This window comes from Ranitomeya imitator, chromosome 9 (genome assembly GCF_032444005.1).
Source record: "Ranitomeya imitator isolate aRanImi1 chromosome 9, aRanImi1.pri, whole genome shotgun sequence".
NCBI classification, from domain to species: domain Eukaryota; kingdom Metazoa; phylum Chordata; class Amphibia; order Anura; family Dendrobatidae; genus Ranitomeya; species Ranitomeya imitator.
In genome coordinates this window covers 120230596-120302684 of record NC_091290.1, presented here as the reverse complement: position 1 = coordinate 120302684, position 72089 = coordinate 120230596, and the positions used below count along the sequence as shown (strand labels likewise).

Here is a 72089-nt window from a genome sequence, read left to right as displayed (position 1 = left end):
TGTGATAGCCGTCTGTTGGCCCAAAGTCACCCCGACCCGTGACGTAGGGGTGACGGTCACGGTGTTAAGTGTGACAAATTGGTGGCAGCGGTCAGGGGAATCCTGACACCCCACCCCAAGGGGTGAACAGTGTAAACAGCACCACAAAGCAAATAAACAGGAATTAACAATATAAGAGTGAGTGGAACGCGATACCAAAAGGTGTATGCACAAACTACAAAATATCAAAACTCAGAACTTAGCTTGTGCAAGCCGCTGCAGACTCCACAACAAAGATAGTACAGCAACTGAGCTCCAAACACCAGACTTGGCTGACACCAGGGAGCTGCTACTGCGAGGTTGGTCTCCTGAAAGGAACTGTATAACCAACAGTCAGCTGAAGCACCATGTGACCTTATAAAGGATGGCGGGAGTGGTCACAAACATCAGCTAACCCAGCAGCAATGAAATAACACCAGCGGCCATGGGGGGGGGGGGGGGGGAGGGAGAATGTCAAAGAAGCATCACATTAAATCAGCTGTATTTGAACATTTCACCATCACTCAAGATAGAAAACATTATTTCTGTCAGTGTATGACAAATGATCCAGACGAAAACAAATGCTGTGAAGCCAAGATCAGTGCATATTCAGGCAAAGATAAAAATGCTCCTACCAGAGCTTCTAATCTAAAGAGACATTTACAGCGCTTTCATCCAGAAGTACTGAAAGCAGTGGATGAGAAAAACTGCATCCAAACCAATGAAGCAGTGCCCAGCTCTTCCAGCCAAACAAAGGAGCAGAGAACTTTGCAGCCATCAGTTGCAAGATATTTTGTCGGTGACTGTGAGGAAAATGTATGTCACGATAATGGAAAAAACCATAGCTGAGGGGTTTATTGCACTTCTGACCATGGTCCCAAAAGCTGTGGGCTAACCCCCCCCCCCCCCCTCTTCCCTTTCACTCAGGCAAGAGCGTGTCTTGTCAATGCATGCGGGGGAGTTTTATTGAAGAAAGGTATTTACGACAAGGCTCAAATCTTCCTGTAGCAGAAACTGTTTAGAAGCTTCCAGAATCCATGAGAGTCTTTTTTCTAATATAAGATATTGGGCTAATGAGTTAGGCTAGAAAAAGGAAAAAAATATATATATTCTTTACGTTCCTCGGCGGATCTATCCGCCACTGTAAACATGAGCTTCTAACTCCATCAGGTAAAAAAATATAGTTCTTACCGATAACGGTATTTCTCTGAGCCCATGACGGCACCACGGAGAGAGGGGATCCGCCCACCAAGGACAGGAAACCTACGGATAAAAAGGCGGTACCACTCTCCTGCATCAGTTGTTTTACATAGAGAACGATGGGAGACTACTAAAACATTTGTAAATTTTAACTGTTTATCATAACGAGATACCGCGTGTTTAAAGACTATAAATAGACTATGGCACTAATTTGATGTGCGCACCCATAAGTGAAGGGAGGGAATGTACGGGTGCCGTCATGGGCTCAGAGAAATACCGTTATCGGTAAGAACTATATTTTTCTCTGATCGCCCATGACGGCACCACGGAGAGAATTGCATAGATAGTACATTCAGGGAGGGACCACCGCCTCCAGAACCCTTTTACCGAAAGTAAGGTCTGAAGAGGAGATTAGGTCCAATCTATAGTGCCTATAGAATGTGGATGGTGAAGACCAGGTAGCAGCTCTACATATCTGGTCTATAGAAGCTCCGGCTTTCTCCGCCCAGGAAGTTGCCACTGCCCTTGTTGAGTGAGCCTTAACCTCCCCTGGAACGGACATCCCACTTGCCGAGTATGAGAGACTGATGGCGTCCGTGATCCATCTTGCTATGGTGGCTTTGGATGCTTTTTTCCCCTTCCGGGGACCCTGGAAACACACAAACAGAGAGGGATCCTCCCTACTCTCTCTAGTGGCTTCTATGTAATGTAAGAGACACCTTTTTACATCTAGTGTATGTAAGGTTTGTTCCTCCTTATTTTTAGGGTTGGGACAGAAGGAGGGGAGAGATATCTCTTGGGACCTGTGAAATTTTGAAGCCACTTTCGGTAGATATGCTGGGTCTATTTTTAAAATGACTCTATCCTCTAGAAATTGTGTGTAGGGAGGATTAGCTGAGAGAGCCTGTAAGTCGCTAACCCTACGGGCAGAAGTGAGGGCGACTAACAGAGCAGTTTTTAGAGATAAATTTTTCAGTGAAGCTTCGCGTAATGGTTCAAATGGAGTACTAGTCAGGGCTTTAAGGACCAAGTTTAAGTCCCATTGAGGAACAACTTTTACTGGAAGAGGCCTCGATCTTCCTGCTGCCCTGATAAATCTAGAGACCCATCTGTTTGAAGCCAAGTCAAAATTGAATAGGGCTCCCAAAGCTGCCACATGAACTTTTAGGGTACTAGTGGCCAACCCCATCTCCAACCCATTTTGTAGGAATTCTAGTATGGAAGTAAGGGGAATTTCTTTCCCTATTCTTACACCTGAAGAAGACAGAAATTTTTTCCATACCTTGCCGTATTGTTTTGTTGTAACCGGCTTCCTACTTTGTAACAGGGTTGAGATTAGCCCCGGAGAGAACCCTCTGCTCTCTAATAATTTCCTTTCAAGAGCCAAGCTGTCAAGTGCAAGTTCTTGACTCGAGGGTGACAGACTGGGCCCTGCGACAATAGATCCTGAAGGTCTGGTAATACCCAAGGGTCGGATATTGACATCTTCCTCATCCATGAGAACCAAGGTCTCTTCGGCCAGAACGGGGCAATTAGGATGACCAGCGCCCCGTCCTCCCGAATCTTCCTCAGCACTGCTGGAATCAGAATAAGAGGAGGGAAGGCATAGACAAGATGGTGACCCCAAGATATCAGGAAAGCGTCCACCGCTACTGGGTTCCCCAGAGGAGATAGGGAGCAAAAGGAGGCTACTTTTTTGTTTAGATGGCTCGCAAAGAGATCTATTTTGGGAACACCCCATCTTTCTGTGATCTGGGTGAATATTGACCGATTTAGTTCCCATTCCCCCTGTTTTAGGCTGGACCGGCTGAGGAAGTCTGCTTTGTAATTGTCTACTCCCTTTATGTGTAGGCTTGTTAGGGATAAGAGATTGCTCTCGGCTATTTGCAGGATTGAGTCGGTCACTTCCATTAGATTTTTGGAACGGGTACCCCCCTGGTGATTTAGGTAAGATACTACCACCCGGTTGTCCGACATTACTCTTACATGGTGAGAGTGAAGGACCCCCAAGAATTCTTGAAGGCCAAATTTTACTGCAAGGAGTTCCTTCATGTTGGAGGATTTGTTTACCAGAGATGGAGACCAAATGCCCTGGGCTACTAGGTCGCCCAGATGGGCCCCCCACCCTGAAGGGCTTGCGTCTGTAGTCAGGACTTTCGAGACCTGAATTACCCATGGGACTCCCTGGGAAAGATTTTCCTGCGATTTCCACCATGTTAGAGAGTGATTGGTGCGAGGAGATAGAGTCAACTGCCCGTCTAAATGCCCTCCTAGATGGATTTGCTCCGATAATATCTGCCATTGAAGGACTCTCGAATGTAATTGGGCCCACTGGACCGCTGGAATACAAGAGGTCATGGAGCCTAAGAGGGACATGGCCTGACGGAGTGTTATGGAGGGGAGAGATTGGGTTCTTGATACTAAACTTTTTAGTTTTTGTATCTTGTTCTCTGGGAGCCGACACTCCATCTTTTTGGAGTCTAGAGTGAGACCTAGGTACTCCTGGACCTGAGAAGGCATTAGTCTGGACTTCCCTACGTTTATTAGCCAGCCCAATTTCTTTAAAGAATGCATCACTATTGCCAGTTGATCCTCGCAATGTTGCGGGGAGGAGCCTATCACCAAGAAATCGTCCAGATATGGAACGATTAGGGTATTTTCTTCCCTGAGGTGAGCCATTACCTCTGCTATCAGCTTTGTGAAAACCCTCGGGGCTATGGCAAGGCCAAATGGTAGAGCTGAAAATTGGAAGTGATTTAGGACTCCCCTGATGTGAACTCCCATCCTGAGGAACCTCTGGTGATCCTTGTGTATTGGGACGTGATAATATGCGTCCTTTAGGTCCAGGACCACCATGAAGCATTGGGGAAACAACATTTTGATAGATGATTTTATCGTTTCCATCTTGAATGCTTGAACGTCCAAGTAATCGTTTAGTTTTTTTAGATTTATAATGGTCCTGAAGGAACCGTCTGGTTTCTTCCTCAGGAATAGAGGGGAATAGTACCCTTGCCCTCTTTCTTGTGGGGGAACCTCCAGGAGTACTCCCTTTTTTACTAGCCCGATGACCTCGTTTTCCAGTGCCAGCTGTTCTTCTGCCGAAGATCTTATAGATGTCATCGTAAAAGAGGGACGGGGCCATTTTTTGAATGTCAGCCTCAGACCTGATTCTATGATGTTTAGAATCCATTGACTGGAGGTAATCTTTTTCCAGGCTGGGAGAAAGAGAGATAATCTCCCTCCCACCTGGGGCGAACCTTCATTGAGAAGGCTTCTTGGTATCGCTGGGGTTTTTGTTAAAGATGAACCCCTTGTTCTTGTTCCTCTTATCCTCCCACTTTCCCTGGCCTCTCCCAGGGTTCTTACGGAAAAACCTCTTGTTTCGAAAGGGCTTCCTGTAAGAGGGGAGACCTAGAGAGGGAAAGGACTTTTTCTTGTCCCCTGCTTTTTCCAAGATATCATCTAATGTGGAACCGAACAAAAACTCCCCTTCGCAGGGGATAGTACACAATTTTGTTTTTGTTTGTAGATCGCCAGGCCAATTCTTAAGCCAGAGGGCACGCCTGGCCGCATTAGCAAATACTGCCGACCTGGCAGCTAATCTTATAGAGTCTGCCGAGGCGTCAGCCAGAAAGGCCGCAGCTCCCCTTATTACGGGTAATGTCTTCAGCATCAAGTCTCGGGAAGTTTTCCCCTTTAATTGACCCTCTAGTTGATTCAACCAGATCATTAGGGAGCGAGATGTGCATGCTGCTGCCACTGCCGGTTTCAGGCCTCCTCCCGCTGACTCCCAAGAGCCCTTGAGGAAGGCATCCGCCTTCTTGTCCATAGGGTCTTTTAGGACCCCCATGTCCTCAAACGGGAGAGCGAATTTCTTTGATGCTTTCGCTATTGCTACATCTAATTTGGGGGCTTTTTCCCAAAAGGAGCAGGATTCATCCTCAAAGGGGTATTTCCTTTTGGGAGTTAGGAGAGTCTTTTTCATGGGTTTTTTCCATTCCTTTTTGATTAGCGCTGCAATTGTTTCATTAAGCGGAAAAGCTCTCCTCTTTTTTTGTTCTAAGCCCCCAAACATAATGTCTTGTGCTGATTTTTTAGGGTGGGAGTCTACTAACCCCATAGTACTCCTCACTGCCTTTATGAGGCCATCAGTGTCCTCTAATGGGAAACAATTGTGACCTCCTGAGGAAGAAGTGGATGACGAAGACGCGGAGGAGGAGTCGGAGGATTCCGAACTCGCACTATCGCTGTCAGATTTAGAGACTGGGGACGGGGACCTGTGTCTGGTCCTTCTCCGTTTTCTTCCCCTTTTAAGGGATTTAAAGGTGTCTTCCACCTGCTCTTTAATCAGGTTTTTAAGATCTGTTGCAAACCCGGGCAGGCTTTCTGATACCGTCTGCTGTATGCAGGAATTACATAGCTGCTTCTCCCAGGCGAGTGGAAGATCCTCTTTACAGATGGCACAGACCTTGTGCTTGGTTTTACCTACGCTTTTCCTTCCCTAAAAGAGACAAATAATAATCTTACTGTCTCTAACTTTCACGAAGATCAACTTACCACCTCCAGGACCCATAAATACCGGTTGGGAATTCTCAGCCTCTGGCTTTTTCCCCGACGCCGTGCTGGACTCCTTGCTGTGTTGAGACCTTTGGCGTTCTTTGCTGGTGTCCTGGTAACCTTTCTGCTGCCGCCTTTTTTGCTGCTGCGGCGATGCTATAGGTGGAGGTGATTCAGGCAAGGGAGATGCCGGGTCGCTCATACTGCTGCTGCTGGTCTGCGCAAAACAACACTTGCTACGCTGGCGCTGACACGACTGCTCCTGAGGCTCCTGCCAATATACTGCAGAGCCACTGGGGGGAAGTAAATCCTCCCATTTAAACTTTCCCGCTGCTCCTCTTTTTTTTTTTTTTTTTTTTTCTACTTCCCGGCGCCTGCGCAGTAGCGCCCGGCCGGCACGAGGAGCGCTGAAACGCTGGCGCCTGCGCAGACGCTCCTGCGTCTTGTAGAACGCCTAAGCGTCATGTCGGGATCTATGGAGCGTCCAGCTACAGCGAGGAGCGCCGACGCCTGCGCAATCGCTTCCGCGGCGCCCCGGCGTCTCGCGAGACCAGCGCAGTTCCGGGCATGCGCCGACTTTCCAAGATGGCGCCCGGAGTACAGATATGGCGCTGCTGACCGGCACCCCCGGTCCTATGCAGACCCTTATTGCGCGGCTCTGCAAGCCCGATGGCGTTGCAGTGTGCAGGCTGACGCGAGCTAGGGGAGGGCCACGCCGCACCTCCCGCAACCACAGAGGGACCCCCCTGGATGTTGCCGCTGCTGCATCTTACCTGAGGAGGTGACCGCGAACTCCTTGTCACCTCCTCCACGCACCCTTGAGGCCCACTAGCCCCCAGCGGTGGTGCCTCGGGTCACCACCCCAGCCGAGGCAGAGGGACCCCAGCTGCCTGAATCGGACTGGTTGGCCCCGGAATTCCAACGCTGACTGGTAAGTCCGTAGGTCTCCCATCAAGGACAGGAAACCAACTGATGCAGGAGAGTGGTACCGCCTTTTTATCCGTAGGTTTCCTGTCCTTGGTGGGCGGATCCCCTCTCTCCGTGGTGCCGTCATGGGCGATCAGAGAAAGTAGGGATTTCTCGGTAATTATGCATCACAAATAGGACATACTTCATCTCATTAGAATGCCAATGTTAATACAAGATGAATGCTGGGTTTGTTATGACTATGACATGTTCTGTAGCGGAGTTACAGGCATTAGACAAATTTAGGTTAAATTTAGTTAAACTGAAGAAGTAGGAGGGTCTGGAAAAACCAGCCCTTTCTGTGATATCACAGGCGGCAGTTTATAAGTTTTTGGCCAGACCCCAGCAGTTTACTTTTAACTGGGAAGCCCTGACTGCCAGTCCTAATGCACTGGGACAGATGGAAACTCCACTAGCCTGGTTGCCTGCAATGCTCTGAACACGTGTTATTTCTCATGTAATCCCTGTTTTGTTTTTTTTTTGTTTTTTTTTTTTTTTTTTATAGTTACCTTGTACATATTTTCAATTGTCTCATATTGTAACATCTTTATATGCCTTTTTATAAACACTGCCTTAAAATCTTTTATGGGGTATAATATTTAAATTACTAGTTCGTTCTTCCTGTTCTAAACTGTACCCCAAGTCAGGCTGGTGGCAGCATACCGTGTGCCGGCCTTTGGGTGTTGTTGCAGCGACTGCGGCGTTTATAATTATTGTTCCTGCCTGAATGGGAGTAGTTAATTGCGTCGCTGCAGCGTGCCCAATAGCCAGTACATAGCAGGCAGCCTTTCTGGCGACTAATTACCCTAGGTGCAGTACCTAATCTGACCTGAGTAGGGAGGGCGCCAGAGAGCTGCAAGTTTCAAGTGGAACTGTAAGCGGGATATACATAAATCCCTGCAGTTCGTGGTATATTGTAGAGCAGTGGGATACCTAGAGTAAGCCCCTGCTGTAAACTAAGAGGTCAATAGCCTTGTGCGTGTTTTTTTCATCACATTGTGGAGTGGAGGGATAACTAAGATAAGCACATGTGATAGCCGTCTGTTGGCCTAAAGTCACCCCGATCTGTGACGTGGGGGTGACGGTCACGGTGTGAATCGTGACATATTGGTGGCAAGGCGGTGGGATATCTTAGAGCATTAGTGATTTGGTTTGAGCAATCATTCCTCTCACTAAAAACTTGCACAGTTCTTGCGAGGAATCTGCGCAAATAAGTTTGGAGAACGAACTCAGTGTTTATTAGTCCTGAGACAATTGTGAGTACTGGTAATTATCCCTTCCCTTTCTCTTCGTTTTTCTGTCCTATCTTTTATTTGGCAACCATGGTTGTGCTGGGAGAAACCTTTTATAAGAAGCAGTCCAAGGACACTCTTATGGCCTTGTGCATGTCACAGCAGATTGACTATGCGGGCAAGACCAAGGCTCAAATGGTCACTGAACTGGTGCAATTTGAAGCAGACCAAGCCAGGCCACAGAGCCCAGAGGCCGCAGAAGCCAGCACAAGCGAACATGGTGCTGCAGCAGAGGTCCAACCACTGAATACGGGCCCTACTGGCAACCAGGGGGGAGCAGACCTCCTCCTGCAGCTGGCTCTGCAACAATGCTCCGCAGATGACCTAGAGATGTCTGCAGCTGATCCAGCAATACCAGGAGCGAGCCGAGCAGGAGGCCGAGAGCCGAGCGCCAAGCCCAGCGAGAACATGAATGGGAGATGCTCCGGCCGGGGGGATGCCCTCCACCACCCAGAGCCGTGAGCCCAGCAACGCTCAGATACCCAAGCCTCGGCCCGATCACTTTCCTGTTATGGAAAAGGATGGGGACTTGGATACTTTTCTGCAGGCCTTTGAGAAAGCCTGCAGACAGTACCGGCTGCCTACAGAAGAATGGGCACGATACCTGACACCAGGGCTGAGAGGCAAAGCTCGGGAGGCGTTTGTTGCCCTCCCTCAAGAACAAGATGGTGACTATGGGGCCCATCAAGCAGGCCCTGATAGCAAAGTACCAGCTTACACCTGAGGTTTACCGTAGAAAGTTCCGGAACCTCCAACGTGGCCCACACGACAGTTACAGTGATGTGGTGCATGGACTGGGGACCCACTTTGACCAGTGGACCCAAGGACTGTCAGTGACCACCTTTGCACAGCTGCGAGACATGATGATCAAAGACCAGTTCTTTCATCTTTGCCCAGCTGAGGTGCGACAGTTCGTGATGGACAGAGAACCCAAAGACGTGACGAAAGCAGCGCAGATTGCCGATGCCTATGCGGCCAACCGTAGATCGGAAGTGCGGAAGCCAGTCACCACCAGCTGGAGAGGGGGTAAGCCTGCATCCAACGCCATTACCCCTGCCAGCCAACACACCAGAGGTCCTGTCCCCGTGGCCAACACCACCAGACTTACCACCGATCCTCGCCTGTGTTTCCACTGCAGGCGGCCTGGTCATATCAGTCACTACTGTCCAGACAAGCCGAAGAACCTCCCAGCCAAGGCCCCAGGGCCTAATGCAGCAGTTCTTTTGGTGGGTGGTGTGGTTGGGAGGGTGTGTGACAACGTACAGCACGTCACTATGGGAGGTCATGTTGCTACAGGCCTCAAGGACAACCGGGGCTGAACGAACCCTCATCCGACCCGAACTGGCGCCCCCTGAAGAAATCATTCCGGGGAAAACCCTAACTGTCACTGGGATTGGGGGCATCCGCTGTCCCTTACCGATGGCCCGGGTTTTTATAGATTGGGGTGCCGGGAGCGGGGTGAAGGAAGTGGGGCTGTCTGATAATTTGCCCACTGATGTTTTGTTGGGGACTGATTTGGGGAGGATGGTTGCATACTACGTCCCTGACACCCCTCCCCAATCTGCTAATAAGGGTAACGTTAACCCTGATGATGATGATGGGAAATCGCATGTGTTACCTGATGTCAGGATTCCCCTGACCGCTGCCACCAATTCGTCACGATTCACACCGTGACCGTCACCCCTACGTCACGGGTCGGGGTGACTTTAGGCCAACAGACGGCTATCACATGTGCAGGGGGGGCTTATCTTAGTTATCCCTCCACTGCTAACAATGTGATGAAAAAACACACAAGGCTATTGACCTCTTAGTTTACAGCAGGGGCTTATTTTAGGTATCCCACTGCTTTTCAATATTCCACGAACTGCAGGGATTTATGTATATCCCGCTTACAGTTTCACTTAACACTTGCAGCTCTCTGGCGCCCCCCTTACTCTCAGGTCAGATTAGGTACTGCACCCTGGGTAATTAGAAAGGCTGCCTGCTATGTACTGGCTATTGGGCACGCTGCAACGACGCGATAAACTACTCCCACTCAGGCAGGAACAATAATTATCAACGCCGCAGTCGCTACAACATAATCCTAAAAGTCATAACACTATCGCTGCCACCAGCTTCGATTAAACGGGTCCGAAGCTAACTCAACACAACAGTAGCGTATTTCCCTTCAGAAGACTTAGGGTACGGTTTTTTAGAGCATGGAGAATTAACTAATATATACTATTATATCCCATAAAAAATTAGGCAGTGCTTTATCAAAAATATTTTATAAAGATGTTACAAATGAGACAATTGCAAATATGTACAAGGTAATTATGAAATAAACAGGGATTAAATAAGAAAAGGTAACACTCACATGTTCTCAGTTCATATCAGGCAAAAAACCATGCTGGTGGGCGGAGCTCCCAAAAGTCCCAATGCATGAGGTCTGGCAGTGAGGGCTCCCCTGGTAAGGTTCAGACTCAGACTGCAGGCTGGGTTAAGTGTGGGGATTATATACTTCAGGCTCGTGACCTCACAAAAGGGGTTGAGTTACGATCGCCCTCCCCTTTCCTCAAACATACCAAATTTAACACAAAGTTTTATAATGCTCGTATCTCCATGATAGAACATGCCAGCATCATAACTCACCCAGCATTCATCTTGTATTAAGATTTGCTCTCTATAGATACTAGATTCGGGCTAGTAGGGACACTCCATTCCAGAGAAATCTGTACTTCTTTACCTGGTGGAATTAGAAGCTAGTGCTTATAGGGGCCGATAGATCTGCCGAAGGAGGTTAGCAATAGGTACTTTTTATCTTCCTATCCTAAATTGTTGGCCCAATATCTTGCTATAACAGAACAAAGAGCCGCATGTCCTATCAGACCAGTTACAACTGGAGGGTGCTTTGGGCTGCCACAGCGTGATAGACCTTCCTGGCTTGGGGGAGGGGTAGAGCATTGGAAGAAAGCTCCATTCACACTTTGAAACAAAGAGAGCAAGAGAGAGAAGGGGGGGGGGTTACAGCTACCATGTGTTTCTCAGCACCATGGTTAAAAGTGCAGAATACCCTCAGCTATGGTGCTAAAAGGCAGAGAAACTACTACTGATATTATACAGATTCCTCACACCTGACCATGCTTTATCTTGTAATGATGCATCTGATAACCAATTTTTCCCTAGGATTGATGGTGAAAATGTTGTACCTTTGCCAACTGAACCTGATAACCATTTTTCTGCAAAGGTTAATGTGTCCATAGGTACAGACATGCCCAGCCACGTCGCTCTGCGGAGTGAGACGGCTGAGGAACCCCTAGCAGGGGCAAGTGTCGGTGCTACAGGAAATGGGGAGATGCATGGGAACAGTGAGAAAGGGGACGCCATGAAATTGACCAGTGCCACCGAGTAAGGTAACTGGCCCATAAGTAGCACTGCCCCTGGAGTGTTGGGGTTGGATGGGGAGGTAGAGCCCATAGCAGCGCCAGCTGATGGGTCTGGGGAAATCCCCGGGGAGACAACCTACATAGCTGCTGTCACCTGCAGTCAGAGTGCCCGGAAGGCAGTTAACTGTCTGCCTTCCGGACCCTCCTCAGTCACTAGTGGGACTGGACCAGAGGTGGACCCAGAGCAGGTCCAAGAGGGTTCCCGTGGGGAAGGGACCCCGACATCCCTTCTGGCTTCCCCTAGACAAGAGTTTCAGGCCGCTCTGCGCACAGATGCGAGCCTAGAGAGTTTGAGACAACTTGCCGAGACGCCCACCTCCGAGACTGATAAGGAGAGGGTGTTCTGGGAACGAGGAAGGTTATACCGGGAGACAGTACACGGAAAATCGCAAAAGGAGTGGTTGAGGGAAAGACAGCTGGTCGTCCTGCAGCAGTTCCGGGGTCAGTTGTTACAGATTGTCCATGAAATCCCGTTAGCTGGACACTTGGGGATCAGCAAAACTAAGGCCCTGCTGTCTCAACACTTCTATTGGCCTAAGATGGGGACAGATGTGTCAAACTACTGCTGCTCCTGTATCACTTGTCAGAGTGGGGAAGGCGGGGCCTGCTCTTAAGGCTCCCCTGATCCCTTTACCAGTGATAGAGGAGCCTTTCCAGAGAATCGCGGTGGACATTGTGGGCCCGCTGGCCGTCTCCAGCTGCTCTGGAAAGCAATACATCCTTACTGTGGTAGACTACGCTACCTGGTACCCAGAGGCAGTAGCTCTGTCGTCAACAAGGGCAGATAAGGTGGCGGATGCCCGGTTGGCCATCTTTTCACGTGTAGGATTTCCCAGGGAAATGCTTACTGATCAAGGGACCCAATTTATGTCTCGCCTAATGGAGACTCTCTGTAAGAGAATGCAGGTGAAGCACCTGGTATCGAGTGCGTATCACCCACAGACCAATGGCTTGTGTGAACGCTTCAATGGTACCCTCAAACAGATGCTACGCATGCTGGTTGAGACCCAAGGGCGCGACTGGGAGCAGTACCTCCCACACCTGCTATTCGCTTACCGAGAGGTTCCGCAGGCCTCGACGGGGTTCTCCCCCTTTGAGCTCCTATACGGCAGGCGAGTCCGGGGACCCCTTGGGTTGGTAAGAGAATCCTGGGAAGAGGAGCCGAACCCTTCTGAAGTGTCCGTAGTGGAGTATGTCATGCGCTTCCGTGACAAGATGCAGACCTTGACGCAGTTGGTGCATGACAACATGACGCAGGCTCAGGCTGACCAGAAGCACTGGTACGACCAGAACGCCCGAGAGTGGACATACCACGTGGGTCGAAAGGTGTGGGTGCGGGTCCCCATACCAACGGATAAACTTCAGGCAGCCTGGGAGGGCCCGTACGTCTTCCACCTACAGCTCAACCCGGTCACCTACGTGGTCACGCTTGACCACGCTCGGGGTAGGCGAAAAGCCTTTCACGTCAACATGATGAAGGTTCATCACGAACGTGAACCTTTCGTCCTACCGGTCTGCAGCTTGCCCGAAGACGGGGAGGAAGACACCCTCCTGGACATGCTGGCCCAAGCCAAGGCCAATGGGTCCATCGAGGACGTGGAGGTAAGCGCCTCGTTAACTGAACCCCAGCGGTTGCAGTTGCGAACCACACTGGAACCCTTCCGGTTCGTGTTCTCCAACCGACCTGGGAGGACTGAGTTAGCCGTCCATGTGGTGGACACCGGGAATCACGCCCCACTACGGCGAACACCCTATCGAATCTCTGACCAGGTGCAGCAGATTATGCGCCAAGAGATCGATGAGATGTTACAGCTGGGGGTGATTCGACGGTCAAAGAGCGCGTGGGCCTCACCCGTAGTTCTCGTGCCAAAGAAAGACCGGACCACCCGGTTCTGCGTGGACTACAGGGGGCTCAACGCCATCACAGCCTCGGATGCGCACCCAATGTCGCGCATCGAGGAGCTGCTTGAGAAGTTAGCTGGCGCAAATTACCTAACAATGGATCTGAGTCGAGGACACTGGCTGATTCCCCTGAGCCCTGAGGCACAGGAGAAGTCCGCCTTTATCACGCCCTTCGGACTGTACGAGTCAACGGTCATGCCCTTCGGCATGAAGAATTCCCCTGCCACTTTCCAGCGGATGGTCAACCGCCTGCTTCAGGGACTGGAGAAGTACGCCGTGGTGTACTTGGATGACATTGCCATCTTCAGTTCCTCCTGGAAGGAACACCTGCAGCATCTCGAGGTGCTCAGGCGAATTCACCAAGCAGGACTGACTATCAAGCCGGGAAAGTGCCAGATGGGCATGAGGGAGGTCCACTACCTGGGGCACCGGGAAGCCGGAGGCACCCTAAAGCCAGAGCCTGACAAAGTGGGAGTGATCGTGAACTGGCCCACTCCCGTGACCAAGAACCAGGTGATGTCCTTCCTGGGCACTGCAGGGTACTATAGGCGCTTTGTACAGCACTATAGTAGCCTGGCAAAACCCTTGACGGACTTCACCAGGAAGAAGCTACCCCACATAGTCAACTGGACCGATGGCTGTGAGGGGGCCTTCTAGGCGTTGAAAACAGCACTGTGCAACGCCCCTGTGTTGAAAGCAGTCGACAGCAGTCGACCGTTCTTGGTGCAGACCGACGCCAGCGAGTTTGGCCTTGGTGCTGTGCTCAGCCAGGTTGACTCAGAGGACCAAGAGCACCCCGTGTTATACCTGAGCCAGAAACTTTTGCCGAGTGAAGTGGCCTACTCCACCATCGAGAAGGAGTGCCTGGCCATAGTCTGGGCCTTGCAGCCATACTTTTACGGTCGCCCCTTCACTGTGGTGACCGACCACAACCCTCTGCGCTGGCTAAACGTCATGTGTGGAACCAACGGCAGGTTGCTACGCTGGAGCCTTGCCCTTCAGCAGTTTGACTTCACCATGGAACACAAAACGGGCAAAGAGCATGGGAATGCAGATGGACTGTCCCGCCAGGGCGAACCTACTGAGGTGCGCATGGAGGCATACCGAGGGGTTCTGCCTCCGTAGCGCACACCAATAGGGGGAGGTGTCACGATATTGTATGAAATATCATATAAGTTTAGTTGCTCTTCAGTTCATGAGGTGGGCTAAGCCCCTTCTTTCTGTGGCTCTCTTTGTTGGAATGTATGGGGGAAGAGGATTTTATTGCCTCTAGCTCTGAGAGCAAAGGAATTTACGACTAGGCTCACATCTCCTCTAGCAGAGAACTGTTTAGAAGTGTCTAGAAGTTTCTAAAAATCCATGAAAGTCCTTTGTTCTGTATTTGTAAGATATTAGGCAAACCAATTAAGATAGGAACAGGAAAAAGCAATTCTTAATCTCCCTCGATCTATCCATCACTCTAAACATGAGCTTCTAACGCCGTCAGGTAAAAACACAGGGATTTCTCTGTAATGACGCATCACACATATGACATATTTGATCTCATTAGAATGTTAATGTTAAGACGAGATGAATGCTGGGTTTGTTATGTCTATGACATGTTCTGTAGCGGAGTTACGGACATTGGATAAAAGTTAGGATGAAGTTAGATAACTGAAGAGGTAGGAGGGACGAGGTGATCCAACCCCTTTCTGGGATGTCACAGGCTGCAGCTGTAACTGTCTGGCCAGATCCCAGCAGTCAGTCTGCTGTTGGAAGAACATGTGAGTCTGATCTGAAGAGCTGTACCTCATGCATTGGGACTTTTGGGAGCTCCGCCCACCATCATGGTTTTTGCCTGAACTGATATGAACTGAGAACATGCGAGTTTTACCTTTTCTTATTTAATCCCTGTTTATTTTATAATTATCTTGTACATATTTTCAATTGTCTCTTATTGTAACATCTTTATATAACTGTTTATAAACACTGCCTGAAACTTTTGATGGGGTTTATTATTTAATACTAGTTCGTTCATCCTGTTCTAAAACGTACCCTACGTCTCCTGAAGGGAATTACGCTACTGTTTATGGGTTAGCTTCGGCCCCGTTTAATCGAAGCTGGTGGCAGCTTACCGTGTGCAGGCTTTTGGGTGTTGTAGCGACTGCGGCGTTGATAATTACTGTTCCTGCATGAGTGGGAGTAGTTTATCGCATCGCAGCAGCGTGCCCAATAGCCAGTACATAGCAGGCAGCCTTTCTGGCGACTACCCCATGTGCAGTACCTAATCTGACCTGAGTGTAAGGGGGGCGCCAAAGAGCTGCAAGTTTTAAGTGGAACTGTAAGCGGGATATACATAAATCCCTGCAGTTCGTGGTATATTGAAAAGCAGTGGGATACCTAAAATAAGCCCCTGCTGTAAACTAAGAGGTCAATAGCCTTGTGTGTGTTTTTTCATCACATTGTGGAGTGGAGGGATAAGTAAGATAAGCCCCCCCTGCACATGTGATAGCCGTCTGTTGGCCTAAAGTCACCGCGACCCGTGACAAGGGGGTGACGGTCACGGTGTGAATCGTGACAAGTACCACTCCTGTTCCGTGTATATACACTGCACAGTACCACTCCTCCTGTCCCGTGTATATACACTGCACAGTACCACTCCTCCTGTCCCGTGTATATACGCTGCACAGTACCACTTCTGTCCTGTATATTTTCATTGCATAGTACCACTTCTGTCCTGTGTATATTCACTGCATAGCACCACTTCTGTCCTGTGTATATACACACAGCACAGTACCACTCAGGTCCTGTGTATATACACACTGCACAGTACCACTCCTCCTGTCCTGTGTATATAAACTGCACAGTACCACTCATCCTGTCCTGTGCATATACACTGTATACGTGTTTCTCAACGCAGTGATCCAGAACACTGCTCCCAAATATGCAAATGCATGTAGAGGAGCTGCGTTGACACCATCACGTGTTTCTGAACGCAGGCAGTGAATAGCCAGGCCTTTCCCCGGGAAGGAACAACCAAGGGAAGGGCAGCATCCAATAAAGGAAAACCATCTATGCCAAGCATGGTATGAATCCACAGACAGCTGTTTCGGGGTTTTTGCCCCTCATCAATGTGGAGTAGGAAACTGGCTATCAGTGCCTAGTAGAAAGTCTATAAAAGGCACAGATGATTGACCTCATGGAGACCAAAACATCCAACACCGCGGAGACACCATCACGTGTTTCTCAACGCAGTGATCCAAAACACTGCCCCCAAATATGCAAATGCATGTAGAGGAGCTGCGGAGATACCATCACGTGTTTCTCAACGCTGCACAGTACCACTCCTCCTGTCCTGTGTATATACACTGCACAGTACCACTCCTCCTGTCCTGTGTGTATACGCTGCACAGTACCACTCCTCCTCTCCTGTGTATATACGCTGCACAGTACCACTCATCCTGTCCTGTGTATACACACTGCTCAGTACCACGTCTCCTGTCCTGTGTGTATATGCTGCACAGTACCACTCCTCCTGTCCTGAGCATATACACTGCACAGTACCACTCCTGTCCTGTGTATATACACTGCACAGTACCACTCCTGTATATATACTCTGCACATTACCACTCCTCCGGTCCGGTGTATATACACTGCACAGTACCACTTCATTCCTGTGTGTATACGCTGCGCAGTACCACTCCTCCTGTCCTGTGTATATACGCTGCACAGTACCACTCCTCCTGTCTTGTGCATATACACTGCACAGTACCACTCCTCCTGTCCATATACACTGCACAGTACCAATCCTCCTGTCCTGTGTATATACACTGCACAGTACCACTTGTCCTGTCCTGTATGTACACACACTGCACAATACCACTTCTGTATATATACGCTGCACAGTACCACTTCTGTCCTGTGTATATTCACTGCATAGTACCACTTCTGTCCTGTGTATATACACACAGCACCACTCCTCCGGTCCTGTGTATATACACTGCACAGTACCACTCCTCCTGTCCTGTGCATATACACTGTATACGTGTTTCAACGCAGTGATCCAGAACACTGCCCCCAAACATGCAAATGCATGTAGAGGAGCTGCGGAGACACCATCACGTGTTTCTCAACGCAGGCAGTGAATAGCCAGGCCTTTCCCCGGGAAGGAACAACCAAGGGAAGGGCAGCATCCAATAAAGGAAAACATACAATAAAGGAAAACCACCTATGCCAAGCATGGTATCCATCCACAGACAGCTGTTTCGGGGTTTTTGCCCCTCATCAGTGTGGAGTAGGAAACTGGCTATCAGGAGCAGTGCCTAGTAGAAAGTCTATAAAGGCACAGATGATTGACCTCGTGGAGACCAAATCATCCAACATTGCGGAGACACCATCACGTGTTTCTCAACGCAGTGATCCAGAACACTGCCCCCAAATATGCAAATGCATGTAGAGGAGCTGCAGAGACACCATCACATGTTTCTCAACGCAGGCAGTGAAAAGCCAGGCCTTTCCCCGGGAAGGAACAACCAAGGGAATGGCAGCATCCAATAAAGGAAAACATACAATAAAGGAAAACCACCTATGCCAAGCATGGTATCCATCCACAGACAGCTGTTTCGGGGTTTTTGCCCCTCATCAGTGTGGAGTAGGAAACTGGCTATCAGGAGCAGTGCCTAGTAGAAAGTCTATAAAGGCACAGATGATTGACCTCGTGGAGACCAAAACATCCAACACCGCAGAGACACCATCACGTGTTTCTCAACACTGCACAGTACCACTCCTCCTGTCCTGTGCATCAACACTGCACAGTACCACTCCTCCTGTCCTGTGCATCTACACTGCACAGTACCACTCCTGTCCTGTGCATATACACTGCACAGTACCACTCCTGTCCTGTGCATATACACTGCACAGTACCACTCCTGTCCTGTGCATATACACTGCACAGTACCACTCCTGTCCTGTGCATATACACTGCACAGTACCACTCCTGTCCTGTGCATATACACTGCACAGTACCACTCCTGTCCTGTGCATATACACTGCACAGTACCACTCCTGTCCTGTGCATATACACTGCACAGTACCACTCCTGTCCTGTGCATATACACTGCACAGTACCACTCCTGTCCTGTGCATATACACTGCACAGTACCACTCCTGTCCTGTGCATATACACTGCACAGTACCACTCCTGTCCTGTGCATATACACTGCACAGTACCACTCCTGTCCTGTGCATATACACTGCACAGTACCACTCCTGTCCTGTGCATATACACTGCACAGTACCACTCCTGTCCTGTGCATATACACTGCACAGTACCACTCCTGTCCTGTGCATATACACTGCACAGTACCACTCCTGTCCTGTGCATATACACTGCACAGTACCACTCCTGTCCTGTGCATATACACTGCACAGTACCACTCCTGTCCTGTGCATATACACTGCACAGTACCACTCCTGTCCTGTGCATATACACTGCACAGTACCACTCCTGTCCTGTGCATATACACTGCACAGTACCACTCCTGTCCTGTGCATATACACTGCACAGTACCACTCCTGTCCTGTGCATATACACTGCACAGTACCACTCCTGTCCTGTGCATATACACTGCACAGTACCACTCCTGTCCTGTGCATATACACTGCACAGTACCACTCCTGTCCTGTGCATATACACTGCACAGTACCACTCCTGTCCTGTGCATATACACTGCACAGTACCACTCCTGTCCTGTGCATATACACTGCACAGTACCACTCCTGTCCTGTGCATATACACTGCACAGTACCACTCCTGTCCTGTGCATATACACTGCACAGTACCACTCCTGTCCTGTGCATATACACTGCACAGTACCACTCCTGTCCTGTGCATATACACTGCACAGTACCACTCCTGTCCTGTGCATATACACTGCACAGTACCACTCCTGTCCTGTGCATATACACTGCACAGTACCACTCCTGTCCTGTGCATATACACTGCACAGTACCACTCCTGTCCTGTGCATATACACTGCACAGTACCACTCCTGTCCTGTGCATATACGCTGCACAGTACCACTCCTGTCCTGTGCATATACGCTGCACAGTACCACTCCTGTCCTGTGCATATACGCTGCACAGTACCACTCCTGTCCTGTGCATATACGCTGCACAGTACCACTCCTGTCCTGTGCATATACGCTGCACAGTACCACTCCTGTCCTGTGCATATACGCTGCACAGTACCACTCCTGTCCTGTGCATATACGCTGCACAGTACCACTCATCCTGTCCTGTGTATATACGCTGCACAGTACCACTCATCCTGTCCTGTGTATATACGCTGCACAGTACCACTCCTCCTGTCCTGTGCATATACGCTGCACAGTACCACTCCTCCTGTCCTGTATAGATACGCTGCACAGTACCACTTCTCCTGTCCTGTGTATATACGCTACACAGTACCACTTCTCCTGTCCTGTGTATACGCTGCACAATACCACTCCTCCTGTGCTGTATAAATACACTGCACAGTACCACTTCTCCTGTCCTGTGCATATACACTGCACAGTACCACTCCTCCTGTCCTGTATAGATACACTGCACAGTACCACTTCTCCTGTCCTGTATAGATACACTGCACAGTACCACTTCTGTATATATACACTGCACAGTACCACTTCTGTCCTGTGTATATACGCTACACAGTACCACTTCTCCTGTCCTGTGTATATTCACTGCACAGTTCCACTCCTCCTGTCCTGTATATATACACACTGCACAGTACCACTCATCATGTCCTGTGTATATACACTGCACAGTACCACTCATCCTGTCCTGTGTATATACACTGCACAGTACCACTCCTCCGGTCCTGTGTATATACAATGCACAGTATGACTCATCCTGTTCTGTGTATATACACTGCACAGTGCCACTCCTCCTGTCCTGTGCATATACACTGCACAGTACCACTCCTCCTGTCCTGTATGTACACACACTGCACAATACCACTTCTGTATATGTGTATATATATATATATACACTGCACAGTACCACTTCTGGCCTGTATATATTAACTGCATAGTACCACTTCTGTCCTGTGCATATACACTGCACAGTACCACTCCTCCTGTCCTGTGTATTTACACTGCACAGTACCACTCATCCTGTCCTGTGTATTTACACTGCACAGTACCACTCCTCCTGTTTTGTGTATATATGTTGCACAGTACCACTCCTCCTGTCCTATGTATATACGTGTCAAGGTGAAAATATATATCTCCATACACTTTTGTACTTTTATATTTTCTTATGCTGTGAAACAATAAGTTTTTTCCCTTTGCTTGCTAATGCAAATGTAACTGCATTTAACATGGCTGCCAGTATTCACCTTTGCCCTAATTTTGCTTCTGCTAAAGAAGAAAGTTTCACATTCCAGAAACTAAGTATCATTTCTGTTGAAGTCGAAACTTAAAGTGACGTGGAGACAAGAGGATCCATCAGATGACGTCAGGACCAACCAGAAAGACTGAATACTAGACATATTGCTTAAACCCCGCCTTCTGCACACCTTCCCCCAATGGACCATATAATGTTGTGTATCAGGAAATTAAGTCAGTTGCTGTGACGTTGCTACACCTTGTAGACACACGAGCATGCACTGAGTTTGAACCAGCCTTTCTCTGACTCATTCTTATCCGGTACCAATGCTCTCATTCTGATTTGGAATGACCGGTGAAGGAAGGGTATTGTTGTGACGACGCCGACATACGCTGCACAGTACCACTCCTCCTGTCCTGTGCATATACACTGCACAGTACCACACCTCCTGTCCTGTGCATTTACACTGCACAGTACCACTCCTCCTGTCCTGTGCATATACACTGCACAGTTCCACTTCTCCTGTCCTATGTACATACACTGCACAGTACCACTTTTCCTGTCCTGTGTGTATACGCTGCACAGTACCACTCCTCCTGTCCTGAGCATATACACTGCACAGAACCACTCCTGTATATATACACTGCACAGTACCACTTCTGTTCTGTATATATACTCTGCACAGTACCACTCCTCCTGTCCTGTGCATATACACTGCACAGTACCACTCCTCCTGTCATGTAGATACACTGCACAGTACCACTCATCCTGTCCTGTGTATATACACTGCACAGTACCAAACCTCCTGTCCTGTGTATATACACTGCACAGTACCACTCCTCCTGTCCTGTATGTACACACTGCACAATACCACTTCTGTATATATACACTGCACAGTACCACTTCTCCTGTCCTGTGTATATACGCTACACAGTACCACTTCTCCTGTCCTGTATACGCTGCACAGTACCACTCCTACTGTGCTGTATATATACACTGCACAGTACCACTTCTGTCCTGTATATATTCACTGCATAGTACCACTTCTGTCCTGTGTATATACACAGCACAGTACCACTCCTCCGGTCCGGTGTATATACACTGCACAGTACCACTCCTGTCCTGTGTATATACACTGCACAGTACCACTCCTGTCCTGTGTATATACACTGCATAATACCACTCCTGTCCTGTGTATTTACACTGCACAGTACCACTCATCCTGTACTGTGTATATACATTGCACAGTACCACTCCTCCTGTCCTGTATATATACACACTGCACAGTACCACTTCTGTCCTGTGCATATACACCGCACCACTCCTCCTGTCCTGTATAGATACACTGCACAGTACCACTCCTCCTGTCCTGTATATATACACGCTACACAGTACCACTTCTCCTGTCCTGTGTATATACGCTACACAGTACCACTTCTCCTGTCCTGTGTATACGCTGCACAGTACCACTCATCCTGTCCTGTGTATATTCACTGCACAGTACCACTCCTGTCCTGTGTATATACACTGCACAGTACCACTCCTGTCCTGTGTATATACACTGCACAGTACCACTCCTGTCCTGTGTATATTCACTGCACAGTACCACTCCTGTCCTGTGTATATACACTGCACAGTACCACTCCTGTCCTGTGTATATACACTGCACAGTACCACTCCTCCTGTGCTGTATATATACACTGCACAGTACCACTTCTCCTGTCCTGTGCATATACACTGCACAGTACCACTGCTCCTGTCCTGTGTATATACACTGCACAGTACAACTCATCCTGTCCTGTGTATATACACTGCACAGTACCACTCCTCCTGTCCTGTGTATATACACTGTACAGTACCACTCCTCCTGTCCTGTGTATATACACTGCACAGTACCACTCCTCCTGTCCTGTGCATAAACACTGTATACGTGTTTCTCAATGCAGTGCTCCAGAACAATGACCCCAAATATGCAAATACATGTAGAGGAGCTGCGGAGACACCATCACATGTTTCTCAACGCTGCACAGTACCACTCCTCCTTTCCTGTGTATATACACTACACAGTACCACTTCTCCTGTCGTGTATATACACTGCACAGTACCACTTCTCCTGTTCTGTGTATATACGCTACACAGTACCACTTCTCCTGTCCTGTGTATATACGCTACACAGTACCACTTCTGTCCTGTGCATATACACTGCACAGTACCACTCCTCCTGTCCTGAATAGATACACTGCACAGTACCACTCCTCCTGTCCTGTGTATATACACTGCACAGTACAACTCATCCTGTCCTGTGTATATACACTGCACAGTACCACTCCTCCTGTCCTGTGTATATACACTGCACTGTACCACTCGTCCTGTCCTGTGTATATACGCTACTCAGTACCACTTCTCCTGTCCTGTGTATATACGCTACACAGTACCACTTCTGTCCTGTGCATATACACTGCACAGTACCACTCCTCCTGTCCTGAATAGATACACTGCACAGTACCACTCCTCCTGTCCTGTGTATATACACTGCACAGTACAACTCATCCTGTCCTGTGTATATACACTGCACAGTACCACTCCTCCTGTCCTGTGTATATACACTGCACTGTACCACTCGTCCTGTCCTGTGTATATACGCTACTCAGTACCACTTCTCCTGTCCTGTGTATATACGCTACTCAGTACCACTTCTCCTGTCCTGTGTATATTCACTGCACAGTACCACTCCTCCTGTCCTGTATACACTGCACAGTACCACTCCTCCTGTCCTGTATATATACACTGCACAGTACCACTCATCCTGTCCTGTGTATATACACTGCACAGTACCACTCATCCTGTCCTGTGTATATACACTGCACAGTACCACTCCACCTGTCCTGTGTATATACAATGCACAGTATGACTCATCCTGTTCTGTGTATATACACTGCACAGTACCACTCCTCCTGTCATGTGTATATACACTGCACAGTACCACTCCTCCTGTGTATATACACTGCACAGTACCACACCTCCTGTCCTGTGCATATACACTGCACAGTACCACTCCTCCTGTCCTGTATGTAGACACACTGCACAATACCACTTCTGTATATATACGTTGCACAGTACCACTTCTGGCCTGTATATATTAACTGCATAGTACCACTTCTGTCATGTGCATATACACTGCACAGTACCACTCCTGTCATGATCCCAATGGCAGGGGATCACAAAAGGACAAGCACAAAAACAAAACAAGCTCTAGGGTGATGGAACCTGAGCTGACCGCGATCCTGAACCTAAAAACACAACTAGCAGTAGCCGGGGAACGTGCCTATGATGATACTTAGACGTCTCGCGCCAGCCGAAGGATTAACTTCCCCTATAAGAAGAAACACAGACCTCACTTGCCTCCAGAGAAACACCCCACAGAAATAGCAGACCCCCACATGTAATAACGGTGAAATGAGAGGAAAGCACATACGTAGTTATGAAAATAGAATCAGCAAAAATGAGGCCCGCTAAAGCTAGATAGCAGAGGATACAAAAGTGAACTGCGCGGTCAGCGAAAAACCCTTCAAAAAACCATCCTGAAATTACTTGAACTCATGTGCCAACTCATGGAACATGAGGAGTAATTTCAGCCCACTAGAGCAACCAGCAGCAAGGAATCACATCTCTGCAAGCTGGACTAAGACAAAAATTAAGCAAAACGTGGAACAGGAAAATCAAAACTTAGCTTGTCCTGAAGATAACAGACGCAGGGAGCAGAGGTAAAAAGACACGCTGATTACATTGATAGCCGGCGAGGAAATAACAAAAAAGCCAGGTTAAATAGGAAACTCCCATAACCTGATGGAACAGGTGGACACCAGAGACTGCAGAGAACACAAGTCACCCAGTACCATCAGTAACCACCAGAGGGAGCCCAAAAACAGAACTCACAACACACTCCTCCTGTCCTGTGTATATACACTGCACAGTACCACTCCTCCTGTCCTGTGTATATACACTGCACAGTACCACTCCTCCAGTCCTGTGTATATACACTGCACAGTACCACTTCTTCTGTCCTGTATGTACACACACTGCACAATACCACTTCTGTATGTATATATATATATATATATATATATATATATATATATATATGCTGCACAGTACCACTTCTGTCCTGTATATATTAACTGCATAGTACCACTTCTGTCCTGTGCATATACACTGCACAGTACCACTCCTCCTGTCCTGTGCATATACACTGCACAGTACCACTCCTCCTGTCCTGTGTATATACACTGCACAGTACCACTCCTCCTGTCCTGTGTATATACACTGCACAGTACCACTCCTCCTGTCCTGTGTATATACACTGCACAGTACCACTCCTCCTGTCCTGTGTATTTACACTGCACAGTACCATTCCTCCAGTCCTGTGTATATACACTGCACAGTACCACTCCTCCTGTCCTGTGTATATACATTGGACAGTACCACTCCTCCTGTCCTGTGTATATACACTGCACAGTACCACTCATCCTGTCCTGTGTATTTACACTGCACAGTACCATTCCTCCTGTCCTGTGTATATACACTGCACCAGGGTGGATTGATTTAAATCACACCGATTTAAATCATGATTTAAATCACGATTTAAATCAAAAGATTTTTTTCTATTTAAATCGGATCGATTTAAATCATGATTTTAATCATGATTTAAATCAAAAGGTTTTTTTTAATATAAATCACGATTAAAATGAGAAGTGAGAGCAGTGCGCATGTGCGCCCATAGTTACACGGACGAAACTAGGGGCAACGATCTAACGCCAGGGTGAGGGGGGGACCCCAAAGTAAGTAAAAATCTTTTTTGTTTTACTATATGGCAATAGGTAGGTGTTTAAAAGCAGCATGTCTTAATTGTATAAACTATTAATAGCCTCCACATTTTGTTCATACTGCCCCTTTAAATTCCACACTTCTAGCTTGGTTTCACTTTTGGTTTAGTTTCTTTTTCCATTCAGTTGACATGCCCAAACTTGTTGGATAGTCAGCAGTACTTGGCTGTAGTAACAATCAAACTTCATAAGTGATCTGTGTGAGCCATGGCAGGTCGTAAGAGAGACCCTATTTGGGTTCATTTTGTTGAGATGCCAGCAGCAGATCTTGGAAAGAAAGGTGCAAGAGCAAAGTGCAAATACTGTCAAAAGGATATCCAAGGACTTGTTTGCCGTTTGAAATCACATTATGAAAACTGCAACCAGAAGGGAAATGAAGATGTTGATAGTGATACAACTAATGTCAATGAACCCCCACAGCTTCTTATGCACCAGGAGCCTAGTACTAGTAAGTCTGGCAATTACAACCTATTTTTTTAACAGACATTTTACTGGGATGGTTAAAGTCTATGAAAAGAGAAATTTCTAGCACTAGTAGTTCTGGAGTATAGAATTTAAATTTATGTTAAGGCAATATTTCACAGAAAATTAACGCTAAAGGACATGTGCACCTTTATTTTTTTAAGGTGCACATGTCCTCCCCCCCCCGCAGCGCTCTTACCTCCGATCCCCGCAGCGCTGAGCTCCGTGGCTTCGTTTTGACCGTCCGCCTCCCGTCCTCCGGTTGCGGCCTACTCGCAGTGATCCAGCGGCGTGACGTCAGCGGGCCGCACGCTCCATTGAAATGAATGGAGGCGCGCTCGCGGACGGACAGAACGAAGCCACGGATCCCCGCAGCGCTGACATCGGAGGTAAGAGAGCTGCGGGGGGAGGACATGTGCACACTGCACCTTAAAAAATAAAGGTGCACATGTCCTTTAAGTAAAAATAAAGTGTGTATACGCTTATTTTTTTTTTATTGTAGGCTGCAATTCACTTTTGAAGTCTGCCAAATTGACCATTTTTTAAAAAAAACATTTTTAAAACTTTTGTGACATAATTTTTTTCAGTTGCTCTGATATTAGTTACCAGTATTACAGCAACTTCACCGGAAAACTTGAGTAGCATAACTTTTGAGACAGCCCTTATAGGACGAGGACCATTACATTGTTCAAAAAGTTTGTTTCAAAATATTTTCGTTATATTTCTTCAAATACGCAGTCGATTTATATTTTTAATTTCTGTGCTTTCAGGGTCAAATATGGCTTGTGCTGCACGTGACAATCAATATCTGGGTACAACTTCAACAAAGCAGCCCAAAAAAAAACTTTGCGTGCAAAGTGTAGAAAAATTCATCTTAAAGACTACGACGAGCCAGAAAGAACATTTTGATGAATTAATTGCTAAATTCATATTTGCAACCAATTCTTCTTTCCGACTAGTTGAGCACCCATTGTTTGTACAAATGATCGAAGGAATTAGACCAGGCTACAAACCACCAAGTAGATTTGATATCTCAGGAAAACATCTTCAGGCTGTATACGACATAGAAAGAGCGGCTTGTACAAAATATTTGAAAGACAAGGTTGTTAACATGAGCTTGGATGGTTGGAGCAACATCCACAACGACCCCATAATTTGCACTTGTGTCACAACAGAAGATGGTGAAACTTACCTTACAGACACAATCGACACATCTGGAAATTCACATACTGCTGAATATTTACTTGAAATTGCTAAGAACTCAATTCACCAATGCCAAGAACAGTTTGGATGTAAAGTAAGGAGCTTAGTTACTGATAACGCAAGCAATGTGGCAAAAATGCGAGCGGAACTGGCACATGAGGATGACACAAATGTCATTACATACGGTTGTTCTGCCCATTTGTTGCATCTTTTGGCAAAAGACCTGCATATTTCGGGTGTCAAGGAACATGTTGTAGAAATTGTTAAATATTTCCGCAATAATCATTTTGCACATGCAACCTACAAGGAAATGGGAGGACTGAAGTTGGTTCTACCACAAGATGTTAGATGGAATACCTTGGCTGACTGCTTGGAAATGTTTATTAACAACTGGTCAAAATTACTGTCCATTTGCGAAACACATCGGGATAAAATTGATGCTAATATACGAAGCAAAGTATTAAATCTTGGTGTGAAGAGAAATGCCGAGGACCTTTTGGAAAGGTTAAAGCCAATATCGATTGCGTTGGATAAAATGCAGAAAGATACTGCAACCATAGCTGATGCCACAGAAGTTTGGAAAGATTTAGAAGGTTCTCTAGATCGCTTGAACCTCTCAAACAATGTAAAGGTTGCAATACAGCACCGCAAGGACCAAGCATTAAAAGAAGAACACTATTTAGCCAATATCTTGCATCCCATCTACAGAGGGAAAAAATTATCTGAGGCGGAAATCAACTCTGCAATGGAGTGGCTCGCCAATACTAACCATGACATTGTGGCAACTGTGCTGAAATTGAAGTGTGAATCTGCACCATTTCAAAAATACATGTTTGCAGATAACGTCGTTAATGAACTAAAACCACTGGACTGGTGGAAATCGCAATCACTTGTTCTTCCAGCAAAGATAATAAATCTAGCTACTCAGCTACTGACTGCATCGGCTTCATCCGCAGGAGTAGAGAGATTGTTTTCTTCATTTGGTTTTGTGCACACAACAGTCCGAAACCGCTTAGGAACTGCTAAAGCAGGACAACTGGTTTTCCTATTAAAAGTCCTAAATAATAATAATAATAATAATAATAATAATAATAATAATAATAATAATAATCTGATTTAAATCAAAAAAATCTGATTTTTTTGATTTTTTTAAAAAAAATCAAGATTTTTATCCACCCTGCACTGCACAGTACCACTCCTCCTGTCCTGTGTATATACACTGCACAGTACCACTCCTCCTGTCCTGTGTATATACACTGCACAGTACCACTCATCCTGTCCTGTGTATTTACACTGCACAGTACCATTCCTCCTGTCCTGTGTATATACACTGCACAGTACCACTCCTCCTGTCCTGTGTATATACACTGCACAGTACGATTCATCCTGTCCTGTGTATATACACTGCACAGTAGCACTCCTCCTGTCCTGTGTATATACACTGCACAGTACCACTACTCCTGTCCTGTGTATATACACTGCACAGTACCACTCCTGTCCTGTGTATATACAGTGGACAGTTCCACTTCTCCTGTCCTGTATGTACACACACTGCACAATACCACTTCTGTATATATACACTGCACAGTACCACTCCTCCTGTCCTGTGCATATACACTGTATACGTGTTTCTCAACGCAGTGATCCAGTACACTGCCCCCAAATATGCAAATGCATGTAGAGGAGCTGCGGAGACACCATCACGTGTTTCTCAACGCAGGCAGTGAATAGCCAGGCCTTTCCCCGGGAAGGAACCACCAAGGTTAGGGCAGCATCCAATAAAGGAAAACATCCAATAAAGGAAAACCATCTATGCCAAGCATGGTATCCATCCACCGACAGCTGTTTCGGGGATTTTGCACCTCATCAGTGTGGAGTAGGAAACTGGCTATCAGGAACAGTGCCTAGTAGAAAGTCTATAAAGACACAGATGATTGACCTCATGGAGTCCAAAACATCCAACACCGCGGAGACACCATCACGTGTTTCTCAACGCTGCACAGTACGACTCCTCCTGTCCTGTGTATATACGCTGCACAGTTCCACTTCTCCTGTCCTGTGTATATACACTGCACAGTTCCACTTCTCCTGTCCCGTGTATATACACTGCACAGTACCACTCCTTCTGTCCTGTATGTACACACACTGCACAATACCACTTCTGTATATATACGCTGCACAGTACCACTTCTGTCCTGTATACAGGTCCTTCTCAAAAAATTAGCATATAGTGTTAAATTTCATTATTTACCATAATGTAATGATTACAATTAAACTTTCATATATTATAGATTCATTATCCACCAATTGAAATTTGTCAGGTCTTTTATTGTTTTAATACTGATGATTTTGGCATACAACTCCTGATAACCCAAAAAACCTGTCTCAATAAATTAGCATATCAAGAAAAGGTTCTCTAAACGACCTATTACCCTAATCTTCTGAATCAACTAATTAACTCTAAACACATGCAAAAGATACCTGAGGCTTTTATAAACTCCCTGCCTGGTTCATTACTCAAAACCCCCATCATGGGTAAGACTAGCGACCTGACAGATGTCAAGAAGGCCATCATTGACACCCTCAAGCAAGAGGGTAAGACCCAGAAAGAAATTTCTCAACAAATAGGCTGTTCCCAGAGTGCTGTATCAAGGCACCTCAATGGTAAGTCTGTTGGAAGGAAACAATGTGGCAGAAAACGCTGTACAACGAGAAGAGGAGACCGGACCCTGAGGAAGATTGTGGAGAAGGACCGATTCCAGACCTTGGGGAACCTGAGGAAGCAGTGGACTGAGTCTGGTGTGGAAACATCCAGAGCCACCGTGCACAGGCGTGTGCAGGAAATGGGCTACAGGTGCCGCATTCCCCAGGTAAAGCCACTTTTGAGCTACAGAGAAGCAGCACTGGACTGTTGCTAAGTGGTCCCAAGTACTTTTTTCTGATGAAAGCAAATTTTGCATGTCATTCGGAAATCAAGGTGCCAGAGTCTGGAGGAAGACTGGGGAGAAGGAAATGCCAAAATGCCTGAAGTCCAGTGTCAAGTACCCACAGTCAGTGATGGTGTGGGGTGCCATGTCAGCTGCTGGTGTTGGTCCACTGTGTTTCATCAAGGGCAGGGTCAATGCAGCTAGCTATCAGGAGATTTTGGAGCACTTCATGCTTCCATCGGCTGAAATGCTTTATGGAGATGAAGATTTCATTTTTCAGCACGACCTGGCACCTGCTCACAGTGCCAAAACCACTGGTAAATGGTTTACTGACCATGGTTTTACTGTGCTCAATTGGCCTGCCAACTCTCCTGACCTGAACCCCATAAAGAATCTGTGGGATATTGTGAAGAGAAAGTTGAGAGACGCAAGACCCAACACTCTGGATGAGCTTAAGGCCGCTATTGAAGCATCCTGGGCCTCCATAACATCTCAGCAGTGTCACAGGCTGATTGCCTCCATGCCACGCCGCATTGAAGCAGTCATTTCTGCCAAAGGATTCCCGACCAAGTATTGAGTGCATAACTGAACATTATTATTTGTTGGTTTTTTTGTTTGTTATTAAAAAACACTTTTATTTGATTGGATGGGTGAAATATGCTAATTTATTGAGACAGGTTTTTTGGGTTATCAGGAGTTGTATGCCAAAATCATCAGTATTAAAACAATAAAAGACCTGACAAATTTCAGTTGGTGGATAATGAATCTATAATATATGAAAGTTTAATTGTAATCATTACATTATGGTAAATAATGAAATTTAACACTATATGCTAATTTTTTGAGAAGGACCTGTATATTCACTGCATAGTACCACTCCTGTCCTGTGTATATACACTGCACAATACCACTAATCCTTTCCTGTGTGTATACGCTGCACAGTACCACTCCTGTCCTGTTTATATACGCTGCACAGTACCACTCCTCCTGTCCTGTGCATATACACTGCACAGTACCACTCCTCCTCTCCTGTGTATATACACTGCACAGTACCACTCATCCGGTCCTGTGAATATAAGCTGCACAGTTCCACTTCTCCTGTCCTGTGTATATACACTGCACAGTACCATTTCTCCTGTCCTGTGTATATACACTACACAGTACCACTTCTCCTGTCCTGTGGGTATATATTGCACAGTACCACTCCTCCTGTCCTGAGCATATACACTGCACAGTACCACTTCTGTTCTGTATATATACTCTGCACACTACCACTCCTCCGGTCCTGTGTATATACACTGCACAGTACCACTTCTGTTCTGTATATATACTCTGCACAGTACCACTCCTCCTGTCCTGTGTATATACGCTGCACAGTACCACTCCTGCTGTCCTGTGTATATACACTGCACAGTACCACTCCTCCTGTCCTGTGTGTATACGCTGCACAGTACCACTCCTCCTCTCCTGTGTATATACGCTGCACAGTACCACTCATCCTGTCCTGTGTATATACACTGCACAGTACCAGTTCTCCTGTTCTGTGTATACACACTGCTCAGTACCACGTCTCCTGTCCTGTGTGTATATGCTGCACAGTACCACTCCTCCTGTCTTGTGTATATACGCTGCACAGTACCACTCCTCCTGTCCTGAGCATATACACTGCACAGTACCACTCCTGTATATATACTCTGCACATTACCACTCCTCCGGTCCTGTGTATATACACTGCACAGTACCACTTCATTCCTGTGTGTATACGCTGCGCAGTACCACTCCTCCTGTCCTGTGTATATACGCTGCACAGTACCACTCCTCCTGTCTTGTGCATATACACTGCACAGTACCACTCCTCCTGTCCATATACACTGCACAGTACCAATCCTCCTGTCCTGTGTATATACACTGCACAGTACCACTTGTCCTGTCCTGTATGTACACACACTGCACAATACCACTTCTGTATATATACGCTGCACAGTACCACTTCTGTCCTGTATATATTCACTGCATAGTACCACTTCTGTCCTGTGTATATACACACAGCACCACTCCTCCTGTCCTGTGCATATACACTGTATACGTGTTTCTCAACGCAGTGATCCAGAACACTGCCGCCAAACATGCAAATGCATGTAGAGGAGCTGCGGAGACACCATCACGTGTTTCTCAACGCAGGCAGTGAATAGCCAGGCCTTTCCCCGGGAAGGAACAACCAAGGGAAGGGCAGCATCCAATAAAGGAAAACATACAATAAAGGAAAACCACCTATGCCAAGCATGGTATCCATCCACAGACAGCTGTTTCGGGGTTTTTGCCCCTCATCAGTGTGGAGTAGGAAACTGGCTATCAGGAGCAGTGCCTAGTAGAAAGTCTATAAAGGCACAGATGATTGACCTCGTGGAGACCAAATCATCCAACACTGCGGAGACACCATCACGTGTTTCTCAACGCAGTGATCCAGAACACTGCCCCCAAATATGCAAATGCATGTAGAGGAGCTGCAGAGACACCATCACATGTTTCTCAACACTGCACAGTACCACTCCTCCTGTCCTGTGCATATACACTGCACAGTACCACTCCTGTCCTGTGCATATACACTGCACAGTACCACTCCTGTCCTGTGCATATACACTGCACAGTACCACTCCTGTCCTGTGCATATACACTGCACAGTACCACTCCTGTCCTGTGTATATACACTGCACAGTACCACTCCTGTCCTGTGTATATACACTGCACAGTACCACTCATCCTGTCCTGTGTATATACACTGCACAGTACCACTCCTCCTGTCCTGTGCATATACACTGCACAGTACCACTCCTGTCCTGTGCATATACACTGCACAGTACCACTCCTGTCCTGTGCATATACACTGCACAGTACCACTCCTGTGTATATACACTGCACAGTACCACTCCTGTGTATATACACTGCACAGTACCACTCCTCCTGTCCTGTGTATATACACTGCACAGTACCACTCCTGTCCTGTGCATATACACTGCACAGTACCACTCCTGTCCTGTGTATATACACTGCACAGTACCACTCCTGTCCTGTGCATATACACTGCACAGTACCACTCCTGTCCTGTGCATATACACTGCACAGTACCACTCCTGTCCTGTGCATATACACTGCACAGTACCACTCCTGTCCTGTGCATATACACTGCACAGTACCACTCCTGTCCTGTGCATATACACTGCACAGTACCACTCCTGTCCTGTGCATATACACTGCACAGTACCACTCCTGTCCTGTGCATATATACTGCACAGTACCACTCCTGTCCTGTGTATATACACTGCACAGTACCACTCCTCCTGTCCTGTATATATACGCTACACAGTACCACTTCTCCTGTCCTGTGTATACGCTGCACAATACCACTCCTCCTGTGCTGTATAAATACACTGCACAGTACCACTTCTCCTGTCCTGTGCATATACACTGCACAGTACCACTCCTCCTGTCCTGTATAGATACACTGCACAGTACCACTCCTCCTGTCCTGTATAGATACACTGCACAGTACCACTTCTCCCGTCCTGTGCATATACACTGCACAGTTCCACTCCTCCTGTCCTGTATAGATACACTGCACAGTACCACTTCTGTATATATACACTGCACAGTACCACTTCTGTCCTGTGTATATACGCTACACAGTACCACTTCTCCTGTCCTGTGTATATTCACTGCACAGTTCCACTCCTCCTGTCCTGTATATATACACACTGCACAGTACCACTCATCATGTCCTGTGTATATACACTGCACAGTACCACTCATCCTGTCCTGTGTATATACACTGCACAGTACCACTCCTCCTGTCCTGTGTATATATGTTGCACAGTACCACTCCTCCTGTCCTGTGCATATACACTGCACAGTACCACTCCTCCGGTCCTGTGTATATACAATGCACAGTATGACTCATCCTGTTCTGTGTATATACACTGCACAGTACCACTCCTCCTGTCCTGTGCATATACACTGCACAGTACCACTCCTCCTGTCACGTGTATATACACTGCACAGTACCACTCCTCCTGTCACGTGTATATACACTGCACAGTACCACTCCTCCTGTGTATATACACTGCACAGTACCAAACCTCCTGTCCTGTGCATATACACTGCACAGTACCACTCCTCCTGTCCTGTATGTACACACACTGCACAATACCACTTCTGTATATATATACGTTGCACAGTACCACTTCTGGCCTGTATATATTAACTGCATAGTACCACTTCTGTCCTGTGCATATACACTGCACAGTACCACTCCTCCTGTCCTGTGTATATACACTGCACAGTACCACTCCTCCTGTCCTGTGTATATACACTGCACAGTACCACTCATCCTGTCCTGTGTATTTACACTGCACAGTACCACTCATCCTGTCCTGTGTATTTACACTGCACAGTACCACTCCTCCTGTTTTGTGTATATATGTTGCACAGTACCACTCCTCCTGTCCTATGTATATACGTGTCAAGGTGAAAATATATATCTCTATACACTTTTGTACTTTTATATTTTCTTATGCTGTGAAACAATAAGTTTTGTTCCCTTTGCTTGCTAATGCAAATGTAACTGCATTTAACATGGCTGCCAGTATTCACCTTTGCCCTAATTTTGCTTCTGCTAAAGAAGCAAGTTTCACATTCCAGAAACTAAGTATCATTTCTGTTGAAGTCGAAACTTAAAGTGACGTGGAGACAAGAGGATCCATCAGATGACGTCAGGACCAACCAGAAAGACTGAATACTAGACATATTGCTTAAACCCCGCCTTCTGCACACCTTCCCCCAATGGACCATATAATGTTGTGTATCAGGAAATTAAGTCAGTTGCTGTGACGTTGCTACACCTTGTAGACACACGAGCATGCACTGAGTTTGAACCAGCCTTTGTCTGACTCATTCTTATCCGGTACCAATGCTCTCATTCTGATTTGGAATGACCGGTGAAGGAAGGGTATTGTTGTGACGACGCCGACATACGCTGCACAGTACCACTCCTCCTGTCCTGTGCATATACACTGCACAGTACCACTCCTCCTGTCCTGTGCATTTACACTGCACAGTACCACTCCTCCTGTCCTGTGCATATACACTGCACAGTTCCACTCCTGTCCTGTGTATATACACTGCACAGTACCACTCCTCCTGTCCTGTGTATATACACTGCACAGTACCACTCATCCTGTCCTGTGTATTTACACTGCACAGTACCATTCCTCCTGTCCTGTGTATATACACTGCACAGTACCACTCCTCCTGTCCTGTGTATATACACTGCACAGTACGATTCATCCTGTCCTGTGTATATACACTGCACAGTAGCACTCCTCCTGTCCTGTGTATATACACTGCACAGTACCACTCCTGTCCTGTGTATATACACTGGACAGTTCCACTTCTCCTGTCCTGTATGTACACACACTGCACAATACCACTTCTGTATATATACACTGCACAGTACCACTCCTCCTGTCCTGTGCATATACACTGTATACGTGTTTCTCAACGCAGTGATCCAGTACACTGCACCCAAATATGCAAATGCATGTAGAGGAGCTGCGGAGACACCATCACGTGTTTCTCAACGCAGGCAGTGAATAGCCAGGCCTTTCCCCGGGAAGGAACCACCAAGGTTAGGGCAGCATCCAATAAAGGAAAACATCCAATAAAGGAAAACCATCTATGCCAAGCATGGTATCCATCCACCGACAGCTGTTTCGGGGATTTTGCACCTCATCAGTGTGGAGTAGGAAACTGGCTATCAGGAACAGTGCCTAGTAGAAAGTCTATAAAGGCACAGATGATTGACCTCATGGAGTCCAAAACATCCAACACCGCGGAGACACCATCACGTGTTTCTCAACGCTGCACAGTACGACTCCTCCTGTCCTGTGTATATACGCTGCACAGTTCCACTTCTCCTGTCCTGTGTATATACACTGCACAGTTCCACTTCTCCTGTCCTGTGTATATACACTGCACAGTACCACTTCTCCTGTCCCGTGTATATACGCTACACAGTACCATTTCTCCTGTCCTGGGTGTATACGCTGCACAGTACAACTTCTCCTGTCCTGTGTATACGTTGCACAGAACCACTCCTCCTGTTCTGTGCATATACACTGCACAGTACTACTCATCCTGTCCTATGTATATACACTGCACAGTGCCACTCCTCCTGTCCTGTGTATATACACTGCACAGTACCACTTCTCCTGTCCCGTGTATATACGCTACACAGTACCATTTCTCCTGTCCTGGGTGTATACGCTGCACAGTAAAACTTCTCCTGTCCTGTGTATACGTTGCACAGAACCACTCCTCCTGTTCTGTGCATATACACTGCACAGTACTACCCATCCTGTCCTATGTATATACACTGCACAGTGCCACTCCTCCTGTCCTGTGTATATACACTGCACAGTACCACTCCTTCTGTCCTGTATGTACACACACTGCACAATACCACTTCTGTATATATACGCTGCACAGTACCACTTCTGTCCTGTATATATTCACTGCATAGTACCACTCCTGTCCTGTGTATATACACTGCACAATACCACTAATCCTTTCCTGTGTGTATACGCTGCACAGTACCACTCCTGTCCTGTTTATATACGCTGCACAGTACCACTCCTCCTGTCCTGTGCATATACACTGCACAGTACCACTCCTCTCCTGTGTATATACACTGCACAGTACCACTCATCCGGTCCTGTGAATATAAGCTGCACAGTTCCACTTCTCCTGTCCTGTGTATATACACTACACAGTACCACTTCTCCTGTCCTGTGGGTATATATTGCACAGTACCACTCCTCCTGTCCTGAGCATATACACTGCACAGTACCACTTCTGTTCTGTATATATACTCTGCACACTACCACTCCTCCGGTCCTGTGTATATACACTGCACAGTACCACTTCTGTTCTGTATATATACTCTGCACAGTACCACTCCTCCTGTCCTGTGTATATACGCTGCACAGTACCACTCCTCCTGTCCTGTGTATATACACTGCACAGTACCACTCCTCCTGTCCTGTGCATATACACTGCACAGTACCAATCCTCCTGTCCTGTGTATATAGACTGCACAGTACCACTTGTCCTGTCCTGTATATATACACTGCACAGTACCACTCCTCCTGTCCTGTGTATATACACTGCACAATACCACTTCTGTATATATACGCTGCACAGTACCACTTCTGTCCTGTATATATTCACTGCATAGTACCACTTCTGTCCTGTGTATATACACTGCACAGTACCACTCCTCCTGTCCTGTGTATATACACTGCACAGTACCACTCCTCCTGTCCTGTGTATATACACTGCACAGTACCACTCCTCCTGTCCTGTATATACACTGCACAGTACGACTCATCCTGTCCTGTGTATATACACTGCACAGTACCACCACTCTTGTCCTGTGTATATACACTGCACAGTACCACTTCTCCTTTCCTGTGTATATTCACTGCACAGTACCACTCCTCCTGTCCTGTGCATATACACTCTATATATATATATATATATATATATATATATATATATATATATATATATATATATATATATATATATATATATATATATATACACACACACTGCAAAGTACCACTTCTGTCCTGTATATATTCACTGCATAGTACCACTTCTGTCCTGTGTATATACACACACACAGCACAGTACCACTCCTCCTGTCCTGTGCATATACACTCTATACGTGTTTCTCAACGCAGTGATCCAGCACACTGCACCCAAATATGCAAATGCATGTAGAGGAGCTGCGGAGACACCATCACGTGTTTCTCAACGCAGGCAGTGAATAGCCAGGCCTTTCCCCGGGAAGGAACAACCAAGGGAAGGGCAGCATCCAATAAAGGAAAACATACAATAAAGGAAAACCATCTATGCCAAGCATGGTATCCATCCACAATCAGCTGTTTCGGGGTTTTTGCCCCTCATCAGTTTGGAGTAGGAAACTGGCTATCAGGAGCAGTGCCTAGTAGAAAGTCTATTAAGGCACAGATGATTGACCTCGTGGAGACCAAAACATCCAACACCGCAGAGACACCATCACGTGTTTCTCAACTCAGTGATCCAGAACACTGCCCCCAAATATGCAAATGCATGTAGAGGAGCTGCGGAGACACCAACACGTGTTTCTCAACGCTGCACAGTACCATTCTTCCTGTCCTGTGTATATACACTGCACAGTACCACTTCTCCTGTCCTGTGCATATACACTGCACAGTACCACTCCTCCTGTCCTGTGCATATACACGGCACAGTACCACTCCTGTCCTGTGCATATACACGGCACAGTACCATTTTTCCGGTTCGGTGTATATTCACTGCACAGTACCACTCCTCCTGTCCTGTGCATATACACTGCACAGTACCACTCCTCCTGTCCTGTGCATATACACTGCACAGTACCACTTCTGTCCTGTGTATAAACACTGCACAGTTCCACTTCTGTCCTGTGTATAAACACTGCACAGTTCCACTTCTCCTGTCCTGTGTATATACACTGCACAGTACCACTTCTCCTGTCCTGTGTATATACGCTACACAGTACCACTTCTCCTGTCCTGTGTATACGCTACACAGTACCACTTCTCCTGTCCTGTATATATACTCTGCACAGTACCACTCCTCCTGTCCTGTGCATATACACTGCACAGTACCACTCCTCCTGTCATGTAGATACACTGCACAGTACCACTCATCCTGTGCTGTGTATATACACTGCACAGTACCAAACCTCCTGTCCTGTGTATATACACTGCACAATACCACTCCTCCTGTCCTGTATGTACACACACTGCACAATACCACTCCTGTCCTGTGTATATACACTGCACAATACCACTCCTCCTGTCCTGTATGTACACACACTGCACAATACCACTTCTGTATATATACGCTGCACAGTACCACTTCTGTCCTGTATATATTCACTGCATAGTACCACTCCTCCGGTCCTGTGTATATACACTGCACAGTACCATTTCTCCTGTCCTGTGCATATACACTCTATACGTGTTTCTCAACGCAGTGATCCAGAATACTGCCCCCAAATATGCAAATGCATGTAGAGGAGCTGCGGAGACGCCATCACGTGTTTCTCAACGCAGGCAGGGAATAGCCAGGCCTTTCCCCGGGAATGAACAACCAAGGGAAGGGCAGCATCCAATAAAGGAAAACATACAATAAAGGAAAACCACCTATGCCAAGCATGGTATCCATCCACAGACAGCTGTTTCGGGGTTTTTGCCCCTCATCAGTGTGGAGTAGGAAACTGGCTATCAGGAGCAGTGTCTAGTAGAAAGTCTATAAAGGCACAGATGATTGACCTCGTGGAGACCAAAACATCCAATACTGCGGAGACACCATCACGTGTTTCTCAACGCAGTGATCCAGAACACTGCCCCCAAATATGCAAATGCATGTAGAGGAGCTGCGGAGACACCTTCACGTGTTTCTCAACGCTGCACAGTACCACTCCTCCTGTCCTGTGTATATACACTGCACAGTACCACTTCTACTGTCCTGTGTATATACACTGCACAGTACCACTCCTCCTGTCGTGTGCATATACGATGCACAGTACCACTCCTCCTGTCCTGTGTATATACACTGCACAGTACCACTCCTCCTGTCCTGTGTATATACACTGCACAGTACCACTCCTCCTGTCGTGTGCATATACGATGCACAGTACCACTCCTCCTGTCCTGTGCATATACACTGCACAGTACCATTCCTCCTGTCCTGTGTATATACACTGCACAGTACCACTCATCCTGTCCTGTGTATATACACTGCACAGTACCACTCCTCCTGTCCTGTATATATACACACTGCACAGTACCACTTCTGTCCTGTGCATATACACTGCACAGTACCACTCCTCCTGTCCTGTATATATACGCTACACAGTACCACTTCTCCTGTCCTGTGTACAGGTCCTTCTCAAAAAATTAGCATATAGTGTTAAATTTCATTATTTACCATAATGTAATGATTACAATTAAACTTTCATATATTATAGATTCATTATCCACCAACTGAAATTTGTCAGGTCTTATTGTTTTAATACTGATGATTTTGGCATACAACTCCTGATAACCCAAAAAACCTGTCTCAATAAATTAGCATATTTCACCCATCCAATCAAATAAAAGTGTTTTTTAATAACAAACAAAAAAACCATCAAATAATAATGTTCAGTTATGCACTCAATACTTGGTCGGGAATCCTTTTGCAGAAAAGACTGCTTTAATGCGGCGTGGCATGGAGGCAATCAGCCTGTGACACTGCTGAGATGTTATGGAGGCCCAGGATGCTTCAATAGCGGCCTTAAGCTCATCCAGAGTGTTGGGTCTTGCGTCTCTCAACTTTCTCTTCACAATATCCCACAGATTCTCTATGGGGTTCAGGTCAGGAGAGTTGGCAGGCCAATTGAGCACAGTAATACCATGGTCAGTAAACCATTTACCAGTGGTTTTGGCACTGTGAGCAGGTGCCAGGTCGTGCTGAAAAATGAAATCTTCATCTCCATAAAGCATTTCAGCCGATGGAAGCATGAAGTGCTCCAAAATCTCCTGATAGCTAGCTTCATTGACCCTGCCCTTGATGAAACACAGTGGACCAACACCAGCAGCTGACATGGCACCCCACACCATCACTGACTGGGTACTTGACACTGGACTTCAGGCATTTTGGCATTTCCTTCTCCCCAGTCTTCCTCCAGACTCTGGCACCTTGATTTCCGAATGACATGCAAAATTTGCTTTCATCAGAAAAAAGTACTTGGGACCACTTAGCAACAGTCCAGTGCTGCTTCTCTGTAGCCCAGGTCAGGCGCCTCTGCCGCTGTTTATGGTTCAAAAGTGGCTTTACCTGGGAAATGCGGCACCTGTAGCCCATTTCCTGCACACGCCTGTGCACGGTGGCTCTGGATGTTTCCACTTCTCCACAATCTTCCTCAGGGTCCGGTCTCCTCTTCTCGTTGTACAGCGTTTTGTGCCACATCGTTTCCTTCCAACAGACTTACCATTGAGGTGCCTTGATACAGCACTCTGGGAACAGCCTATTTGTTGAGAAATTTCTTTCTGGGTCTTACCCTCTTGCTTGAGGGTGTCAATGATGGCCTTCTTGACATCTGTCAGGTCACTAGTCTTACCCATGATGGGGGTTTTGAGTAATGAACCAGGCAGGGAGTTTATAAAAGCCTCAGGTATCTTTTGCATGTGTTTAGAGTTAATTAGTTGATTCAGAAGATTAGGGTAATAGGTCGTTTAGAGAACCTTTTCTTGATATGCTAATTTATTGAGACAGGTTTTTTGGGTTATCAGGAGTTGTATGCCAAAATCATCAGTATTAAAACAATAAAAGACCTGACAAATTTCAGTTGGTGGATAATGAATCTATAATATATGAAAGTTTAATTGTAATCATTACATTATGGTAAATAATGAAATTTAACACTATATGCTAATTTTTTGAGAAGGACCTATATGTACACACACTGCACAATACCACTTCTGTATATATACGCTGCACAGTACCACTTCTGGCCTGTATATATTAACTGCATAGTACCACTTCTGTCCTGTGCATATACACTGCACAATACCACTCCTCCTGTCCAGTGCATATACACTGCACAGTACCACTCCTCCTGTCCTGTATGTACACACACTGCACAATACCACTTCTGTATATATACGCTGCACAGTACCACTTCTGTCCTGTATATATACACTGCACAGTACCACTCCTCCTGTCCTGTGTATATACACTGCACAGTACCACTCCTCCTGTCCTGTGTATATACACTGCACAGTACCACTCCTCCTGTCCTGTGCATTTACACTGCACAATACCACTCCTCCTGTCCTGTATGTACACACACTGCACAATACCACTTCTGTATATATACGCTGCACAGTACCACTCCTCCGGTCCTGTGTATATACACTGCACAGTACCACTCCTCCTGTCCTGTATGTACACACACTGCACAATACCACTTCTGTATATATACACTGCACAGTACCACTCCTCCGGTCCTGTGTATATACACTGCACAGTACCACTCCTCCTGTCCTGTGTATATACACTGCACAGTACCACTCCTCCTGTCCTGTGTATATACACTGCACAGTACCACTCCTCCTGTCCTGTGTATATACACTGCACAGTACCACTCCTTCTGTCCTGTGTAAATACACTGCACAGTACCACTCCTCCTGTCCTGTATGTACACACACTGCAGTGCATATACACAGGACAGGAGGAGTGGTACTGTGCAGTGTGTGTACATACAGGACAGGAGGAGTGGTACTGTGCACAGTACCACTCCTCTTGTCCTGTGTATATACACTGCACAGTACCACTCCTCCTGTCCTGTGTATATACACTGCACAGTACCACTCCTCCTGTCCTGTGTATATACACTGCACAGTACCACTCCTTCTGTCCTGTGTAAATACACTGCACAGTACCACTCCTCCTGTCCTGTATGTACACACACTGCAGTGTATATACACAGGACAGGAGGAGTGGTACTGTGCAGTGTGTGTACATACAGGACAGGAGGAGTGGTACTGTGCACAGTACCACTCCTCTTGTCCTGTGTATATACACTGCACAGTACCACTCCTCCTGTCCTGTGTATATACACTGGACAGTTCCACTTCTCCTGTCCTGTATGTACACACACTGCACAATACCACTTCTGTATATATACACTGCACAGTACCACTCCTCCTGTCCTGTGCATATACACTGTATATGTGTTTCTCAACGCAGTGATCCAGAACACTGCCCCCAAATATGCAAATGCATGTAGAGGAGCTGCGGAGACACCATCACGTGTTTCTCAACGCAGGCAGTGAATAGCCAGGCCTTTCCCCGGGAAGGAACAACCAAGGGAAGGGCAGCATCCAATAAAGGAAAACATCCAATAAAGGAAAACCATCTATGCCAAGCATGGTATCCATCCACCGACAGCTGTTTCGGGGATTTTGCACCTCATCAGTGTGGAGTAGGAAACTGGCTATCAGGAACAGTGCCTAGTAGAAAGTCTATAAAGACAGATGATTGACCTCATGGAGTCCAAAACATCCAACACCGCGGAGACACCATCACGTGTTTCTCAACGCTGCACAGTACGACTCCTCCTGTCCTGTGTGTATACGCTGCACAGTACCACTTCTCCTGTTCCGTGTATATACACTGCACAGTACCACTTCTCCTGTCCCGTGTATATACGCTACACAGTACCATTTCTCCTGTCCTGGGTGTATACGCTTCACAGTACCACTTCTCCTGTCCTGTGTATACGCTGCACAGTTCCACTTCTCCTGTCCTGTGTATATACGCTGCACAGTACCACTCCTCCTGTTCTGTGTATATACACTGCACAGTTCCACTTCTCCTGTCCCGTGTATATACGCTACACAGTACCATTTCTCCTGTCCTGTGTGTATACGCTGCACAGTACCACTTCTGTCCTGTATATATACACTGCACAGTACCACTCCTCCGGTCCTGTGTATATACACTGCACAGTACCACACCTCCTGTCGTGTGCATATACGTTGCACAGTAACACTCCTCCTGTCCAGTGCATATACACTGCACAGTACCACTCCTCCTGTCCTGTGCATATACACGGCACAGTATAACTCCTCCTGTCCTGTGCATATACACTGCACAGTACCATTCCTCCGGTTCGGTGTATATTCACTGCACAGTACCACTCCTGTCCTGTGTATATACACTGCACAGTACCACTCATCCTGTCCTGTGTATATACCTTGCACAGTACCACTCCTGTCCTGTATATATACACTGCACAGTACCACTTCTCCTGTCCTGTGCATATACACTGCACCACTCCTCCTGTCCTGTATAGATACACTGCACAGTACTACCACTCTTGTCCTGTGTATATACGCTGCACAGTACCACTCCTCCTGTCCTGTGCATATACACTGCACAGTACCACTCCTCCTGTCCTGTGCATATACACTGCACAGTACCACTCCTCCTGTCCTGTGCATATACACTGCACAGTACCACTCCTCCTGTCCTGTGCATATACACTGCACAGTACCACTCCTCCTGTCCTGTGCATATACACTGCACAGTACCACTCCTCCTGTCCTGTGCATATACACTCTATACGTGTTTCTCAACGCAGTGATCCAGCACACTGCCCCCAAATATGCAAATGCATGTAGAGGAGCTGCGGAGATACCATCACGTGTTTCTCAACGCAGGCCGTGAAAAGCCAGGCCTTTCCCCGGGAAGGAACAACCAAGGGAAGGGCAGCATCCAATATAGGAAAACATACAATAAAGGAAAACCACCTATGCCAAGCATGGTATCCATCCACAGACAGCTGTTTCGGGGTTTTTGCCCCTCATCAGTGTGGAGTAGGAAACTGGCTATCAGGAACAGTGCTTAGTAGAAAGTCTATAAAGGCACAGATGATTGACCTCGCGGAGACCAAAACATCCAACACCGCAGAGACACCATCACGTGTTTCTCAACTCAGTGATCCAGAACACTGCCCCCAAATATGCAAATGCATGTAGAGGAGCTGCGGAGACACCAACACGTGTTTCTCAACGCTGCACAGTACCATTCCTCCGGTTCGGTGTATATTCACTGCACAGTACCACTCCTGTCCTATGTATATACACTGCACAGTACCACTCATCCTGTCCTGTGTATATACGCTGCACAGTACCACTCCTCCTGTCCTGTGTATATACGCTGCACAGTACCATTCCTCCGGTTCGGTGTATATTCACTGCACAGTACCACTCCTGTCCTGTGTATTTACACTGCACAGTACCACTCATCCTGTCCTGTATAGATACACTGCACAGTACCACTCCTCCTGTCCTGTATATATACGCTACACCGTACCACTTCTCCTGTCCTGTGTATATACGCTACACAGTACCACTTCTCCTGTCCTGTGTATACGCTGCACAATACCACTCCTCCTGTCCTGTGTATATTCACTGCACAGTACCACTCCTGTCCTGTGTATATACACTGCACAGTACAACTCATCCTGTCCTGTGTATATACACTGCACAGTACCACTCCTCCTGTGCTGTATGTATACACTGCACAGTACCACTTCTCCTGTCCATATACACTGCACAGTACCACTCCTCCTGTCCTGTGTATATTCACTGCACAATACCACTCCTGTCCTCTGTATATACACTGCACAGTACCACTCATCCTGTCCTGTGTATATACACTGTACAGTACCACTCCTCCTGTCCTGTGTATATTCACTGCACAGTACCACTCCTGTCCTGTGTATATACACTGTACAGTACCACTCATCCTGTGCTGTATATATACACAGCACAGTACCACTTCTCCTGTCCTGTGCATTTACACTGCACAGTACCACTCCTCCTGTCCTGTGCATATACACTGCACAGTACCACTTCTGTCCTGTGTATAAACACTGCACAGTTCCACTTCTCCTGTCCTGTGTATATACACTGCACAGTACCACTCATCCTGTCCTCTGTATATACACTGCACAGTACCACTCCTCCTGTCCTGTGCATATACACTGCACAGTACCATTCCTCCGGTTCGGTGTATATTCACTGCACAGTACCACTCCTGTCCTATGTATATACACTGCACAGTACCACTCATCCTGTCCTGTATATATACACTGCACAGTACCACTCCTCCTGTCCTGTGCATTTACACTGCACAATACCACTCCTCCTGTCCTGTATGTACACACACTGCACAATACCACTTCTGTATATATACGCTGCACAGTACCACTTCTGTCCTGTATATATTCACTGCATAGTACCACTCCTCCGGTCCTGTGTATATACACTGCACAGTACCACTCCTCCGGTCCTGTGTATATACACTGCACAGTACCACTCCTCCGGTCCTGTGTATATACATTGCACAGTACCACTCCTCCGGTCCTGTGTATATACACTGCACAGTACCACTCCTCCTGTCCTGTGCATATACACTGCACAATACCACTACTCCTGTCCTGTATGTACACACACTGCACAATACCACTTCTGTATATATACGCTGCACAGTACCACTTCTGTCCTGTGTATATACACTGCACAGTACCACTCATCCTGTCCTGTGTATATACACTGCACAGTACCACTCCTCCTGTCCTGTATATATACACTGCACAGTACCACTTCTCCTGTCCTGTGCATATACACTGCACAGTACCACTCCTCCTGTCCTGTGCACATACACTGCACAGTACCACTCCTCCTGTCCTGTATAGATACACTGCACAGTACCACTCCTCCTGTCCTGTATATATCACTACACAGTACCACTTCTGTCCTGTGTATATACGCTACACAGTACCACTTCTCCTGTCCTGTGTATACGCTGCACAATACCACTCCTCCTGTCCTGTGTATATTCACTGCACAGTACCACTCCTGTCCTGTGTATATACACTGCACAGTACCACTCATCCTGTCCTGTGTATATACACTGCACAGTACCACTCCTCCTGTGCTGTATATATACACTGCACAGTACCACTTCTCCTGTCCATATACACTGCACAGTACCACTCCTCCTGTCCTGTATAGATACACTGCACAGTACCACTCCTCCTGTCCTGTGTATATACACTGCACTGTACCACTCCTCCTGTGCATATACACTGTATACGTGTTTCTCAACGCAGTGATCCAGCACACTGCACCCAAATATGCAAATGCATGTAGAGGAGCTGCGGAGACACCATCACATGTTTCTCAACGCTGCACAGTACCATTCCTCCGGTTCGGTGTATATTCACTGCACAGTACCACTCCTGTCCTATGTATATACACTGCACAGTACCACTCATCCTGTCCTGTGTATATACGCTGCACAGTACCATTCCTCCGGTTCGGTGTATATTCACTGCACAGTACCACTCCTGTCCAGTGTATATACACTGCACAGTACCACTCCTGTCCTGTGTATTTACACTGCACAGTACCACTCATCCTGTCCTGTATAGATACACTGCACAGTACCACTCCTCCTGTCCTGTATATATACGCTACACAGTACCACTTCTCCTGTCCTGTGTATACGCTGCACAATACCACTCCTCCTGTCCTGTGTATATTCACTGCACAGTACCACTCCTCCGGTCCTGTGTATATACACTGCACAGTACCACTCCTCCTGTCCTGTGTATATACACTGTACAGTACCACTCCTCCTGTGCTGTGTATATACACTGCACCACTCCTCCTGTCCTGTGTATATTCACTGCACAGTACCACTCCTGTCCTGTGTATATACACTGCACAGTACCACTCATCCTGTCCTGTGTATATACACTGTACAGTACCACTCCTCCTGTGCTGTGTATATACACTGCATCACTCCTCCTGTCCTGTGTATATTCACTGCACAGTACCACTCCTGTCCTGTGTATATACACTGCACAGTACGACTCATCCTGTCCTGTGTATATACACTGTACAGTACCACTCCTCCTGTGCTGTATATATACACTGCACAGTACCACTTCTCCTGTCCTGTGCATTTACACTGCACAGTACCACTCCTCCTGTCCTGTGCATATACACTGCACAGTACCACTTCTCCTGTCCTGTGTATATACACTGCACAGTACCACTCATCCTGTCCTCTGTATATACACTGCACAGTACCACTCCTCCTGTCCTGTGCATATACACGGCACAATACCACTCCTCCTGTCCTGTGCATATACACGGCACAGTACCACTCCTCCTGTCCTGTGCATACACACTGCACAGTACCATTCCTCCGGTTCGGTGTATATTCACTGCACAGTACCACTCCTGTCCTATGTATATACACTGCACAGTACCACTCAACCTGTCCTGTATATATACACTGCACAGTACCACTCCTCCTGTCCTGTGCATTTACACTGCACAATACCACTCCTCCTGTCCTGTATATACACACACTGCACAATACCACTTCTGTATATATACGCTGCACAGTACCACTTCTGTCCTGTATATATTCACTGCATAGTACCACTCCTGTCCTGTGTATATACACTGCACAGTACCACTCCTCCGGTCCTGTGTATATACACTGCACAGTACCACTCCTCCGGTCCTGTGTATATACACTGCACAGTACCACTCCTCCGGTCCTGTGTATATACACTGCACAGTACCACTCCTCCTGTCCTGTGTATATACACTGCACAGTACCACTCCTCCGGTCCTGTGTATATACACTGCACAGTACCACTCCTCCTGTCCTGTGCATATACACTGCACAATACCACTACTCCTGTCCTGTATGTACACACACTGCACAATACCACTTCTGTATATATACGCTGCACAGTACCACTTCTGTCTTGTGTATATACACTGCACAGTACCACTCCTCCGGTCCTGTGTATATACACTGCACAGTACCACTCCTCCTGTCCTGTGTATATACACTGCACAGTACCACTCCTCCTGTCCTGTGTATATACACTGCACAGTACCACTTCTCCTGTCCTGTATATTTACACTGCACAGTACCACTTCACCTGTCCTGTATATATACACTGCACAGTACCACTCCTGTCCTGTGTATATACACTGCACAGTACCACTCATCCTGTCCTGTGTATATACACTGCACAGTACCACTCCTCCTGTCCTGTATATATACACTGCACAGTACCACTTCTCCTGTCCTGTGCATATACACTGCACAGTACCACTCCTCCTGTCCTGTGTATATACACTGCACAGTACCACTTCTCCTGTCCTGTATATTTACACTGCACAGTACCACTTCACCTGTCCTGTATATATACACTGCACAGTACCACTCCTGTCCTGTGTATATACACTGCACAGTACCACTCATCCTGTCCTGTGTATATACACTGCACAGTACCACTCCTCCTGTCCTGTATATATACACTGCACAGTACCACTTCTCCTGTCCTGTGCATATACACTGCACAGTACCACTCCTCCTGTCCTGTGCATATACACTGCACAGTACCACTCCTCCTGTCCTGTATAGATACACTGCACAGTACCACTCCTCCTGTCCTGTATATATGACTACACAGTACCACTTCTGTCCTGTGTATATACGCTACACAGTACCACTTCTCCTGTCCTGTGTATACGCTGCACAATACCACTCCTCCTGTCCTGTGTATATTCACTGCACAGTACCACTCCTGTCCTGTGTATATACACTGCACAGTACCACTCCTACTGTGCTGTATATATACACTGCACAGTACCACTTCTCCTGTCCATATACACTGCACAGTACCACTCCTCCTGTCCTGTATAGATACACTGCACAGTACCACTCCTCCTGTCCTGTGTATATACACTGCACAGTACAACTCATCCTGTCCTGAGCATATACACTACACAGTACCACTCCTCCTGTCCTGTGTATATACACTGCACTGTACCACTCCTCCTGTCCTGTGCATATACACTCTATACGTGTTTCTCAACGCAGTGATCCAGCACACTGCACCCAAATATGCAAATGCATGTAGAGGAGCTGCGGAGACACCATCACGTGTTTCTCAACGCAGGCAGTGAATAGCCAGGCCTTTCCCCGGGAAGGAACAACCAAGGTTAGGGCAGCATCCAATAAAGGAAAACATACAATAAAGGAAAACCACCTATGCCAAGTATGGTATCCATCCACAGACAGCTGTTTCGGGGTTTTTGCCCCTCATCAGTGTGGAGTAGGAAACTGGCTATCAGGAGCAGTGCCTAGTAGAAAGTCTATAAAGGCACAGATGATTGACCTCGCGGAGACCAAAACATCCAACACCGCAGAGACACCATCACGTGTTTCTCAACTCAGTGATCCAGAACACTGCCCCCAAATATGCAAATGCATGTAGAGGAGCTGCGGAGACACCAACACGTGTTTCTCAACGCTGCACAGTACCATTCCTCCGGTTCGGTGTATATTCACTGCACAGTACCACTCCTGTCCTATGTATATACACTGCACAGTACCACTCATCCTGTCCTGTGTATATACACTGCACAGTACCACTCCTCCTGTCCTGTGTATATACACTGCACAGTACCACTCATCCTGTCCTGTAGATACACTGCACAGTACCACTCTTCCTGTCCAGTGTATATACACTGCACAGTACCACTCCTCCTGTCCTGTGCATATACACTGCACAGTACCACTCCTCCTGTCCTGTGTATATACACTGCACAGTACCACTCCTCTTGTCCTGTGTATATACACTGCACAGTACCACACCTCCTGTCCTGTGCATATACACTGCACAGTACCACTCCTCCTGTCCTGTATGTACACACACTGCACAATACCACTTCTGTATATATACGCTGCATAGTACCACTTCTGTCCTGTGCATAAACACTGCACAGTACCACTCCTCCTGTCCTGTATATATACACTGCACAGTACCACTTCTCCTGTCCTGTCTATATACACTGAACAGTACCACTCCTCCTGTCCAGTGCATATACACTGCACAGTACCACTCCTCCGGTCCTGTGTATATACACTGCACAGTACCACTCCTCCGGTCCTGTGTATATACACTGCACAGTACCACTCCTCCTGTCCTGTGCATATACACTGCACAATACCACTACTCCTGTCCTGTATGTACACACACTGCACAATACCACTTCTGTATATATACGCTGCACAGTACCACTTCTGTCCTGTGTATATACACTGCACAGTACCACTCCTCCGGTCCTGTGTATATACACTGCACAGTACCACTCCTCCTGTCCTGTGTATATACACTGCACAGTACCACTCCTCCTGTCCTGTGTATATACACTGCACAGTACCACTTCTCCTGTCCTGTATATTTACACTGCACAGTACCACTCCTGTCTTGTGTATATACACTGCACAGTACCACTCATCCTGTCCTGTGTATATACACTGCACAGTACCACTCCTCCTGTCCTGTATATATACACTGCACAGTACCACTTCTCCTGTCCTGTGCATATACACTGCACAGTACCACTCCTCCTGTCCTGTGCATATACACTGCACAGTACCACTCCTCCTGTCCTGTATAGATACACTGCACAGTACCACTCCTCCTGTCCTGTATATATGACTACACAGTACCACTTCTGTCCTGTGTATATACGCTACACAGTACCACTTCTCCTGTCCTGTGTATACGCTGCACAATACCACTCCTCCTGTCCTGTGTATATACACTGCACAGTACCACTCCTACTGTGCTGTATATATACACTGCACAGTACCACTTCTCCTGTCCATATACACTGCACAGTACCACTCCTCCTGTCCTGTATAGATACACTGCACAGTACCACTCCTCCTGTCCTGTGTATATACACTGCACAGTACAACTCATCCTGTCCTGAGCATATACACTACATAGTACCACTCCTCCTGTCCTGTGTATATACACTGCACTGTACCACTCCTCCTGTCCTGTGCATATACACTCTATACGTGTTTCTCAACGCAGTGATCCAGCACACTGCACCCAAATATGTAAATGCATGTAGAGGAGCTGCGGAGACACCATCACGTGTTTCTCAACGCAGGCAGTGAATAGCCAGGCCTTTCCCCGGGAAGGAACAACCAAGGTTAGGGCAGCATCCAATAAAGGAAAACATACAATAAAGGAAAACCACCTATGCCAAGTATGGTATCCATCCACAGACAGCTGTTTCGGGGTTTTTGCCCCTCATCAGTGTGGAGTAGGAAACTGGCTATCAGGAGCAGTGCCTAGTAGAAAGTCTATTAAGGCACAGATGATTGACCTCGTGGAGACCAAAACATCCAACACCGCAGAGACACCATCACGTGTTTCTCAACTCAGTGATCCAGAACACTGCCCCCAAATATGCAAATGCATGTAGAGGAGCTGCGGAGACACCAACACGTGTTTCTCAACGCTGCACAGTACCATTCCTCCGGTTCGGTGTATATACACTGCACAGTACCACTCATCCTGTCCTGTGTATATACACTGCACAGTACCACTCCTCCTGTCCTGTGTATATACACTGCACAGTACCACTCATCCTGTCCTGTAGATACACTGCACAGTACCACTCATCCTGTCCAGTGTATATACACTGCACAGTACCACTCCTCCTGTCCTGTGCATATACACTGCACAGTACCACTCCTCCTGTCCTGTGTATATACACTGCACAGTACCACACCTCCTGTCCTGTGCATATACACTGCACAGTACCACTCCTCCTGTCCTGTATGTACACACACTGCACAATACCACTTCTGTATATATACGCTGCATAGTACCACTTCTGTCCTGTGCATAAACACTGCACAGTACCACTCCTCCTGTCCTGTATATATACACTGCACAGTACCACTTCTCCTGTCCTGTGTATATACACTGAACAGTACCACTCCTCCTGTCCAGTGCATATACACTGCACAGTACCACTCCTCCGGTCCTGTGTATATACACTGCACAGTACCACTCCTCCTGTCCTGTGTATATACACTGCACAGTACGATTCATCCTGACCTGTGTATATACACTGCACAATACCACCACTCTTGTCCTGTGTATATACACTGCACAGTACCACTCCTCCTGTCCTGTGTATATACACTGCACAGTACCACTCCTCCTGTCCTGTGTATATACACTGCACAGTACCACTCCTCCTGTCCTGTGTATATACACTGCACAGTACCACTCCTGTCCTGTCCTGTGTATATACACTGCACAGTACCACTCCTGTCCTGTCCTGTGTATATACACTGCACAGTACCACTCCTGTCCTGTCCTGTGTATATACACTGCACAGTACCACTCCTCCTGTCCTGTGTATATACACTGGACAGTTCCACTCCTTCTGTCCTGTATGTACACACACTGCACAATACCACTTCTGTATATATACGCTGCACAGTACCACTTCTGTCCTGTGCATATACACTGCACAGTACCACTCCTCCTGTCCTGTGCATATACACTGTATACGTGTTTCTCAACGCAGTGATCCAGAACACTGCCCCCAAATATGCAAATGCATGTGGAGGAGCTGCGGAGACACCATCACGTGTTTCTCAACGCAGGCAGTGAATAGCCAGGTTAGGGCAGCATCCAATAAAGGAAAACATCCAATAAAGGAAAACCATCTATGCCAAGCATGGTATCCATCCACAGACAGCTGTTTCGGGGTTTTTGCCCCTCATCAGTGTGGAGTAGGAAACTGGCTATCAGGAACAGTGCCTAGTAGAAAGTCTTGGCAGACGCGGTACTGATTAAGGTACGCGTCTCTGACTGGGGAGCACACAGAGCTGCACGAAAAGAATGTCTGTGCCAGTTCCCCCCTAGCATCACTCCCCCCTTAGTGATGCACTAATTGGAAGACCCCAGCCGGCCAGTGGGCACTAGAGGGGAGGGGTCCTACGGCCACTCCTACAGGGGTTAAATCCAGGTGTCCGGCCGAGAACTTTCTCTTTCACTCTCGGCAGGACACCTGGAAGCTTTTGTCTGTACCCCTGCAGTGATGTCGGACCCCCTGGTTGCGGCCTTGTTGAAGGGAGCGGCACAGAAAGGTGAGCACTGGCTTCAGGCCATTTTTACCGGGGTCAGGGCTCAGCTTTCTGTCCCCTCTCCTCCCCCCTGCTCACAATCCCCTCACCTGGTGGTCCGGCTAGAGTCGTCTCCCCTGAGCCTTCAGGTCGCTCCATGTCAGTCTCTCCTCAGCCGCGGATCGGCACGCCGGCTACGGGTCGTTCTGCGATGGGTGCCGGGGGTACGGAGGGTGGAGCTGCCTGGATACCTGCGCCCCCCTCTGGTCCGCAGCTGTCCGGGGCCCGACCAGCGTCGGGCGGGCATAGGCGGCGGAGTAGGGCCGGGCGACGCACCCGCCGTAGAAATGTTTGGAGTCCCCCGTCAGAGGGGGCGGCGGGTCGCGCCGTTCCGCCCGCGGCACCGCCACTTTCCCCGCCTGCAGCTCCGGCTGCAGGCGGTGTGTAGGCGTGCGGCGCCGGGCGGTTAGAGCCCTCGCCCCAATCCCCGGTCGCGCCGTTCTGCCCGCGGCGCCGCCACTTTCCCCTCCTGCAGCTCCGGGGGCAGCAGCGGGCGTGTGCAGCGCCGGGCGGTTAGAGGTATCGCCCCAATCCCCGGCCGCTCCAGGGCCGCTGCGGGCGATACAGGGGGAAAGGCGGTCCGCCCGCTTACCCCGCGCCCCAGAGCGGCTCCAGGTCGGGGAGGGGGATGCCTCACCGCCTCGCAGCTGCCGGCATCTTCCGGCTCCCTCCTCGGGCTTGGTCCGGCACCGGGGAAAAGCTCCACCCACCAACTTCCTGTCTCCGCCCACCCACTAACGGTCATCGGATCCCAGCGAGGAGAACAGCGCTAGCCAGTCCTCCATTACCTTCCCTGCGGGCACATATACGCTGCCCGCAGGGGGTAACCTGGAGGCTGGTTTTAACCCCTCACGTTCCCCAGAGCGCGCTGTTCGGTCGAACTCGACCGAACAGCGTGCTGATTTGTCACCGGGCGTGACCTCTAGCCTACCCCCGGCAGGCGCAGCACTGATGCCTGCACGGGGGTATCAGGGGTCAGGCCAGAGAGGTCATAGGGCGGCTGAAGAGCGCGTTGTTCGGTCCCATGGGACCGAGCAAGGCGCTCCACAGCCGCACAGCGGGAATCACGGCGACATCTCAGTAAACGCACCAAGCACAGACACATTCTCACCTCCCCCCACTGCCCAAAACCTTAATAAAAATCTTCCGTTAACCACCGCCCCGTCAAATCCCAGCAATAGGGAAGAATACAGTTACCTCCTTACGCCCCCCCTTCTAATTAGCACTGCAGGACCATCTACGGCCAATAATCCCCCTCTGTCTACTCATAGAATTCCCCCCCATTACACCGCATTATAACCGCGGACGAAGGCGTAGACGCCACACGTCCTCCCAATCTTCCTCCGATAACTCCCTTCGCCGTTCCCGCTACTCCTCTAAGCGCCACTACCGTCGCAGACGCAGCTCCCATAGGAGCCACCGCAGATCCCGGCCACAGGATGGCTGTCATCAGCAACATCCGAGGGGTCCGAGGTATCGCAAAGTCCGGATAGGAGTCATCATGCACGCGGCAAGTCCTCTAAATCACGGTCACCCTCTAGGGCTATCAGCCGGGGAGAACAATCCCCCGCGGCTTCCAGCCACAATAACCACCACGCAGTCACGGAAGACAGAGCCATCAATCCACCACTACGTGGTAGTAATCGGGCTCCAACGCACGATACTCAGTGCATCGGCCAGCACATCGGCCAATCCCTCGCTGTAGCGGGAGCCAGAGTTTCCCAGTCCTGCGACATCCCCCCGTCAACATCTGCGGGGGTTCCTCCAGGATCGGTGTACACTCGTCCAGAGTCACACAGCGGTAAGTGTACCAAGGGTAGCGAGGAAACGTTACGCTACGGGGTTAATGTAAAGGAAATGGAGCTAACGTCAGCGTTAAAGGAGATAATCCTACAATTAACTCATGCAAGGGGAAATGTGGTGAACAATTCAACACCACAGTCCGCTAATCTACACAAAGACGCCTTCTTCTGCGGGATCAGCCCGCTAGGCGCTCATATAGACCAGGAAACGAGACAGAAAATCTGGGACAACGATTATATTGATATTTGGTCGCTGTTATCAACGGACCAACAAACGGTTGATAGAGCTAACGAAAGGGGTTTCGATAGAGGGAGATCAAAAATCGGGTTAACCAGGAATAATTGGCTCCAGGCCTTCGCAGTATTAGTCCACAACTGCAGGTCAGAACTCAGTAGTCGTGCGAAAACCCGGGGCCTGCTGGCTATATAACGAGGGAAACTGCCGTTTCCACAATTTATGCAAATTCAGACATGACTGTTCTGCTTGCGGGGGGGACACCCAGCGGCAAGGTGCATTTGTCAGGCATACAAAGGGCCTACAAGGCAGAACCCCAGTGAGCGCAACCGCGATGGCCCCCTGGCTAAAGCTGTACCCCAATAAGGAAGCGGCTCAGCAGCTGCAAGCAGGATTCTCTGACGGGTTCTTTCTTCCCTTTAGGTTAACAAGAACGCCAACCCTGTCTGATAACCTAAAATCGGCTCGCGAATTCCCCAAAATTCTTAGACAAAAAAAATCATCAAGGAGGTGGAAATGGGTAGGGTAGCAGGCCCCTTTAAGTCGCTCCCCTTCAAAAACATTAAAATATCTCCATTAGGCATCATACCAAAAAAGGAACCCGGTAAATACCGCCTAATCCATCATTTATCTCACCCAAAGGGCGATTCGGTTAATAACGCAATTTTCCCAGAAGAAGCTTCCGTCTCATACGCGTCGTTCGATAAAGCGGTAGAATTAGTACGGGCAGCCGGACCCGGCGCCCTACTAGCCAAATCCGACATAGAATCGGCATTCCGTTTGCTACCCGTGCACCCCGAATGTTTCCACTTTCTGGGCTGCAAAGGGGACCAATACTATTACTTCGACATGTGCCTCCCAATGGGATGTTCCATCTCATGTCACTATTTCGAGCTATTCAGCACGTAGTTCGGTACGAAACGGGCAGTAAATCCCTAATCCACTACCTCGACGATTTCCTGTTTGTCGGCCCCAGAAATTCTAAACTCTGCTCCGATCTACTAGAAAAATTCAAATCATCTCACTCAAATTCGGCGTGCCCTTGTCACCGGAGAAAACGGAGGGACCATGTAATGTATTGCCCTTTCTGGGCATTGAAATAGATACCAAGATGATGGTTTTCTGATTACCAGAGGATAAAATACAAAAAACCCTGCAAATGTTGAAAAGCTTCCTCGAAGTTAACAAGGTAACCCTACAGCAAATGCAGGCGTTATTGGGTCTACTGACCTTCGCCTGCCGCGTAATGCCGGTCGGCAGAGCTTTCTCGCGCAGACTATCCCTGGCAACAAAAGGCGCTTCTCAGCCCGGCCAAAGAATTAGGCTCACTCGTTCGCTAAAAGCAGATCTGCTGGTATGGCAGACGTTCCTACAATCGTACAACGGTCACACGTGCGTCATGGCTAAAGAGATCACAAGCAAGGAATTAGGGCTGACAGTAGGGTGGAACAAAAAAGAGGGTTTCGCAGCAATCTATAAAAACCAATGGTGCAAATCTGGTTGGCCAGAGAAATGGACGACAACAATGTGGGGGCAAGACCCGGCCCTATGGGAATTGTTTGTGGTTGTAGCAGCATTGGAGATATGGGCCGATCAGTTGAGGAACATGAACATTCGTTTCCAAAGTAAAAATGTGAAAACAGTGAAGAGTTTAAATCACATGTCCTCTTCATCCCTGCCCATACTCGCTCTCTTGCGACGGCTTGCACTGATATGCCTTGAAAACAATATTTGGTGTAGAGCCACCGTGGTGGCGGAAGTCGATGAGAATATCATTAACCCATTGTTATTTTCCAATTGGCAGGCTTTCAGAATCCAGCAGCCCAACGCGCAACCCCCGGGGTATTCGGTGTCCACAGTCCCTGTGGGACACAGTGGCCAATCATTGATGCCCTTAATCCGGGCCACCGTTTCGCCAGCTACCTGGCAGGTGTATGGTAAGGCTTGGGAGGAGTGGTGCTCACTAATTCGGGGTAGGCCAGTCGATAAATGCGACCGAGCACGAAGCGCGGTGACAACTGATTTTCTATTACGGATGAGGGAAAGTGGGGCGTCGGGCACCTCGGCACAACGGAAATTATCAGGGCTAGCATTTTTCTTTCAATTATTGGGTTGGGTACACGTAACTAAGTCCTTTTGCATAAGACAAGCCATAAAAGGTTGGAAAAGGCTTCAGCCAAGCCAAGAATGTCGCCGCCCCATTTCTCTGAGACTATTGCAGGACCTGATTGCGATATCCCCGTCGGTCTGCTTATCGCAATATGAGGCGGCCCTCATATCAGCAACTTTTGCGACCGTCTTTTTCGGAGCGCGGCGTATCAGCGAATTGCTACCGCGGTCAAAAAACGCGTCGGAAGGAGGCCTAATTAATGAGGACATAGTTATATGCAGTGACGCCCTGCGCATCAGGGTTAGAAAATCCAAATGCGATCCCACCGGTAGGGGCACATGGGTACTGGTTAACTCCACAGATGGCCCAGCTTGCCCGCTAAAAATGGTTAGAAGATACGCCGGGATAAGACACGCTGGTAGATTTTTCTTCATTCATACAGACGGGTCCCCTATGACCAAGTACCAATTTCAGGCGATGTTCAAGCTAGGCTTGGAAAAAGCCGGCGCAAATCCAAAGGAGTACGGAACACATTCGTTCCGCATAGGGGCAGCCACAGAAGCGGCTAGGGCAGGAGTGTCAGAGGCCGAGGTGCAGAGAATGGGTCGTTGGAAGTCCGCATGCTTCGCCAGATACATAAGACCCGACTTGCTTAATTAACATGTGTTGTCTCTTTCAGGGGTTGATGTTTGGGTTGTAGGAGATTCCTACGTTTACTGGGCCGAAAAGAGGGCCAAACTGCGGCCAGGAGGAACAAATCTTTACCTCCCGGGCATAAAAGTTAACTGGAGGGGTGTCAGAGGCCTCCAGTGGAAACAGGTGTTCAAAGAGATGGTTGGCATAGCAAGGATGGCGGAACATCCGGTGATAATGGTGGTACACGCGGGTGGCAATGACCTGGGCAAACAAAAGGTGGCTGAATTGTACAAATGGGTGACAACGGATATGGAAAGGTTCAACTGTCTATTCAGGAACATGATACTGGTGTGGTCGGATACTGTCTATTCAGGAACATAATACTGGTGTGGTCGGATATAACACCACGGGCCGTTTGGCGAGGAGTAAGAGATAAAAAAGCCATAGAGCGGACAAGAAGGAAATTCAACGCGCGGATTGGAAAATATGTGAGAGGAAGAGGCGGTATCGTGATCCGGCACCGCCAGCTACAAGGGGATAACACGCCACAATTAAGACCGGACGGAGTTCACCTAACGGACATTGGCCTCGATATTTTTCTGTCTGGTGTACAGGATGGGGTTGAACAGGCCCTAACATCGAGGGGTGGGGTCGGAGTCCCGCGTAGTTAATACACGGGATCCTCCGTGGCGGAAAAAGCGGAGGAGGGCAAAGGTCGTAACCGCTCGTTGGGCCAATTCCCGTCGATCACTGACAGGAGCTCGGCGCGAGCCGCTCGTTACGATATGTAATTGCCCTTTCTCCGATTATTTAATTAATAAACTGTGACCGACCTGTTCAACCCACCTAGGACTGTGTGTGTTTCATTACGGGATTGATGGGAGGGGGGAAGGCACTGGTTACGACACCCAGGTCTCCACAGTCTGGCAGACGCGGTACTGATTAAGGTACGCGTCTCTGACTGGGGAGCACACAGAGAGCTGCACGAAAAGAATGTCTGTGCCAGTTCCCCCCTAGCATCACTCCCCCCTTAGTGATGCACTAATTGGAAGACCCCAGCCGGCCAGTGGGCACTAGAGGGGAGGGGTCCTACGGCCACTCCTACAGGGGTTAAATCCAGGTGTCCAGCCGAGAACTTTCTCTTTCACTCTCGGCAGGACACCTGGAAGCTTTTGTCCCACCCACCCTCCCTTTTAAAGGCTAATGATTAAACTAACCTCCAGGAGAATGTAAATGTGTGAACTATGTTATAAGATTTAAAAAAAAAAAAAAAAATAAATAAATTTATTACGTATGTTGTTATAACTAACCCTGGTAACCTTTATTAAGTCACAGCGGAAAAAGCGGAGGAGGGCAAAGGTCGTAACCGCTCGTTGGGCCAATTCCCCTGTCGATCACTGACAGGAGCTCGGCGCGAGCCGCTCGTTACGATATGTAATTGCCCTTTCTCCGATTATTTAATTAATAAACTGTGACCGACCTGTTCAACCCACCTAGGACTGTGTGTGTTTCATTACGGGATTGATAGGAGGGGGGAAGGCACTGGTTACGACACCCAGGTCTCCACAGTCCTAAAGACACAGATGATTGACCTCATGGAGTCCAAAACATCCAACACCGCGGAGACACCATCACATGTTTCTCAACGCTGCACAGTACGACTCCTCCTGTCCTGTGTATATACGCTGCACAGTTCCACTTCTCCTGTCCTCTGTATATACACTGCACAGTTCCACTTCTCCTGTCCTGTGTATATACACTGCACAGTACCACTTCTCCTGTCCCGTGTATATACGCTACACAGTACCATTTCTCCTGTCCTGGGTGTATACGCTTCACAGTACCACTTCTCCTGTCCTGTGTATACGCTGCACAGTTCCACTTCTCCTGTCCTGTGTATATACGCTGCACAGTACCACTCCTCCTGTTCTGTGTATAAACACTGCACAGTTCCACTTCTCCTGTCCTGTGTATATACACTGCACAGTACCACTTCTCCTGTCCTGTGTATATACGCTACACAGTACCATTTCTCCTGTCCTGTGTGTATACGCTGCACAGTACCACTTCTGTCCTGTGTATACGTTGCACAGTACCACTTCTCCTGTCCTGTATGTACACACACTGCACAATACCACTTCTGTATATATACGCTGTACAGTACCACTCCTGTCCTGTGTATATACACTGCACAGTACCACTCCTCCGGTCCTGTGTATATACACTGCACAGTACCACGCCTCCTGTCCTGTGTATATACACACACTGCACAGTACCACTCCTCCTGTCCTGTGTATATACACTGCACAGTACCACTCCTCCGGTCCTGTGTATATTCACTGCACAGTACCACTCCTGTCCTGTGTATATACACTGCACAGTACCACTCATCCTGTCCTGTGCATATTCACTGCACAGTACCACTCCTCCTGTCCTGTGCATATACACTGCACAGTACCACTGCTCCTGTCCTGTGTATATACACTGCACAGTACAACTCATCCTGTCCTGTGTATACAGGTCCTTCTCAAAAAATTAGCATATAGTGTTAAATTTCTTTATTTACCATAATGTAATGATTACAATTAAACTTTCATATATTATAGATTCATTATCCACCAACTGAAATTTGTCAGGTCTTTTATTGTTTTAATACTGATGATTTTGGCATACAACTCCTGATAACCCAAAAAACCTGTCTCAATAAATTAGCATATTTCACCCATCCAATCAAATAAAAGTGTTTTTTAATAAACAAAAAAAACCATCAAAGGCCATGTTCACACAGTGCGTTTTTTACTGCGGAACCGCATCGGTTTTGCCGCTGCGGTTCCGCAGCTGTTTTCCATGCAGGGTACATAACAATGTAACCCTATGGAAAACAGTCACTGCTGTGCACATGATCCGTAATTTCGTTTAAAAAGCCGCGCAGAATAGCTGCGGCAAAAAAGAAGGAGCATGTCACTTCTTTTTCCTGAACCGCAGCGGTTCTGCACCCATAGACCTCCATTGTGAGGTCAAAATCGCAGTAAAACCCGCAGATCAAAAATATATCTGCGGGTTTTACTGCGATTTGATGTGCAGAACCGCTGCAGCAGGAAGTGCGGGGGAGCGGGCGGAAGTGCGTGGGCGGAGTGTGGCTGCCCCCCCGTGCTCCGATCCCGCCCCCCCGTGCTCCGATGCCCCCCCCCCGTGCTTCGATGCCCCCCCCCCCGTGCCCTAATCTCCCCCCCTTATCCTTACCCGGTGTCCGTCCGGCCGTCTTCTCCCTGGGCGCCGCCATCTTGCAAAATGGCGGGCGCATGCGCAGTGCGCCCGCCGAATCTGCCGGCCGGCAGATTCGCTCCAAAGTGCATTTTGATCACTGAGATATAACATCTCAGTGATCAAAATAAAAAAATAGTAAATGACACCCCCCCCCACTTTGTCACCCCCATTGGTAGGGACAATAAAAAAATTAAGAATTTTTTTTTTTTTCACTAAGGTTAGAATAGGGGTAGGGGTAGGGTTAGGGGTAGGGTTAGGGTTAGGGGTAGGGTTAGGGTATTTTCAGCCATTTTAGCCCTAAAAAGCTTCCTAGGAAACACACAGTCTCTGCATAGAAAACTGCATAAAAAAAGGATAAAAAAAGCATCAAAAAACGCATCAAAAAACGCATCAAAAAAGGACCAAAAAAAGGACCTGCGTTCTCTGCCAAGAGCTGCAGTTTTTTAAAAAAACTGTCCTGAAAAAAAAAGGATGGAAATCCTGAACGTGTGAACATACCCAAATAATAATGTTCAGTTATGCACTCAATACTTGGTCGGGAATCCTTTGGCAGAAATGACTGCTTCAATGCGGCGTGGCATGGAGGCAATCAGCCTGTGACACTGCTGAGATGTTATGGAGGCCCAGGATGCTTCAATAGCGGCCTTAAGCTCATCCAGAGTGTTGGGTCTTGCGTCTCTCAACTTTCTCTTCACAATATCCCACAGATTCTCTATGGGGTTCAGGTCAGGAGAGTTGGCAGGCCAATTGAGCACAGTAATACCATGGTCAGTAAACCATTTACCAGTGGTTTTGGCACTGTGAGCAGGTGCCAGGTCGTGCTGAAAAATGAAATCTTCATCTCCATAAAGCATTTCAGCCGATGGAAGCATGAAGTGCTCCAAAATCTCCTGATAGCTAGCTTCATTGACCCTGCCCTTGATGAAACACAGTGGACCAACACCAGCAGCTGACATGGCACCCCACACCATCACTGACTGTGGGTACTTGACACTGGACTTCAGGCATTTTGGCATTTCCTTCTCCCCAGTCTTCCTCCAGACTCTGGCACCTTGATTTCCGAATGACATGCAAAATTTGCTTTCATCAGAAAAAAGTACTTGGGACCACTTAGCAACAGTCCAGTGCTGCTTCTCTGTAGCCCAGGTCAGGCGCCTCTGCCGCTGTTTATGGTTCAAAAGTGGCTTTACCTGGGGAATGCGGCACCTGTAGCCCATTTCCTGCACACGCCTGTGCACGGTGGCTCTGGATGTTTCCACACCAGACTCAGTCCACTGCTTCCTCAGGTTCCCCAAGGTCTGGAATCGGTCCTTCTCCACAATCTTCCTCAGGGTCCGGTCTCCTCTTCTCGTTGTACAGCGTTTTCTGCCACATTGTTTCCTTCCAACAGACTTACCATTGAGGTGCCTTGATACAGCACTCTGGGAACAGCCTATTTGTTGAGAAATTTCTTTCTGGGTCTTACCCTCTTGCTTGAGGGTGTCAATGATGGCCTTCTTGACATCTGTCAGGTCGCTAGTCTTACCCATGATGGGGGTTTTGAGTAATGAACCAGGCAGGGAGTTTATAAAAGCCTCAGGTATCTTTTGCATGTGTTTAGAGTTAATTAGTTGATTCAGAAGATTAGGGTAATAGGTCGTTTAGAGAACCTTTTCTTGATATGCTAATTTATTGAGACAGGTTTTTTGGGTTATCAGGAGTTGTATGCCAAAATCATCAGTATTAAAACAATAAAAGACCTGACAAATTTCAGTTGGTGGATAATGAATCTATAATATATGAAAGTTTAATTGTAATCATTACATTATGGTAAATAATGAAATTTAACATTATATGCTAATTTTTTGAGAAGGACCTATATGTACACACAATGCACAATACCACTTCTGTATATATACGCTGCACAGTACCACTTCTGGCCTGTATATATTAACTGCATAGTACCACTTCTGTCCTGTGCATATACACTGCACAGTACCACTCCTCCTGTCCTGTGTATATACACTGCACAGTACCACTCCTCCTGTCCTGTGTATATACACTGCACAGTACCACTCCTCCTGTCCTGTGTATATACACTGCACAGTACCACTCCTCCTGTCCTGTGTATATACACTGCACAGTACCACTCCTCCTGTCCTGTGTATATACACTGCACAGTACCACTCCTCCTGTCCTGTGTATATACACTGCACAGTACCACTCCTGTCCTGTCCTGTGTATATACACTGCACAGTACCACTCCTGTCCTGTGTATATTCACTGCACAGTACCACTCCTCCTGTCCTGTGTATATACACTGCACAGTACCACTCCTCCTGTCCTGTGCATATACACTGTATACGTGTTTCTCAACGCAGTGATCCAGAACAATGACCCCAAATATGCAAATACATGAAGAGGAGCTGCGGAGACACCATCACATGTTTCTCAACGCTGCACAGTACCACTCCTCCTTTCCTGTGTATATACACACACTACACAGTACCACTTCTCCTGTCGTGTATATACACTGCACAGTACCACTTCTCCTGTCCTGTGTATATACTCTACACAGTACCACTTCTCCTGTCCTGTGTATATACGCTACACAGTACCACTTCTCCTGTCCTGTGCATATACACTGCACAGTACCACTCCTCCTGTCCTGTATAGATACACTGCACAGTACCACTCCTCCTGTCCTGTGTATATACACTGCACAGTACAACTCATCCTGTCCTGTGTATATACACTGCACAGTACCACTCCTCCTGTCCTGTGTATATACACTGCACAGTACCACTCCTCCTGTCCTGTGTATATACACTGCACTGTACCACTCGTCCTGTCCTGTGTATATTCACTGCACAGTACCACTTCTCCTGTCCTGTATGTACACACACTGCACAATACCACTTCTGTATATATACGCTGCACAGTACCACTTCTGGCCTGTATATATTCACTGCATAGTACCACTCCTGTCCTGTGTATATACACTGCACAGTACCACTCCTCCGGTCCTGTGTATATACACTGCACAGTACCACGCCTCCTGTCCTGTGCATATACACGGCACAGTACCACTCCTCCTGTCCTGTGCATATACACTGCACAGTACCACTCCTCCTGTCCTGTGCATATACACTGCACAGTACCATTCCTCCTGTTCGGTGTATATTCACTGCACAGTACCACTCCTGTCCTGTGTATATACACTGCACAGTACCACTCCTCCTGTGCTGTATATATACACTGCACAGTACCACTCCTCCTGTCCTGTGTATATACACTGCACAGTACCACTCCTCCTGTCCTGTGTATATTCACTGCACAGTACCACTCCTGTCCTGTGTATATACACTGCACAGTACCACTCCTCCTGTCCTGTGTATATTCACTGCACAGTACAACTCATCCTGTCCTTTGTATATACACTGCACAGTACAACTCATCCTGTCCTGTGTATATACACTGCACAGTACCACTCCTCCTGTCCTGTGTATATACACTGCACAGTACCACTCCTCCTGTCCTGTGTATATACACTGCACAGTACCACTCCTGTCCTGTCCTGTGTATTTACACTGCACAGTACCACTCCTGTCCTGTGTATATACACTGCACAGTACCACTCCTGTCCTGTCCTGTGTATATACACTGCACAGTACCACTCCTGTCCTGTGTATATTCACTGCACAGTACCACTCCTCCTGTCCTGTGTATATACACTGCACAGTACCACTCCTCCTGTCCTGTGCATATACACTGCACAGTACCACTCCTCCTGTCCTGTGCATATACACTGCACAGTACCACTCCTCCTGTCCTGTGCATATACACTGTATACGTGTTTCTCAACGCAGTGATCCAGAACAATGACCCCAAATATGCAAATATATGAAGAGGAGCTGCGGAGATACCATCACATGTTTCTCAACGCTGCACAGTACCACTCCTCCTTTCCTGTGTATATACACTACACAGTACCACTTCTCCTGTCGTGTATATACACTGCACAGTACCACTTCTCCTGTCGTGTATATACGCTACACAGTGCCACTTCTCCTGTCCTGTGCATATACACTGCACAGTACCACTCCTCCTGTCCTGTATAGATACACTGCACAGTACCACTCCTCCTGTCCTGTGTATATACACTGCACAGTACCACTCCTCCTGTCCTGTGTATATACACTGCACAGTACCACTCCTGTCCTGTGTATATACACTGCACAGTACCATTCCTCCTGTCCTGTGTATATACACTGCACAGTACCACTTCTCCTGTCCTGTGTATATTCACTGCACAGTACCACTCCTGTCCTGTGTATATTCACTGCACAGTACAACTCATCCTGTCCTGTGTATATACACTGCACAGTACCACTCATCCTGTCCTGTGTATATACACTGCACAGTACCACTTCTCCTGTCCATATACACTGCACAGTACAACTCATCCTGTCCTGTGTATATACACTGCACAGTACCACTCATCCTGTCCTGTGTATATACACTGCACAGTACCACTTCTCCTGTCCTGTATGTACACACTGCACAGTTCCACTTCTCCCGTCCTGTGTATATACACTGCCCAGTACCACTTCTCCTGTCCTGTATATTTACACCGCACAGTACCACTCCTCCTGTCGTGTGCATATACGTTGCACAGTACCACTCCTGTCCTGTGCATATACACGGCACAGTACCACTCCTGTCCTGTGCATATACACGGCACAGTACCACTCCTCCTGTCCTGTGCATATACACTGCACAGTACCATTCCTCCGGTTCGGTGTATATTCACTGCACAGTACCACTCCTGTCCTATGTATATACACTGCACAGTACCACTTCTCCTGTCCTGTGCATATACACTGCACAGTACCACTCCTCCTGTCCTGTATATATACACTGCACAGTACCACTCATCCTGTCCTGTGTATATACACTGCACAGTACCACTCATCCTGTCCTGTGCATATACACTGCACAGTACCACTCCTCCTGTCCTGTGTATATACACTGCACAGTACCACTTGTCAGGATCCACTGACCGTTGCCACCAATTTGTCACGATTCACACCGTGACCGTCACCCCTATATCACGGGTCGGGGTGACTTTAGGCCAACAGTCGGCTCTCACATGTGCAGGGGGCTTATCTTAGTTATCCCTCCACTCCACATCGTGATGAAAAAACACGCAAGGCTATTGACCTCTTAGTTTACAGCAGGGGCTTATTCTAGGTATCCCACTGCTCTTCAATATACCACGAACTGCAGGGATTTATGTCTATCCCGCTTACAGTTTCACTTAACACTTGCAGCTCTCTGGCGCCCCCTTTACTCTCAAGTCAGATTAGGTACTGCACCCTGGGTAATTAGTCACCAGAAAGGCTGCCTGCTATGTACTGGCTATTGGGCACGCTGCAGCGACGCGATAACTACTCCCAGTCCGGCAGAAACAATAATTATCAACGCCGCAGTCGCTACAACATAATCCCAAATGTCTGCACACGGTATCACTGCCACCAGCTTCGATTAAACGGGTCTGAAGCTAACCCAACACAGTAGTGTAATTCCCTTCAGAAGGCTTAGGGTACGTTTAGAGCATGGAGAATGAACTAATATTAAATATTATATCCCATAAAAATTAGGCAGTGCTTTAATAATAATAATAATAATAATAATAATAATTTTTTATTTATATAGCGCCAACATATTCCGCAGCGCTTTACAAATTATAGAGGGGACTTGTACAGACAATAGACATTACAGCATAACAGAAATACAGTTCAAAACAGATACCAGGAGGAATGAGGGCCCTGCTCGCAAGCTTACAAACTATGAGGAAAAGGGGAGACACGAGAGGTGGATGGTAACAATTTCTTTAGTTATTCGGACCGGCCATAGTGTAAGGCTCGGGTGTTCATGTAAAGCTGCATGAACCAGTTAACTGCCTAAGTATGTAGCAGTACAGACACAGAGGGCTATTAACTGCATAAAGTGAATGAGAACATGATGCGAGGAACCTGGGTTTTTTTTTTATATATAAATAGGCCACACAGGGATCGTTAGGTTAATGCATTGAGGCGGTAGGCCAGTCTGAACAAGTGAGTTTTTAGGGTACGCTTAAAACTGTGGGGATTGGGGATTAATCGTATTAACCTAGGTAGTGCATTCCAAAGAATCGGCGCAGCACGTGTAAAGTCTTGGAGACGGGAGTGGGAGGTTCTGATTATTGAGGATGCTAACCTGAGGTCATTAGCGGATCGGAGGGCACGGGTAGGGTGGTAGACTGAGACCAGAGAGGAGATGTAGGGTGGTGCAGAGCCATGGAGTGCTTTGTGGATGAGGGTAGTAGTTTTGTACTAGATTCTGGAGTGGATGGGTAGCCAGTGTAATGACTGGCACAAGGTAGAGGCATCGGTGTAACGGTTGGTGAGGAATATGATCCTGGCAGCAGCATTCAGGACAGATTGGAGCGGGGAAAGTTTGGTAAGAGGGAGGCCGATTAGTAGAGAGTTACAATAGTCCAGACGAGAATAAGTGAAACAGTAAGAGTTTTTGCAGAGTCGAAAGTAAGAAAAAGGCGAATTCTAGAAATGTTTTTGAGATGCAGGTAAGAAGAGCGAGCCAGTGATCGAATGTGGGGGGTGAATGAAAGGTCAGAATCAAGGATGACCCCAAGGCAGCGGGCATGTTGCTTTGGAGTAATGGTGGAACCGCACACGGAGATGGCAATGTCAGGCAAAGGTAGGTTAGTAGAGGGAGAGAACACGAGGAGTTCAGTTTTTGACAGGTTTAGTTTCAGATGGAGGGAAGACATGATGTTAGACAGCAGTAAGACAATCACTGGTGTTTTCTAAAAAGGTCGGCGTGACAACAGGAGAAGAGATGTATAATTGGGTGTCGTCAGCATAGAGGTGGTACTGGAAACCAAATCTACTGATTGTTTGTCCAATAGGGGTAGTATACAACGAGAAGAGGAGGGGGCCTAGGACTGATCCTTGAGGAACCCCAACAGTAAGGGGAAGGTGAGAGGAGGAGGAACCAGCAAAACATACAGTGAAGGATCGGTCAGAGAGATAGGAGGAGAACCAGGAGAGAACGGTGTCCTTGAGGCCGATGGAGCGGAGCATAGTGAGGAGGAGCTGGTGATCCACAGTATCGAATGCTGCAGAGAGATCCAAGAGAATTAGCATGGAGTAGGGACCATTAGATTTAGCTGTTAGTAGGTCATTAGAGACTTTAGTGAGGGCAGTTTCAGTAGAGTGTAAAGAGCGGAAGCCAGATTGAAGAGGGTCGAGAAGAGAGTTATCTGAGAGATAGCGGGTAAGACGGGAGTGGACCAGGCGTTCCAGGAGTTTAGAGATGAAGGGAAGATTAGAGACAGGTCTATAATTTGCGGTACAGTTTTGATCGAGGGATGGTTTTTTAAGTAATGGATGTATGATGGCATGCTTAAATGAGGAGGGAAAAATACCGGAAGTGAGGGAAAGGTTGAATATTTTTGTTAGGTGAGAGGTGACAGCCGGGGAAAGGGACTGGAGGAGATGTGACGGAATGGGGTCACTGGTGCAAGTGGTCGGGCGAGAAGATGCAAGGAGCCTGATTACTTCTTCTGTAACTGCTTCAAAGTCAGAGAGTGAGCTAGATGCAGTGGGGGAAAGAGGACAGTGCATGGTCTGAGGGTATTGGGAGATGATTTCCTGTCGAATGTGGTCAATTTTTTCTTTGAAGTAATTGGCCAGATCGTCAGCACGGAGATCCGTGGTTGGGGCCTGCACTCTTGGGTTGAGTAGGGACTGGAACGTGTCAAAGAGACGTTTAGGGTTATTGGACAGGGAGGTGATGAGGGTGTTGAAATAGGTTTGTTTGGAGAGGTGAAGGGCAGAATTGTATGTCTTTAGCATGAACTTATAATGGATGAAATCTTCGGGTAGATTAGATTTTCTCCACAGACGTTCTGCGCACCTGGAGCACCGCTGCAGGAAACGTGTTTGCAGCGTGTGCCACGGTTGTTGCCGTCTGTGCCGAGTTGTTTTATGTATAGGAGGAGCAGCTTCATCCAGAGCACTTTGCAGGGTTTCATTGTAATGCTTCAGAACAGAATCAGGACATGAGATGGAGGAGATTGGGGCCAATGAGGACTGCAAGTTCTTCATAAGTTTCTGGGTGTTAATGGCCTGTATGTTTCTATAAGTGTGGAAAGTGGGGGTGACCTGAGCGGGAAGGCAGTTCTTGATAGAGAATGAAAGAAGGTTGTGGTCAGAGAGCGGGAGAGGGGAGTTTGTGAAATCATCCACTGAGCAAAGCCGGGAGAAGACCAAGTCAAGGGAGTTTCCATCTTCATGTGTTGGAGAGTTAGTATGCTGCGAGAGGCCGAAAGAGGAGGATAGAGATAAAAAGTGAGAAGCAGATGGGGAGAGGGGAGAGGCAATGGGGATGTTGAAATCACCCATGATAAGGGTGGGGGTGTCACAGGAGAGAAAGTGTGGAAGCCAGGTGGCAAAGTGATCCAGGAACTGATGAGGGGCCGGGAGGACGATACACCACCGCCACTCGCATGGAGAAGGGGACGTAAAGTCTGACCACATGGACCTCAAAGGAAGGGAAGACAAGTGAGGGTACTTGGGGGATAACTTGTGTATTTATCAAAAATATTTTATAAAGATGTTACAAATGAGACAATTGCAAATATATACAAGGGTAATTATAAAATAAACAGGGAATAAATGAGAAAAGATAACACTCACATGTTCTCAGTTCATTGCATGGCAGGCAACCATACGTCCCAGCTCATTGGACGTGCGCAGGGCTTTCCAGAAGAAGCAAGCAAGCAAGCAAGGAAGAGCTGGGGATCTGGCAGAGATTTAAAAAACCTGCAGCCTGTGACATCACAGAAAGGCTGGCTTATCCAGACCCTCCTCTCTCTGCATTCTGAGTACTGCAACCTTAAATTTATCGACTTTCTATAACTTCGCTACCAAATATGTCATAGTCATAACAAACCCAGCATTCAACTCAGATTAACGTGAGCATTCTAATGAGATCAAATATGTCCTATCTGGGATACATATTTACAGAGAAAACCCTACTTCTTTACCAGATGGAGTTAGAAGCCCGTGTTTCGAGGATGGGTAGGTCCACCGAGTGAGATTAAGAATATATATTTTCATGTTCGTAACGTAAACGGTCGGCATAATATCTTACAAAAAACAAACAAAAAACTTTCATGGATCCAAGAAGTTTCAAGTTCACTTATAGCTGGACAAGAGCTTACACGGCAGGAAATGCCGGTCGTAAATACCTTGGCTCTCCTAAAACCCCCACACTCTCTGAGAAGGAAAGCTAAACTCTGAAGTAATGGGAAGGGGGGGTTTTGAGCCCATGGTCTGCCATGTGTTTTTGGAACCATTGTCAGAAGTGCCAAAAATCCCTCAGCTATGGTGCTAACAGGCAGAGAAACTACTACTTATTTTATACAGTTTCCTCACACCTCCCCCTTTTGGCGTGCGCTACGGAGGCAGGACCTGATGGTTCTCCTCCATGCACACCTCAGCAGGTTCACCCTGGTGGGCCAACCCATCACCATGCTCTGGCTCCATGGTGCCTCCGCCTACCCGGTATCCCAGGTAGTGAACCTCACTCATGCCCATCTGGCACTTTCCCGGCTTGATAGTCAGTCCTGCTTGGTGAATTCGCCTGAGCACCTCCTCGAGATGCTGCAGGTGTTCCTTCCAGGAGGAACTGAAGATGGCAATGTCATCCAAGTACGCCACGGCATACTTCTCCAGTCCCTGAAGCAGGAGGTTGACCATCCGCTGGAAAGTGGCAGGGGCATTCTTCATGCCGAAGGGCATGACCGTGGACTCGTACAGTCCAAAGGGTGTGATAAAGGTGGACTTCTCCTGCGCCACGGGGCTCAGGGGAATCTACCAGTATCCTCGACTCAGATATATTATCGTCAGGTATTTCACGCCAGCTAACTTCTCAAGCAGCTCCTCGATGCGCATTGAGATGGGGCGTTGAGCCCCCTGTAGTCCACGCAGAACCGGGTGGTTCAGTCTTTCTTTGGCACGAGAACTACAGGTGAGGCCCAC

General features: G+C 47.6%; 1 protein-coding gene across 1 annotated transcript; it reads left to right on the top strand.

Annotated features, from left to right (window-relative positions):
- Positions 1–25697: 25697 nt before the first annotated feature.
- Positions 25698–56435, top strand: LOC138648632 (uncharacterized). Its single transcript, XM_069738419.1, has 3 exons — positions 25698–26056; positions 26841–28231; positions 56409–56435. Exons 1-3 carry the CDS (start codon positions 25816–25818, stop codon positions 56433–56435), a joined length of 1659 nt encoding a protein of 552 aa, XP_069594520.1. The 5' UTR covers positions 25698–25815.
- The last annotated feature ends 15654 nt before the right edge of the window (positions 56436–72089 follow it).

What these genes read in the sequence shown, in the direction of transcription:
- LOC138648632 (XM_069738419.1), top strand. Translation starts at nt 25,816, where the DNA reads ATGGCAGGTCGTAAGAGAGACCCTATTTGGGTTCATTTTGTTGAGATG. An exon ending in GCACCAGGAGCCTAGTACTA is followed by an intron (nt 26,057 to 26,840) that starts GTAAGTCTGGCA and finishes CTGTGCTTTCAG; the next exon opens with GGTCAAATATGGCTTGTGCT. An exon ending in CATCGGCTTCATCCGCAGGA is followed by an intron (nt 28,232 to 56,408) that starts GTAGAGAGATTG and finishes TCTTCCCTTTAG; the next exon opens with GTTAACAAGAACGCCAACCC.